Source organism: Choloepus didactylus, chromosome 3 (assembly GCF_015220235.1).
Source record: "Choloepus didactylus isolate mChoDid1 chromosome 3, mChoDid1.pri, whole genome shotgun sequence".
NCBI classification, from domain to species: Eukaryota; Metazoa; Chordata; class Mammalia; order Pilosa; family Megalonychidae; genus Choloepus; species Choloepus didactylus.
This window is the reverse complement of record NC_051309.1, coordinates 83,402,790-83,470,965: the sequence shown is the minus strand read 5'-3', so window position 1 is coordinate 83,470,965 and position 68,176 is coordinate 83,402,790. Positions and strand designations below refer to the sequence as shown.

At 39.3% G+C, this 68,176-nt stretch overlaps 1 protein-coding gene and 1 pseudogene across 1 annotated transcript; one reads left to right on the top strand and one right to left on the bottom strand.

Annotated features, from left to right (window-relative positions):
• Nucleotides 1-56,103: 56,103 nt before the first annotated feature.
• LOC119530324 lies at nucleotides 56,104-56,944 on the bottom strand (annotated as a pseudogene).
• A 4,155-nt stretch (nucleotides 56,945-61,099) lies between these two features.
• LOC119528686 (UPF0729 protein C18orf32 homolog) lies at nucleotides 61,100-61,330 on the top strand. The gene has a single exon (XM_037828981.1). The coding sequence runs from the start codon at nucleotides 61,100-61,102 to the stop codon at nucleotides 61,328-61,330; it is 231 nt and encodes a 76-aa protein (XP_037684909.1).
• Nucleotides 61,331-68,176: the final 6,846 nt, after the last annotated feature.

Genomic DNA, 68,176 nt, shown 5'->3' with positions numbered 1-68,176 from the left:
TTTCTGCTCAAGTCCTCATCAGAAGTATCTTCAGAGTCCATATTTCCAAGAACAGTCTCTTTAAAGCAGTTTAGGCCATTTCTATCAAGCTCCTCACAATTCTTCCAGAATCTTCCCCTTATCCATTTGAAAAGCTGTTCCAACATGTTTGAAATTTGCAGACTCAGCAGCAAAAGTACCCCACTCCTGGTACCAAAATCTGTTCTAGTTTGCTAATGCTGCGGGATGCAAAACACCACAGATGGATCTTTTCTTATAATTATTGTATTTCTGTAGAATTGCAAGGATCTTTATATATTCTGGATATTAATCCTTTTCTATGAATTTAGATCATGGTTATGAACAGGGAGTGGCTATTTGCCCTTTATTTTTGTGGGAAAGGAAGGTTTCCCTAATAGTGTCGGTAGGGCTTGTAAGAACAAAACCAAGAAGAAAGCCTCATATCTAGAACCTTTTTCCTGGGGTAAAATAAACAAACAAAAATCCCAAGTGGTCTTTGTTTTATTTTGTTTTATCACATCTACTCACAACAGATCCTGCCCTTACACACTGATTCAGTCATAGCAATTGTCTAAGACTGGGGTCTTTTCTTATTGGTCAGTGCCACTGGCATACCAGTTGTTAAATATTTTTATTATCACCCCAGTGCCTACCATAGCAACTCAGCAGAAAGCCAAGCTTCAGAGGTCACTGACAATGCCAAATGATGATGGCAGCCAGTAAAGGCAAAGCAAACAGATCATCTAGGCAGATTAAATCAATTTCTTTCCAATGCAGAGGACACTGGCATTTAGTTTTTAAATAAAACTCCCACAGGGCTAGACCCTTCTACTTATACCTAGAACGTGTTGAAGAATACACCTCCCTAATCAATATGCATGGCAATGGGGGAAAAATAACTGAAAACTTTGTAGAAAACACTAATTTTTTTTAAATTTTTACAAACCACCCTTCCACTGTGCTGAGCTGTATATCCCCATTTGTATTTATTTCTACTAATAGAACTGAGAGGAGGCCAGAAGTTAAAAAGAAGTGAGAGAGAAAGGAAACAGGTTTGCCAAATACTCTGCTTTTGCTTCAGCTAGAAAGAAGTCCAAAGTAGAGACCATCTCTGCATCTGCCCTCATTTATATAATGAAACTTTCTGAACAACCTATAATACAGAATGTGTTGAGAAAATTTTTATGCCTTCTTAAAATGGAATATTATACATTGGTTTAAAATGTTACCTTAAAAATATATTTATTGACTTGCAAAAATTTTTTTAATATTATTGTGTGAAAAAAGTATGTTATACAACAGTAATACGGAGAATGTCCCCATGTTTTTGCTTACAAGTGTACTTTAACACATATGTGCATACATATCCATACATTCATACATATCTCATAGGATATACTCCAAAATATTATCTCTGAGATTTCAAGTGACTTTCAATTTATCCTTTTAACTGTACTTATATGTATTTTCTTATTCTTCATGTATTTGCTTGTACAATGCAAAATTATACTGGCAGGATTTTCAAATAACAAAATAAGCCAATTCAAGCTGTCTTATACTATATGTGGTATTTATTATCTGTCATAACTAAAAAATAACACTTGTTTTATAAGAATTTCAAATGTGGTTTAATTTAGTAGCTCAATGATGTCATAAAGGACCTGAATTCTTTCTTTCTCTCTACTCTGCCTTTATGATAGACATTGCTACTTTTCACCAACATTTCCTAGAGACATGGGATATGCCAGCCCATTCATCGTCAGGTGGGGCCATATGACTAGATCTAGACTTGCATTGTTCAATAGAGCAGCTACTATCCACTGGTTATTGAGCTCTTGAAAAACAGCTAATCCAAATTGAGATGTGGTGCAAGTGAACAAAATATACAAGATTTCAAAGACTTGGTCCACAAAAAAAAAAACACAGCATGCAAAATTTCTTAATTTTTTATATTAATTACATGTTGAAATGATATTTCCAGTATATTATGTTAAATAAAACAGTTTTCAACCTCATTTTATTTGTTTCTTTTTACTTTTTAAAATGTAGCTATAGAAAATTAGGTTTACATATGTCCACTTAACCTGTAAGAATGATTTAAAAAAAAAAAAATTGAGAATATCAAGACCTGACAAGGATGTAGAGCAACTGGAATTCTTTCATATTGCTGGTAGGAGTGCAAAATGGTACAGACACTTTGGAAAACAGTTTGGCAGTTTTCTTATAAAGTTAAACATGAACTTATACAACCTAGCCATCCCATTCCTAGGTATTTACCCAAGAAAAATGAAAAATGTGTTTACACCAAAACCTGTACATGAGTGTTTATAGTGGCCTTATCTATCACTGGAAATAAAACTGGAAACAATCAAAACGTCCTTCACCTGGGAAATGGATAAAAAAATTGTGAAATGTCCATACAGTGAAATACTACTCAGCAATAAAAAGAAACTACTGACACATACATACATAGTGATACATTGGTAAATCTAAAATGAATTAAGAGGCGGGGCAAGATGGCAGACTGGTGAGCTGTAGGTTTTAGTTACTCCTCCAGGAAAGTGGGTAAAAAGCCAGGAACTGCGTGGACTGGACACCACAGAGCAATCTGTCTTTGGGCATACTTCATACAACACTCATGAAAATGTCGAACTGCTGAGATCAGCGAAATCTGTAAGTTTTTGCGGCCAGGGGACCCGCGCCCCTCCCTGCCAGGCTTGGTCCCGTGGGAGGAGGGGCTGTCAGCTCCGGGAAGGAGAAGGGACAACTGCAGTGGCTGCTCTTATCGGAAACTCATTCTACTGATCCAGATTCCAACCATAGATAGACTGAGACCAGACACCGGAGAATCTGAGAGCTGCCAGCCCAGCAGAGAGGAGACAGGCATAGAAAAAAAAAAATAAAAATAACACAAAAAACTCCAAAATAAAAGCAGAGGATTTTTGGAGTTCTGGTGAACACAGAAAGGGGAAGGGCAGAGCTCAGGCCTTAAGGTGCATATGCAAATCACGAAGAAAAGCTGATCTCTCTGCCCTGTGGACCTTTCCTTAATGGCCCTGGTTGCTGTGTCTATTAGCATTTCAATAACCCATTAGATCTCTGAGGAGGGCCCTTTTTTTTTTTTTTTTTTTAATCCTTTTTACTTTTTCTAAAACAATTACTCTAAGAAGCCCAATACAGAACGATTCAAAGAATTGCAATTTGGGCACGTCAAGTCAAGAGCAGAACTAAGAGAGCTCTGAGACAAAAGGCAATAATCCAGTGGCTGGGAAAATTCACTAAACACCACAACTTCCCAAGAAAAGGGGGGTGTCCGCTCACAGCCACCATCCTGGTGGACAGGAAACACTCCTGCCCATCGCCAGCCCCATAGCCCAGAGCTGCCCCAGACAACCCAGTGTGACGGAAGTGCTTCAAATAACAGGCACACACCACAATACGGGGCGTGGACATTAGCCTTCCCTGCAACCTCAGCTGATTGTCCCAGAGCTGGGAAGGTGGAGCAGTGTGAATTAACAAAGCCCCATTCAGCCATCATTTGAGCAGACTGGGAGCCTCCCTACACAGCCCAGCAGCTCAGAACTGCCCTGGGGGGACGGCACTCACCTGTGACATAGCACAGTCATCCCTCAACAGAGGACCCGGGGTGCACAGCCTGGAAGAGGGGCCCACTTGCAAGTCTCAGGAGCCATACGCCAATACCAAAGACTTGTGGGTCAGTGGCAGAGACAAACTGTGGCAGGACTGAACTGAAGGATTAGACTATTGCAGCAGCGTTAAAACTCTAGGATCATCAGGGAGATTTGATTGTTAGGGCCACCCCCCCTCCCCGACTGCCCAGAAACACGCCCCACATACAGGGCAGGCAACACCAACTACACACGCAAGCTTGGTGCACCAATTGGGCCCCACAAGACTCACTCCCCCACTCACCAAAAAGGCTAAGCAGGGGAGAACTGGCTTGTGGAGAACAGGTGGCTCGTGGACGCCACCTGCTGGTTAGTTAGAGAAAGTGTACTCCACGAAGCTGTAGATCTGATAAACTAGAGATAAGGACTTCAATAGGTCTACAAACCCTAAAAGAACCCTATCAAGTTCAGCAAATGCCACGAGGCCAAAAACAACAGAAAATTATAAAGCATATGAAAAAAACCAGACGATATGGATAACCCAAGCCCAAGCACCCAAATCAAAAGACCAGAAGAGACACAGCACCTAGAGCAGCTACTCAAAGAACTAAAGATGAACAATGAGACCATAGTACGGGATATGAAGGAAATCAAGAAGACTCTAGAAGAGCATAAAGAAGACATTGCAAGACTAAATAAAAAAATGGATGATCTTATGGAAATTAAAGAAACTGTTGACCAAATTAAAAAGATTCTGGACACTCATAGTACAAGACTAGAGGAAGTTGAACAACGTATCCGTGACCTGGAAGATGACAGAATGGAAAATGAAAGCATAAAAGAAAGAATGGGGAAAAAAATTGAAAAAATCGAAATGGACCTCAGGGATATGATAGATAATATGAAACGTCCAAATATAAGACTCATTGGTGTCCCAGAAGGGGAAGAAAAGGGTAAAGGTCTAGGAAGAGTATTCAAAGAAATTGTTGGGGAAAACTTCCCAAATCTTCTAAACAACATAAATACAAAAATCATAAATGCTCAGCGAACTCCAAATAGAATAAATCCAAATAAACCCACTCCGAGACATATACTGATCACACTGTCAAACACAGAAGAGAAGGAGCAAGTTCTGAAAGCAGCAAGAGAAAAGCAATTCACCACATACAAAGGAAACAGCATAAGACTAAGTAGTGACTACTCAGCAGCCACCATGGAGGCAAGAAGCCAGTGGCATGATATATTTAAAATTCTGAGTGAGAAAAATTTCCAGCCAAGAATACTTTATCCAGCAAAGCTCTCCTTCAAATTTGAGGGAGAGCTTAAATTTTTCACAGACAAACAAATGCTGAGAGAATTTGCTAACAAGAGACCTGCCCTACTGGAGATACTAAAGGGAGCCCTACAGACAGAGAAACAAAGACAGGACAGAGAGACTTGGAGAAAGGTTCAGTACTAAAGAGATTCGGTATGGGTACAATAAAGGATATTAATAGAGAGAGGGAAAAATATGGCAAACATAAACCAAAGGATAAGATGGCCGGTTCAAGAAATGCCTTCACGGTTATAATGTTGAATGTAAATGGATTAAACTCCCCAATTAAAAGATATAGATTCGCAGAATGGATCAAAAAAAATGAACCATCAATATGTTGCATACAAGAGACTCATCTTAGACACAGGGACACAAAGAAACTGAAAGTGAACGGATGGAAAAAAATATTTCATGCAAGCTACAGCCAAAAGAAAGCAGGTGTAGCAATATTAATCTCAGATAAAATAGACTTCAAATGCCGGGATGTTTTGAGAGACAAAGAAGGCCACTACATACTAATAAAAGGGGCAGTTCAGCAAGAAGAAATAACAATCGTAAATGTCTATGCACCCAATCAAGGTGCCACAAAATACATGAGAGAAACACTGGCAAAACTAAAGGAAGCAATTGATGTTTCCACAATAATTGTGGGAGACTTCAACACATCACTCTCTCCTATAGATAGATCAACCAGACAGAAGACCAATAAGGAAATTGAAGACCTAAACAATCTGATAAATGAATTAGATTTAACAGACATATACAGGACATTACATCCCAAATCACCAGGATACACATACTTTTCTAGTGCTCACGGAACTTTCTCCAGAATAGATCATATGCTGGGACATAAAACAAGCCTCAATAAATTTAAAAAGATCGAAATTATTCAAAGCACATTCTCTGACCACAATGGAATACAATTAGAAGTCAATAACCATCAGAGACTTAGAAAATTCACAAATACCTGGAGGTTAAACAACACACTCCTAAACAATCAGTGGGTTAAAGAAGAAATAGCAAGAGAAATTGCTAAATATATAGAGACGAATGAAAATGAGAACACAACATACCAAAACCTATGGGATGCAGCAAAAGCAGTGCTAAGGGGGAAATTTATAGCACTAAACGCATATATTAAAAAGGAAGAAAGAGCCAAAATCAAAGAACTAATGGATCAACTGAAGAAGCTAGAAAATGAACAGCAAACCAATCCTAAACCAAGGACAAGAAAAGAAATAACAAGGATTAAAGCAGAAATAAATGACATAGAGAACAAAAAAACAATAGAGAGGATAAATATCACCAAAAGTTGGTTCTTTGAGAACATCAACAAGATTGACAAGCCCCTAGCTAGACTGACAAAATCAAAAAGAGAGAAGACCCATATAAACAAAATAATGAATGAAAAAGGTGACATAACTGCAGATCCTGAAGAAATTAAAAAAATTATAAGAGGATATTATGAACAACTGTATGGCAATAAACTGGACAATGTAGAAGAAACGGACAATTTCCTGGAAACATATGAGCAACCTAGACTGACCAGAGAAGAAATAGAAGACCTCAACCAACCCATCACAAGCAAAGAGATCCAATCAGTCATCAAAAATCTTCCCACAAATAAATGCCCAGGGCCAGATGGCTTCACAGGGGAATTCTACCAAACTTTCCAGAAAGAACTGACACCAATCTTACTCAAACTCTTTCAAAACATTGAAGAAAATGGAACGCTACCTAACTCATTTTATGAAGCTAACATCAATCTAATACCAAAACCAGGCAAAGACGCTACAAAAAAGGAAAACTACCGGCCAATCTCCCTAATGAATATAGATGCAAAAATCCTCAACAAAATACTTGCAAATCAAATCCAAAGACACATTAAAAAAATCATACACCATGACCAAGTGGGGTTCATTCCAGGCATGCAAGGATGGTTCAACATAAGAAAAACAATCAATGTATTACAACACATTAAAAACTCGAAAGGGAAAAATCAATTGATCATCTCAATAGATGCTGAAAAAGCATTTGACAAAATCCAACATCCCTTTTTGATAAAAACACTTCAAAAGGTAGGAATTGAAGGAAACTTCCTCAACATGATAAAGAGCATATATGAAAACCCCACAGCCAGCATAGTACTCAATGGTGAGAGACTGAAAGCCTTCCCTCTAAGATCAGGAACAAGACAAGGATGCCCGCTGTCACCACTGTTATTCAACATTGTGCTGGAAGTGCTAGCCAGGGCAATCCGGCAAGACAAAGAAATAAAAGGCATCCAAATTGGAAAAGAAGAAGTAAAACTGTCATTGTTTGCAGATGATATGATCTTATATCTAGAAAACCCTGAGAAATCAACGATACAGCTACTAGAGCTAATAAAGAAATTTAGCAAAGTAGCGGGATACAAGATTAATGCACATAAGTCAGTAATGTTTCTATATGCTAGAAATGAACAAACTGAAGAGACACTCAAGAAAAAGATACCATTTTCAATAGCAACTAAAAAAATCAAGTACCTAGGAATAAACTTAACCAAAGATGTAAAAGACCTATACAAAGAAAACTACATAACTCTACTAAAAGAAATAGAAGGGGACCTTAAAAGATGGAAAAATATTCCATGTTCATGGATAGGAAGGCTAAATGTCATTAAGATGTCAATTCTACCCAAACTCATCTACAGATTCAATGCAATCCCAATCAAAATTCCAACAACCTACTTTGCAGACTTGGAAAAGCTAGTTATCAAATTTATTTGGAAAGGGAAGATGCCTCGAATTGCTAAAGACACCCTAAAAAAGAAAAACGAAGTGGGAGGACTTACACTCCCTGACTTTGAAGCTTATTATAAAGCCACAGTTGCCAAAACAGCATGGTACTGGCACAAAGACAGACATATAGATCAATGGAATCGAATTGAGAATTCAGAGATAGACCCTCAGATCTATGGCTGACTGATCTTTGATAAGGCCCCCAAAGTCATTGAACTGAGCCATAATGGTCTTTTCAACAAATGGGGCTGGGAGAGTTGGATATCCATATCCAAAAGAATGAAAGAGGACCCCTACCTCACCCCCTACACAAAAATTAACTCAAAATGGACCAAAGATCTCAATATAAAAGAAAGTACCATAAAACTCCTAGAAGATAATGTAGGAAAACATCTTCAAGACCTTGTATTAGGCGGCCACTTCCTAGACTTTACACCAAAAGCACAAGCAACAAAAGAGAAAATAGATAAATGGGAACTCCTGAAGCTTAGAAGTTTCTGCACCTCAAAGGAATTTCTCAAAAAGGTAAAGAGGCAGCCAACTTAATGGGAAAAAATTTTTGGAAATCATGTATCTGACAAAAGACTGATATCTTGCATATACAAAGAAATCCTACAACTCAATGACAATAGTACAGACAGCCCAATTATAAAATGGGCAAAAGATATGAAAAGACAGTTCTCTGAAGAGGAAATACAAATGGCCAAGAAACACATGAAAAAATGTTCAGCTTCACTAGCTATTAGAGAGATGCAAATTAAGACCACAATGAGATACCATCTAACACCGGTTAGAATGGCTGCCATTAAACAAACAGGAAACTACAAATGCTGGAGGGGATGTGGACAAATTGGAACTCTTATTCATTGTTGGTGGGACTGTATAATGGTTCAGCCACTCTGGAAGTCAGTCTGGCAGTTCCTTAGAAAACTAGATATAGAGCTACCATTCGATCCAGCGATTGCACTTCTCGGTATATACCCGGAAGATCGGAAAGCAGTGACACGAACAGATATCTGCACGCCAATGTTCATAGCAGCATTATTCACAATTGCCAAGAGATGGAAACAACCCAATTGTCCTTCAACAGATGAGTGGATAAATAAAATGTGGTATATACACACGATGGAATACTACGCGGCAGTAAGAAGGAACGATCTGGTGAAACATATGACAACATGGATGAACCTTGAAGACATAATGCTGAGCGAAATAAGCCAGGCACAAAAAGAGAAATATTATATGCTACCACTAATGTGAACTTTGAAAAATGTAAAACAAATGGTTTATAATGTAGAATGTAGGGGAACTAGCAGTAGAGAGCAATTAAGGAAGGGGGAACAATAATCCAAGAACAGATAAGCTATTTAACATTCTGGGGATGCCCAGAAATGACTATGGTCTGTTAATTTCTGATGGATATAGTAGGAACAAGTTCACAGAAATGTTGCTATATTATGTAACTTTCTTGGGGTAAAGTAGGGACATGTTGGAAGTTAAGCAGTTATCTTAGGTTAGTTGTCTTTTTCTTACTCCCTTGTTATGGTCTCTTTGAAATGTTCTTTTATTGTATGTTTGTTTTCTTTTTAACTTTTTTTTCATACAGTTGATTTAAAAAAAGGGAAAGTTAAAAAAAAAAAAAAAAAAGAAAAACAAGGAAAAAAAAAAAGATGTAGTGCCCCCTTGAGGAGCCTGTGGAGAATGCAGGGGTATTCGCCTACCCCACCTCCATGGTTGCTAACATGACCACAGACATAGGGGACTGGTGGTTTGATGGGTTGAGCCCTCTACCATAAGTTTTACTCTTGGGAAGACGGTTGCTGCAAAGCAGAGGCTAGGCCTCCCTATATTTGTGCCTAAGAGTCTCCTCCTGAATGCCTCTTTGTTGCTCAGATGTGGCCCTCTCTCTCTGGCTAAGCCAACTTGAAAGGTGACATCACTGCCCTCCCCCCTACGTGGGATCAGACACCCAGGGGAGTGAATCTCCCTGGCAACGTAGAATATGACTCCCGGGGAGGAATGTAGACCCGGCATCGTGGGACGGAGAACATCTTCTTGACCAAAAGGGGGGATGTGAAAGGAAATGAAATAAGCTTCAGTGGCAGAGAGATTCCAAAACGAGCCGAGAGATCACTCCGGTGGGCACTCTTACGCACACTTTAGACAACCCTTTTTAGGTTCCAAAGAATTGGGGTAGCTGGTGGTGGATACCTGAAACTATCAAACTACAACCCAGAACCCATGAATCTCGAAAACAATTGTATAAAAATGTAGCTTATGAGGGGTGACAATGGGATTGGGAAAGCCATAAGGACCACACTCCACTTTGTCTAGTTTATGGATGGATGAGTAGAAAAATAGGGGAAGGAAACAAACAGACAAAGGTACCCAGTGTTCTTTTTTACTTCAATTGCTCTTTTTCACTCTAATTATTATTCTTGTTATTTTTGTGTGTGTGCTAATGAAGGTGTCAGGGATTGATTTAGGTGATGAATGTACAACTATGTAATGGTACTGTGAACAATCGAAAGTACAATTTGTTTTGTATGACTGCGTGGTATGTGAATATATCTCAATAAAATGATGATTAAAAAAAAAAATAAAATAAAATAAAATGAATTAAGCTAAGTGAAAGAAGCCAGGCTAAAGTGATTCCATTTATGTGACATTCCTGAAAGCAAAACCATAGGGTCAGAAAAGAGATTAGTGGTTTCCAGGGAAGGGTGACAGTAGGAGGGATTGACTAAAGAGGGCACAGGGTAATTTGAGGTGTGTATTGATAGAACTATTCTAAATGGTAGTCATGTGATTGCAAGTGGTTGTCATAACTCACAGAACTGTACAATATGCTTAACTCTCTAAGTGACTACATGGAACAAAGGACCCTGCCAACACTAATTTGGCAAGTAAGGTGAGAAATAAACTTTATTGTGTTAAGCCATGGAGATTTGGGGGTTGTTTGTTACCTCAGCATAACCTAGCCTATTGTGACCAATACTGCCTTCCACTGTGTCAGCTTCATCTTTCACTTGGCTCCCAATTTTAGATGCAAATGGCTGCCAACAATTCTCAGGACTACCTGCTTTTTTTTTCCTCTCAGAAAAGGAAGGAATCTATTTTTTCATGAACCAATAGAGCACGTTTCCTTGGGTTTCATTGATCCGCACAGGATCTCACGCTAATCCCTGAATCAATATGTGAGTCAGGGTTTGAGGGTTTATTGTTCTAGCTAAGACCTGAATTCGTATAACATGCCCCACCCCTACAGTCAGGAGTAGCACCAACTTCTCCCAAGTTAGGATGACTAACTTGTCTAAACCAAGGTAATTTTGAGAATGATAGAAAATTTTATTAAAAACTATGCCAAGATAACAAAAATAAACAAGGACTTTTCATGACAGATTGGAATGTGTTGTCCCACTCCCTAAAGCACATGTGAATATCTGAATGAAAATTTGGTAGTAAGAGAAGATGGATTGAGTATTGGGAGACAATCACAATGACTAGCCTAAAAATATTTTTAATTACATGCCTAGAAAGAAAATAAAGTCTATGAGGTGCTAATTATCAAATATATTCCCTATGAGGGAAAGCCTACCAGAGTGCAAATCTTGCTCTGAAAGCCAGCTTGTTTTCAAGGCATTATTTCCAACGTAACACAACTAGGAATCAACTTTAGTGAATTCAAGCTTCCTGATGTGTCTTTGGTCTCTCGACACTCTCTACCGTGGCTTTGTAAAGACCTCAGAGAAGAAATGACAAAGAACAAAATATTCCACCTTCTCAGAAGTAAACCATAACTTTGAGATTATTTTCACTGCAACCCAAAGATATTGGCCTCCACAAACCTATTAAAAGAGAGTCTGTGTTATCTCATTGAGTCAAGGAAGTGATACTCAGGATACAGTCTAAGTTCCAAGACTAACTGGTTGACTGGCTTCAGATAAATCATTAGTAGATCTTCCAAGTATTCATCTGTAAAAGGGAGATAACAACATTTGGAAACTACATATCAAACTGGGTCGTTTTGAGGCTCAAATTAAGAAAATGGATATGAAAGTCTTTTGAAATATTAAAACGTTAAAAGCAGTATGTAAGTGTAAAGCATTATTATTAAGAACTTTCAGCTAGGTCAGGCATTTTTATGTAAGAGGCAGTTTTAAGGTGATGAATAATCACCCTGATGTAATTGGATGTGTAAATGCCCCCAGAGGTCAAAACTGATGATAATGATGATGATGATGGTGATGATGATATCTTTCTCTAATTGTGAACAAGACATGGGAAGCAAAGATAAATGATTTCATACCTTGGTCCATGTGAGAAGACTAAGTACCTCTGAGTGACTTTTTTAAAAAAAGATTTCCAGTGATAATATAATCAGAGTTACAATTTTTAGTATCAATGTGAGTCTGGTATTTTTGCTCCCACTAACCAATTAGCATTTAATTTTTATTTTTGTCCTCTTTTATCCTATGAACATCTAGTAACAGCTGAGCTGCAATAAGTCTAGCTTTAGTGCCTCTGGAGTGATTCAATCTTAAAATAACTGTGAACTTTGAAAAGACAGGGAAAAACTGACCATGGGTTCTCCTGGGAATCCCCTGGAAGACAGACAGTCCTGAACCTGCTGTCAGTTTTAGGATGTTATAGGTTGAGAATTATTTCCCCTGTGGTTACAAGACAAAAAGAAGGTGAGAAAGCAGTCAAGAGCCATGACCCTGTGTCCCTTCATGTCTTGTTTAGAACCATAAGGTATAAGAAATTGTTTAAAGTGTCTCAAAGAGGGAAGAAATTTTTATCTGTTTTAGTTTGCTAAAGTTGCTAAAATACAATATGCCAGAAATGGGTTGGCTTTTACAATGGGGATTTATTAACTTACAAGCTTACAGTTCTGGGGCCATGAAAATGTCCAAATTGAGACATCGTCAAGATGATACCTGGGCTCTGAAGACAGGCTGCTGGTTATTCTCATTCCCTCTGCCAAATGACAAGGCACATGGTGGGTCTGCTAGTTTCTCCCTTCTCTCCTAGGTTGCACTGCTTTCAGCTTCTGGCTTCTCTGTCTGTGTCTTTCTTTCTCAGTTTATGTGTCTTTTTCTCTGTATTTCATTTTCTTATGAAGGACTCCAGTAAGAGGATTAAGACCCACCTGGGTCACACCTCAGCTGAAATAACCTAATCAAAAGGTCCCACCCACAATAAGTCTACACCCACAGGAACGGATTAGCTTTAAGAACATGATCTTCTGGGGTACATACACTTGCAAACCATTACAATCTCCTTGAATTAGCTCCCTCTTATCAAATTCAGCATCCTCCAACAGCATCTACCACTGTGCTTCTCACAAAAGCATGTCAGCATGAATCTGAATCAGTGATGGGTGAAATGTGACATTGGTATAGAAATTCAACTTTCAATGAAGTATGGCCAAAGTTTTTTCTAAAATTTGAAGACATGTGTACTGTAATAATTTATGTACGGTATTCTAGTCAGAGAGCCACTTGCTAGCAAGAAGAGAATCCATTCAAATAAGGGAAGGATTTACTGTAAAATACAATTAATTTCATAGATATCCAATAATAGGAACAAAGCTTATTATCAACATTATGTGATCTAGCATGACTAGAACATCATGATTTTTCTGTGCTCGCCCCTCCTAAAATAAAATACAAAGAGAAGTTCTCTGTTCTGATTTTTAAACTCTTTTAAAAGAAGAGAGGAAATTTCTTTTCATTTGCAACTATATTTCTAAATCCTCTTATAGCCTGAGTATATTACAAGATTGAAAATAAGCTTTGAATTGAACTAAGAAGTTGTTCATATGGTGCTACATTACATGCACTACCAAAACTAACCTCAGTTGCTTTGAACAGACAATTTCAGTATAGCTGTGGGGATTCCATAAATGGTTAACAACATCAGTTAAAAATAAAATAAGATAAAACTCCAATGAATATACATGAGTTAGTATTATTTATGGCATACAGCACTCTACCCAGAGAAATGCCTGCCTAAATTGGGCAGTTGTAGGGATCCCAACTAGTCTATCTACCTGGTGACATGTATTTGGAAGGAAACCTACATGTGTGCTTTTTAATTAACGCACTTAAAACACTTAATTAACACAAAGAATTTTTAATGCAATTTTATTGAGATATATTCACATACCATACACTCATCCAAAGTGTACACAGTACACAGTATCATCACGTACTTGTGCATTCATCACCACAATTTTTTGAACATTTTCGTTAATCCAAAAAAACTAAAAATAAGAATAAAAATAAAAGTAAAAAAGAAAACCCAAAACATCTCATACTCCTTCCCACCCACCCACCCCCGCCATTATTCATTTACTTTTTGTCCTCCTTTTTTCTACTCATTTATTCATACACTGGATACAGGCAGTGTGAACCACAATGTTTTCACAATCACACTGTCACTCCATATAAGCTATATAGTTGTACAAACATCTTCAAAAATCAAGGGTACTGGATTGTACTTCAACAGTTTCAGGTACTTCCTTCTAGCTATTCTAGAACACTAAAAACTAAAAAAGGATACATGTATAATGCATAAGAATAACTTCCTGAATGACCTCTCTACTCCATTTTGAGATCTCTCAGCCACTGAAACTTTATCTTGTTTAATTTCTCTTCCCCTTCTTGGTCAGGAAGTCTTTCTCAATCCCACAATGTAAGGTTCCAGGCTCATCCCCAGGAGTCGTGTCCCACATTGTCAGGGAGATTTACACCCCTGGGAGTCACATCTCACATAAGGGAGAGGGCAGTGAGTTTACCTGCAGAGTTGACTTACCAACAGAAGAGGTTCTCTGAGGGTGAAAAACAGGTACCATTATAAGTAGGCTTAGCCTCTCCTTTGCAGTAACAAGCTTCATAAGGGCAAGCCCCAAAATTGAGGACTTGGCCTACTACAATGGTAGTCCCCAATGTTTGCAAGAATATCAGGAGTTCCCCAGGTGGGGAAGTTTAATGTTTCCACATTTTTTCCCAGGCTCTCAAGGGGACTTTGCAAATACTTTTTATTCTCTGCACAAATTACTCTGGGATGTATCGGGGTTTCATGCTAACCTGTACAAACCAACCAGATCTCACCCCCTATTAAAGGTTCCATGTAATTATGGTGTTGGAATAAACTGACCGCTCAAGTTAACTTATATAGTGTGCTATGGAAAATATAGATTTTGCACCAAATAAACAGCTCTTCCTTTGGCACACACAGAAGTTAAGGTTTTAAAACACAGTCAATATCATTCTTTTCCCTTTAATCTGGTTTACCTTAGTTCTAATCAAGTCTGTTTCATTCATATCTCTAATTGAAATTTGGTCTCTTTTTCAGCTTCTTTAACACTTGCTGTATGGGGTAATGCTGACAGTCACAGAGGCTGAATTCTGGCTCTGAGTCTCAGGTGTCACACAGATACTCAAAGTTCCAGGGACGGATCAGGTTATACACAAACAGCTCAGCATCTCAGAATTTAGAGACAACTGTAACAATCATGAATAAATGTGACTGCTATAAGAGCTTACAATCTAGGAAACTTTACCATAAGGCTTCCCCTGATAACCTATGCTCTCAGATTCAATTCTCAAAGTTTGCACATTATAGTTAGTCCAGAGGAGGCGGGGCAAGATGGCAGACTGGTGAGCTGTATGTTTTAGTTACTCCTCCAGGAAAGTAGGTAAAAAGCCAGGAACTGCGTGGACTGGACACCACAGAGCAATCTGTCTTTGGGCATACTTCATACAACACTCATGAAAACGTGGAACTGCTGAGATCAGCGAAATCTGTAAGTTTTTGCGGCCAGGGGACCCGCGCCCCTCCCTGCCAGGCTCAGTCCCGGGGGAGGAGGGGCTGTCAGCTCCAGGAAGGAGAAGGGAGAATTGCAGTGGCTGCTCTTATCGGAAACTCATTCTACTGATTCAAACTCCAACCATAGATAGACTGAGACCAGACACCAGAGACTCTGAGAGCAGCCAGCCCAGCAGAGAGGAGACAGGCATAGAAAAAAAACAACACGAAAAACTCCAAAATAAAAGCAGAGGATTTTTGGAGTTCTGGTGAACACAGAAAGGGGAAGGGCGGAGATCAGGCCTTGAGGCGCATATGCAAATCCCGAAGCAAGGCTGATCTCTCTGCCCTGTGCACCTTTCCTTAATGGCCCTGGTTGCTTTGTCTATTAGCATTTCAATAACCCATTAGATCTCTGAGGAGGGCCGTTTTTTTTTTTTTTTTTTTTTAAATCCTTTTTGCTTTTTCTATAGTTAGTCCATATTAGTGAGGCGTTTTAATATTTGTCTTTTTGATTTTTACTTATTTCACTCAACATATTGTTCTCAAGCTCCATTCACCTAGTTGCATACTTCACAACTTCATTTCTTCTTGTTACCACTCAATTCTGTTTATCCCTCGATGTACCCTTAGACCACCTCTATCCATTGCAAATTGTGAATATGGCTGCCATAAACACCACTGTTCAATGTCCACTAATATCCCTGCTCTCAATTCTTCCAAGTATATACCCAAAAATGGGGTTGCAGGACAATATGGCAAACCTATAGTTGGCTTCCTGTGTAACCACCACACTGCCTGCCATCTGGGCTGTGCCATTCTACTTCCCTACCAACAAGAAATAGGTACATCCCCCCTCCACATTTTCTCCAGCACTTTAAGTTTTATTCACACACCATAGATCCACCCTAAGTAAACAATCAATGATTCCCAGTATAATCACATAATTATGTGTTTACCACCACAATCTATATGAGGACATGGTCATCTCTTCCCCAAAGAAAGAAGAAAAGGAGGGAAAAAAAATGAAGAATACAAATACAAAAGATAGAAGAAAAATAAAAATAAAATATGATGAAATGTTCACACACCATCACCATCACCAAGAATCCTATATCAATCCCTTATATCCCCCTCTTATGGACATTTGCCTTTGGGGTATTGCCTTTGTTACAATTAACAGAAGCATCTTACAATGTTACTATTAACTATGAGAATAAAAATAAGCTAGATTCTGGTTTCAATAGACTCTAGTAAGAATAAAAATAAACTAGACTCTAGTTTGAATTGATTGTATCTTCCTCAATACCATCCAATTTTCAACACGTTGCATTGTTGACATTCATTTGTTCTCCCTCATTTCAAAACATTATTATATTTGTACATTTAATCACCATCACTGACCACTCTAAATTCCACTAAGTTATACAATCCCAGTCTTTATCTGCTATCTTTCCTTCTGGTTTCATACATGACCTTAGACTTCCTCTTTCACCCATATTCACACTCATCTTCATCCAGACTACTTAAAATATTGTGTTACCATCACACACTATTACGCTATCCATTTCATTTCTGGATCTATACATTCAATCCTGTTGAAACTTCTGTACTCCTTCAGCATCAAATGCCCTATCTCCAACCTCTTTCTATCTCCTGATAACCTGTGTTCTCAATTCTCAAATTTCACTCATCAATGTTAGTCCATATTAGTGAGACCATACAGTATCCATTCTTTTGTTTCTGGATAATTTCATTCAACATAGTGTCTATTGTCTACCATTTTGTCTTTCAGATTTTGTATGTTATATCTTATTTTATTTTTATTTTTTCCTCTCTCTCTCTCTTTATCCTTACTGATAGTCTTCATTTCTGCACTCTTCTACAAACCTCTCTCCTATCTTTTCCTATCTGCCTGTCGTACTCCCTTTAGTATTTCTTATAGAGCAGGTATTTGTTCACAAACTCTCTCGGTGTCTGTTTGTCTGAAAATATTTTAAACTCTTCCTCATTTTTGAAGGACAGTTTTACTGCATATAGAATTCTTGGTTGGCAGTTTTTCTCTTTCAGTATCTTAAACGAATCATACCACTTCCTTCTTGCCTCCACGGTTTCTACTGAGAGCTTCGCACATAGTCTTATTAGGATTCCTTTGTATATGATGGATCGCTTTTCTCTTGCTGCTTTCAGAATTCTCTCTGTGTCTTTGACAGTTGATAATCTGGAGTCAGTCTACTCGGATCTATTCTGTTTGGTGTATGTTGTGCTTCTTGGATCTGTGATTTTATGTCTTTCAATAACAGATGGGAAATTTTCAGTGATTATTTCCTCCATTATTGTTTCTGCCCCTTTTCTCTTCTCTTCTTCTGGTACAACCATGACACATATATTTATTTGCTTCATGTTATCATTCAGTTCCCTGGGTGTTCATATTTTTCCATTTTTTTCCCTATCTGTTCTTTTGTGTGTAGGATTTCAGATGTCCTGTCTTCCAGTCATGAGTCCTTTCTTCTGCCTCTTCAAATCTGCTGTTGTAGGTCTCTGTTCATCTCTTCTATGTGCCTTTCAATTCCATAAGTTCTGCCAATTGTTTTTTTCAAACTTTTGAGTTCTTCCTTATGTTTGCCCAATGTCTTCTTAATATCTGTCATCTCTTTTGCCATATCTTCCCTCAACTCACTGATTTGATTTTTGAATTGATTTCACATATTTGTTTGATTAATAATTGGTTGTTTCAATCCCTGTATCTCACTTGATATGTAAGTTTGTTCCTTTTACTGCACTATATCTTCATTTTTCCTAGTGTGGTTTGTAATTTTTTATGTCTAGGCATCTGGTTTCCTTGATTACCCCAATCAGATCTTCCCAGACCAGACAGGTCCAGGTCACAGGAGGAGGATGTATTCCATATCAGGTTTCCCTGAGGGTGAGATCCAAAAGATTGCCAGACTTCCCTGTGAGGCCTCTAGACTTTTTGTTTTTCCTATCTGGTCAAGCAGGTGGTACTTACCAGTCCGCAGCTCCCCACTGGCATAAACAGGTGTGGTATATTTAATTCATAGTGGACCCTGTGCCAGCCAGGGACTGAGGGTGTCAGAACCTATGCTTAGACTGTTTTGGTCCCCCTGCCCAGGTCCTGGTGTTTGGGTTCTCTGAGGGAGGGCTGCCACTTGAGCTGGTCCCCACAACCCCTTTCCTTAGGGAAGATAAGCTCTTTAGGGAATTATCTCCTCCTCTTGAGTTTTTCCTTTGACTGTCTTAACTCCACCCTAGCCTGGGTCAGTGCTGACAAATGAAACTGCCTGAAGCTTTCTCTAATGAGCTACTCAGAATGAGAGAGGAAAAAAGGAAAAGAGCAAGAAGTCCCCTTTTCAGAGCCAGTTCCCAGCCCTCCAGATCACCAGGCAAGAACTGGAGTTGGTACCCTGTCCAGGGTGCCACTTTTCTTGGGTCACAGCCCTTTTCCAGTATTCTGAGCTCAGTGGACTCCAAAAGCCTCTGTCTTTATTTATTTATTATTTTGTTCCATCAGACCCAGCTCCTTTCTGTCAGGTGATATCTCTGGGTTCCTTTCCTGCTTGCTCTGGGTTTATCTGTGCTCATAGCATGTATTCAGTAGTCCAAATTTGTTAATTAAAACCACAATTGGAGCTTGATTGAGCTACATTGCCTTGCTCCCAGCAGGGAATGCTTCTTTTTCCCACAGTGAAGTTTTACAACTCAGCCTGCTGTGTCAGTGCAGAGGTGCACTAGCACTGCAGTTTGGAGAACTTTACTTACAGTTCTATACTGTGATCTCAGCCATTCCTCCCATTCCAGTCTAGTGTACAATGTTGTCCAATCATGGATTGCCCCCATCAGTTGTTCCAGACTATTTTCTCATTGTTCCTGGCTATTTACTAGTTACTCTAGGGGACAAACTAAATTCCACACCTCCCTATACTGCCATCTTGCCTCTCTGATTCCCCACAAAGAGCTTTTGAATTAACATGCTTCCAGCATCCCCAATCCTGCATATCCCTTCAGGGAAGACACAACTAAAGTTTACTGTGTTGAGCAAATACATATCAGCTACCTGTAGTAGTTAACCTAGGGCTTTTATAAGTAGGATGGACAACCAAACCAAAATACATTTGAGAAAAGAATCACAGCTTGAAATAGGAATATAAAGATAAACAAACAAAATAACTGATACCAGGTAAAAAGAAATAATACAAGAAATAGAATAAAACTTTTGAAAAAATTGAATTCACATCCTCAGAGTTATTTGAAAGGATGTTTCCATAACACTGGCTGCTAGGAACAAAGAGCACTTAAGAACATAAAGAGGCTTTTGGGAAATAAATATATAATTGCCAAAATAAGAAAAACTCAACAGAAGTTCTGAATAATAAAACATACATAGTTGAGGATTTTAATTAGCAGTCTTGAAGATAAAAGTGAATACATTTTCAAAACTTAGAGCAATAAAATAGATGATAGCTCCCAGAAATCTAATGTCTGTCTAATAGGAATTAAGGAAATAGAGAAAATGTAGGAAATGGTGGAGACAAAGATGGAAGAATGTGGTCTGAACATACATCCTTCACTCTTCCAACTATTAAGATAAACAGCTGACATGGAGAAGGTCTTGAGAGTGTTAGGTTTAGTGTCCTAATGAGATAGTTCATGTTTCATTCAGTTAGGGCAGTTTCTGTACAGTACTATTTACAAAGCTAGAAAGATCAAACACCAAGCATCCAAGGAGGCCTATCAATCTGGTAGAAACCAGAGTGAAGTTAATAGATTTTGTATCTACTCGAATAAGATCAAGCCATTTGAGTTTAATGGATGTCCCTAACACAATTAAATTCTATAGTTCCACTATTAGAGACCATTCTCAGGAGGAATTTTGTGCTGAGCCACCTCCTTTTTTGTAGCCGAAGGAAGAACAAGTAACTCTATTCAAACTAAAGAAAGCTGACAGTGTGCCAAGTTCCCACTTGAAAGATGAAAAACCCAATAAAAAATGGGCAAAAGACTTTAACAGATGTTTCTTCAAAGAAGATATACAAATGTCCAATAAGCATATAAAAAGATGCCCAACATTATCAGTCATTAGGGAAATGTAAATCAAACCACAATGAGATACCACTTCACAACCATAATGGTGGCAAAAAAAAAAAAAAAAAGGAAAATAACAAATGTTGGAGATGACATGGAGAAATTGGAACTCAAAGTCATTGTTAGTGGGAATGTAAAATAGTGTTTCCACTGTGGAAAGCAACATGACAGATCCTCAAAACATTAAATATAGGATTACCATGTGACCCAGCAATTCTACTTCTAGGTCTTCACCCCCAAAAAAGTGAAAACAGGGTCTCAAAGAGATACTTGTACACCAATGTTTATAGCAGCTTTATTTATAATAACCGCAAGGTGGAAGCAACCCAGTGTCCATCTCAGATGAATTATTAAACAAAATATGGTAAACACACACTGTGCTGGTTTTAATCTCTTATGTATCCCAGAAAACACCATGCTCTTTTTCTTCATTCATGTGAGGAAAGACCTATTGTGGTTTTTGGTTAGACTATTTCAATTAGGATGTGGCCCAAACCATACAAAGTGGTCTTGATCTTTTACTGGAGTCCTTTATAAGAGGATAAAAGGCAGAGACATTTGGAGAGAGAGCAGAGAGAGCAATGTCCAGAGATATTTGGAGATGACCATTGAAACTAGAACCATGTGCCTTCCCCTGTGACAGAGAAAACCCAGATGCCAGCAGCCTTTCCTCAGAAAAGGTATCTTCCTCTTGAAGCCTTAATTTGGACATTTTCATGGCCTTAGAACTGTAAATTTCTGACCTAATAAAACCCCATTGAAAAAGCCAATCCATTTCTGGGATACTGCATTCTGGCAGCTTTAGCAAACTGAAACAGACACAATGGAATATTTTTTAGCCATAAGAAAGAATTAACTTATGAGACATGCTGCCATATGGAATAACCTTGAAACATTATGCTCAGTGAAATAAGCAAGACACATGGGGCAAATATTATGTGATGACTAGAAATAGCAAATTGAAAGATAGAAAGTAGATTAGAGTGGAGGATTGTGGGAAGATGGTGGAGTAAAGTAGATTAGAGTGGAGGATTGTGGGAAGATGGTGGTGTAGGAAACACCAGGTATCATTCCCTCCACTAAAAAATTATTGAACTGACAGGAACTGTCTGCATCAATGATTTTGAAACTCCGGAGTTTAGTGGAACACTGTGCACCATCCATGGAGGAGCAGGAGGAAGAGGTTGGTAAATTGCAATAAATACCAGTGAGTTTCACCCTCCCGGCAGCAGCTGCCATCCCTCTTTCCCCAACTTTGAGACGGGCAGCAGCAGAGACTGAAGCTTGAGCTCCTAATAGAGCTTGTTGGTGCTAAAGTGGCACATGATGATCTATCTAGTCCTCCTCCAAACTCTGGGGTGTGATGTCTGTTCACTGCTTTTCATCAGCTACTTCCACACTGGGAGCCAGCTCTGAGGGTGGCCATTGTTCCAAACCCCCTTGGGCAAAAGCATCAGAGGAATCTTAAAGACAGTAACCTTCCTCAAATCTGTGGAACACAGTTAAAGGACTGCATTAACTGGGGGGCTGAATGAAGAAAGCACAGCTTCAAAAGTCATAGAAGAAACTCCCAGTGACTTTGATAGCCCCTTCAAATCTCCTCAACAATGCAGAGTGGAGCCAGCTTGTGGTCCCATTTTGGGCTCCGGCTCTGTTCCAGACAGAGCAGAGTGGCCCCTGAGTGCAATCAGGGGTGCATGTACATGAGTACCAATCTATCAGGTAGGAATCTGAGAGACTGAGCCAGGGGACTTGTCTTAGGCTCACCCTCCCAGAGTTTGTCCTGAGAGCAGACAGCTGTTGCAGTGGGAAACAACTAAGTTGAAGTGGCCTGGGGAAAAGGATTGCCTACACTAAGTCACTCAAAAGAACAGTAAACATCTATTTCAAAAGGAGTAGAGGAGGCATGACATGAATTCTTGGATACTGTAAATTGGGAATTCCTAAGCCTCTAGCAAGCAAAAGCCAAGGAAAAGAAGCAACCTCTGTGGCTCCACAGAGGCTCAGAGAAGACACTGAACTTTGCATTTGCCTCAGGCTGATCTGGATAGAAGGGCTGTGCTCTGAAGGAGACCACAAGCCCAAGTAGAGCCAATCTGCAGACAGTGAAAGGTGATTTTTGCTTTGGTTTGTTTGTTTTGATCAGCTCCTGGCGTTCAAGAAAATCACTGACATATTACTAGCTAATACAAACTTAAAGAGCAGACAGCTCAGGGACTAAATCCAAGAGTTAACACTTGAAAATATTAAAAGTTACTGTGTTCAACAGGAGACTGCAAGGCAAACAAAAGAGACAGGAAATGATGGCTCATTCAAAGGAACAAGATAAATATTCAAAAACCAAAGATGAAAAGAATGAGACTTTGTATTTACAGATAGAGACTTTAAAAAATGATCCTTAATATGCTTAAGGAGATAAAGGGAAACACAGAGGAAGAACTAAAGAATATGTGGAAAACAATTAATGAGCAATATAGAAATCTCTTTAAGATTCTCAATAGGAACCAAACAGAAATACAGAAGTGGAAGAACAAAATAACTGAAATGAAAAATTACATAGATGATTTCAACAGCAGATTGGAGGTGGCAAAAGAAAGAATCCGTAATCTCAAAGACAAGACAATTGAAATAATTCAGGCTGAGGAGCCAGAAAAAAAAAGATATTTATAAAATGAACAGAGGCTAACGGTCCCATGGGGCACCATCAAACACAGAAATATATGCATTATGGAAGTCCGAGAAGGAGAAGAGAGAAAGAGGAAGAAGGAATATTCAGAGAAATAGTGGGAGAAAACTTCCAAAATTTAATGGACATAAATATAAACATTCAAGAAGCCCAGTGAACCCCAAACAGGATTAAATAAATAAATAAATAAATAAATAAAATTAAAAAGTCCAGACACATAGTAATCAAATTGTCCAATTCCAAGGACAAGGAGAGAGTTCTGAAAGCCACAAGGGAAAAACAAGTCATGTACAAGGGAATCCCAATAATATTAAGTGCTGATTTTTCATCAGAAATCATGAGGGCAAGAAAGCAGTCATAGGAAATATTTAAAATACTGAAAGGAAACAGCTGCCAAAAAAGGAAATTCTATATCCAGAAAGATTTTCTTTCAAAAATGAGGGAGAGATAAAACATTCCCAGATAAACGAAAGCTGAAGTAGTTCAATACCACTAGACAGACCTGCATTATGCAATGCTAGAGGGAGTTCTTTAGACTGAAAGGAAAGGACACTAGACAGTGGATCAAATGGCATAAAGAAATAAGGATACTAAAATGCAAATATGTAAAAAGTAATGATAAATCTATGATTTGGAACATATGTATAAAAATATAATGTGTTACAAGTTCAAAAAAGGTGGGCAGTCAAACATGTAAAGAAACAGCGTGCGTGTATGTAAAGATATGTTGGTATCAAATCAAATATGATGATTATATATTCAGGATGTTAAATTTTAACCCATGGTTACCACAAAGAAACTACATGAAAAATATAAGGCATAATTAATTTTTTGAATGGCACACATTTTGACAAAATCTGATAAAAACAATGAATTGCAAAGATGAAAAGAAACTTATGTCCTTCCAGACATTCACACACATACACACACACACACACACACACACACACACATTAACATAAAAGGAAGAAAATCAGAATGAATTTCTCACCTAGAACTCTGGAAGACAGGGTAAAATATTTACAGTCTTTTGAGAGAAAAAGACTAAGATCCAAGAAGTCTTTGCCAGCCTAGATACCATCCTTATAGAAAGGCAAGATAATAAATTTTATACAACAAAATATATACTACCCTTCTGAGGAAACAACTTGAAGCAAACAGTAAATGAATTCATAACAAATATCTCAAGTTAGTGAAAGATTGAGCGTACAAGAAACAATAGTGAGCAAATAGTATAGTAAATATTTTGAAAACTAAAAAAGCTGTTGCTACTAAAACAAAATGATGATAATGTATTTTTTGAATATAAAAGAAATATTGAAAAAGGATTACAAAAAGAGGAAATGTGTAAAGCAAAGAAAAGTAATAGTTCAGAATAAATATTCCAAAAATACCTAGAAATTAGGGTTAAAGAAAGAGAAGTCTTAATAATAAAAATGTATCAGAAATCTTACTGAGATAAAGGGAGAGGAAGGAAGGAAGGAAGGGTAAAAATGAAGAAGACTATTGCTGTTTTAATTTTGAATGTTAAAATAGTAAGCCAGAGCAGAATTTTGAAATTGGTGGCTTTGGGAGGTGGAGATGGGAGGAGATGGGGAGGAGAAGAGAAGTAGAGAGAGCAGATTAGAATCAGATGTTCTTCTTGGTCCAAAAAGTGCAGAATGTATTGCTTTCCAAACACACAGGAAAGAGTTATAAATATTAGCCACATATTAGGTCATAAATAAAATAAAATCTCTAAAGTGCAAGGAAGAGAAAACATATGTAACGTATTCTCGCACAGCAATACAATAAAAGTAGATTGGAAAAGAGGATAGTTGTTTTTTTTTTTTGATGAATACACTTAGAAATTTAAAAGCAATCTTTTAAACAACTCTTGGTTTAAAGAGGATATCAAAATCAAAGTTATGAACTATGGAAAAAATAATGACAAGAAAACTGTTTATCAAAACCTTTGTGTTACAGCCCAGTACGTTAACCAGGGTGTTAGAAAGAAGAATTATAACTTTAAGCATTTATTAAAAACCAAGAAAGTTTAAAACAAAAAAAGCTAAGTTTTAACTCTAGGATCAAAGGGAAAATATAATTTAAATCCAGAGAAATTCAAAAGAATTAATTAATAAACAAAAGCAAAAGGTAATTAAATGCAAAACAAAAAATTGCTACATATTAATTAACCAAAAGGATTTTTTTAAATCTAATAAACTGGCCAAATCTTGGCAATTTAATTAGAGAAAAGAAAGAAGACACAAATATAACTGCCTTCACCAAGACTTTAAGAAGTCCATTGTTGAGGGTAGCGGTGATAAACTTGAAGAGCTGTGGTGGTTTTTCTTTCCAGACCAGGATAAGAAAAGCTGCCATATAACTGGGCTCCCTGAATTCAATGATGGTGATGGGATTCAAGGGGGAGGAAGTGGCAATATTTAATTGCCAGAGAAAGGTGGTATAGTTATTGTAATGAAAGCAGCGTCAAAATAGTCATCAGAATGGTTAGACCTGCAGAGATCCTTGCTGTTGCCTAATTGATTCTGGCACCCTTCAGAATGAAATAGATAATGTGTTCTAAAGAAATAATCTACCCTAAGAAAGCTCCTGGGAGATGATCTCTAAGTCTTTGGAATGTCCTACCTTATAAGAGTATTTTTGTTTATTTGGAGGCCTTGGACCACACCAGATAGTCCAACAATGGTGGAGGATTTGGGCCACACGGTATAAGCTTAGCATCTGAAGGGGCTGGAGACTAGAGGTCAGCCATGTGGACAGTTAACCATGTTGACATGACCAAGTGCTGTGGAGTGAGTGTGTCCTAGGACCACGGGTTTACACACAATAGAGACTTTCAGCAAATGACAGCTTTATTACTTACACAGCACAAAAAGTACAAAAGAACAGGGGAAAGAGGCCCCATCATGGTTGGTCAAGGTCAGTGGATGGTGTCTCTGCATTCCCCTTTTCATGTTGGAGATGAGGGATACTTGTGATGCCTGAGTATTGCACTTTTATACACCTCCAGGGGAGGGGAGCCTACTACTGAGAAAAAAGCATTTATCAAGCAATCTTTGTGCAGAGTTTCTGCCCTGGCAATCTGCTGGGATTGCTTGCTCCAGGTTTCAGTTTCAAGGTATGGTTAGGCCATTCCATTTCTAAGTAGCTTGTTTTTTCACAGTTGATATCTAACATCTCACCCAGGTTGACTGAGGTTTCTTGCAAAATGGGAATGTAACAAATGCCTCATGCAAACAAGCAAAAGGGGGAAAGGTGGGGTGGAGGCCAAGCTGAGAGACGGCTGCTGAGAGTGTCCATGACTTCCCCAGCAGTCTACCCCTCAGCATCTCAACCAAAGCCTCACCGACTCCTCTGCCTTAGCTTCCACATCATAAACCCACCTCCAACCTCAGACACAAAGGTGGAAATGGGGCAGGCCTACCAGCCTGTGCCTCTCATTAATATTGACAGTAAAAGTCTGGGAACACCAGTGTCTGCAGCATGGTAAGAGGGCTTTGATGACTCATATGCATATCATTATTCTAAGCAGGGTGATCAGGCCTGTCTAGAGTAAAGATTTCCTCCATGCCCCACAACCTTCTCCCCCAGGAGGTCCCACATAAAGAGGTCCCACATAGAGTCTGTTGGTACACTTTGCAATTTTTTTGTTTTTTTTTTAATTCAGTTTTGAGATATATTCACATACCATATAATCACAGATGGTGTACAATCAACTGTTCACAGTACCATCATATAGTGCATTCATCATCCCAATCTGTTTTTGAACATTTTCCTTACACCAGAAAGAATCAGAATAAGAATGAAAAATAAAAATAAAAAAGAACACCCAAATCATTCCCCCCATCCGACCCTATTTTTCATTTAGTTTTTGTCCCCATTCTTCTACTCATCCATCCATACACTGGATAAAGGGAGTGCGATTCACAAGGTTTTCACAATCACACTGTCACCCCTTGTAATTTATGGTGTTATACAGTCGTCTTCAAGAGTCAAGGCTACTGGGTTGGAGCTTGGTAGTTTCAGGTATTTACTTCTAGCTATTCCAATACAATAAGACCTAAAAAGTGTTTCTATATAGTGTAAAAGAATGTCCACCAAGTGACCTCCCAACTCCATTTGAAATCTCTCAGCCACTGAAACTTTATTTAGTTTCATTTCGCATCTCCCTTTTGGTCAAGATGTGCTCAATCCCATGATACTGGGTCCAGATTCATCCCCAGGAGTCATATTCCACATGGCCAGGGAGATTTATACCCCTGGGAGTCAGGTCCCACGTAGGGGGGGAGGGCAGTGAGATCACCTGTCAAGGTGGCTTAGTTAGAGAGAGAGAGAGAGGACCACATCTGAGCAACAAAGACACACTCATGGGGAGACTCTGTGGCACAATTATAAGCAGGTTTAGCCTCTTCTTTGCAGTAACAAGCTTCATAGGGGCCAGCCCCAAGAAAGAGGGCTCAGCATGTCAATTTGTTACTCCCCAGTGTTTGTGAGAACATCGGCAACAATCCAGGTGAGAAAGTCCAACACCTCCGCATCCTCCCCCAGCTCCTCAGGGGAGCCCCAAATATATATTTTTATTCTCCACCCAAATTACTTTGGGATGTGTTACTATTTCACTCTAACCTATACAGACCTGCCATATCTCACTTCCTATTCAAAGTTCCATGTAATTGTGGTGTTTGAACAAACTGACTGTAGAAGTTATATGGTTCAGAAAATATAGATCCTACACCAAATAAACATCTCTTCCCTTTGTCTCACATGGAAGTTGACGTTTTAACACACAGGCAGTTTCAATCTTTACCCTTTGGCCCAATTTGCCCTAGTCTTAACCAGATGTGCTTCATTCATATCTCTAATTGAAGTCTGGGCTCTTTTTCAGCTTTTTTTTTTTTTTAAACAGTTGCTGTATGTGCTAATACTAACATTCATATCTGCTGAGCTCCAGCTCTGAGTTTCAGGTGTCACACAGATACCCAATGTTCCAGAGACCAATCAGGTTATACACCAAGGAATCAACATCTCAGAGTGTGGAGACAGCCATTACAATTCAGGAATAGATTTGACTGCAGTAAGAGCTTACAATCTAGGGACCATTACAATAACCATTTCCCTGTTAGACTGTGCTCTAAGATTCAATTCTGAGTTTACACATTCTAGTTAGTCCGTATCAGTGAGGCATTATAGTGTTTGCCTTTGTTTCTGGTGTACTTCACTCAAAATGCTGTCTACAGGATCCATTCACCTCTTTGTGTGTCTCACAACTTCACTCCTTCTCATAGTTGCTCAATATTGCATGCACACACCACAGTTCACCATTCTATTCCTCAGTAAGTGTACCCTTAGGCCACCTCCACCCACTGCAAATCATGAATACTGCCTCCATAAACACCAATGTGCAAATGTCCATTCATGTCTCTGCTCTCAGATCTTTCAAGTACATACTCCATAATGAGGCTGCAGGACCTTAGGGCCCTCACATACTTAGCTTCTTGTGTACACTTTTCATTTTGCAGCCAGTGGGCTTGCCATTGGATTTAGTAACCTCTTGTTTCAATTCCCCTGAGATATTAAGCCACATATAGCGGGAGTCATTAGCAATAGTAAATATGCCTCCTTTTTAGGCTAAGATGGAGTCTAAGGAAATGTGATTATCTAGCTTTGGCTAGAGAGTCTAAAGATTTTTGCTGAGCCTGAAGGGCTTGTGCTATGAACTAAGTGATACCAGCCAAGGTGGCTGACAGATTGCGTATCATGTGTTCATTGAACTTACTCCCAACCAAGGCAATAATGATCTGCTAAAAGAAGTAAATCCAGAATCACAGAATCCTCCTTTCTGCCCTAGACAAATCACATTTTGCTCTGGATAATAAACTGGAGGGAGTAGTCCAATGAGAAGTCTCAGATTGGTTAAAAATTTTCAAGGCAATAGTCAGAAATCCAATGGTGCGTTGCCGTCACTGCCCAACAATCTATGCAGGGAGAGCCCAACTGGTGAAGGTTTTGTTTCCTCCACAAAGGAAGATAAGCCATAGAGGGGCACAGCCTACCCCTAGAGAGTCACTGGGCATCACAGGGGTATCTAGCAGAAAGATAACTGAGCCATTTCCCAGTTTTGTAATATGAGGAGTTGTTGCATCTCACAGCTTGTCCAGGAGTGTTGAGAAGAAAAGTACACAGCCAATGTCTGTGCTGTTACCTTTGTTCCAGAGAATAAATGAAGGACTTCCTGATATTAGTTCAAATGCAAGGCAGGGAAAATCAGCTCTCTGAGCGGCAATCTGGACTTGGTAAAGAGGGGAGAGGGAGTGAGGCATCAGATGGCAGATCCCCAACAGCTGATCAGGTTCTCTGCCACCATGATGGCCTGGGTCAGCTGGAAGAAGGTGTTTTTCTTTTCCAGGTTGCCACCAGGCCAAATCTGTAGAAGACAGAAAGGGGAGCAGTAACTAGTCCCAACGGGGTGATTTTGCAACTACTTCCCAGGGGATACACTTTTCTCAGCTTACTTGCTGTAACTTATCTTTACCCTCTAAGGCCACCCAGTCTGTTGGCTCCTTACCCTGAGCCAAAACCTCACCCATTTGCATCTTTTCCCATAACCAAGAGAACTCATGGCCCAACTAGAGGCAGACTAACCTCCAGTATGCGTGTGTCACGCTCTGTGGGTCCATTTCCCTAGATTGTTATCCCTTGTGTGTAAAGCACTTCTAAGCCCACATCTGTCATCTCACCCTTCCTCCTGGAGGCTCTAACCACCCACCAACTGGGACTCATGTGGAACATACAATGGATGAAAAGCAGGGTGATCCCCTGACAGTGGCTAGAAAGAATCCTAAGTGGTATGTGCTTGGTCCCCCTTCCAGGGCTAATCTTCATCCTGATGGGTGTAAGGGCAGACATGCAACAAAGCCTGGGTTCATCCCTCACCCTCAACCCCTCCCTGTGCTAGGAAATGGGATAAGGCCATATTTTCTTTCCAGGGAACTGCTGAGTTCAGCTTCCAGAGGCCCAAGTAAGGCAGACAGTCCATCCAGTAAGAGAGTTGTCAAGGTGTAGATGCTGAAGCTCCTTTTTTAGGCACTCATTAAATTTTCCCACAATGCCAGCTCTGTCTGTGGATGGTAGGCAGTGTGGAAGGTCCACCTAATTCCATGAGCCTGGGCCCATTGGTGAGTGGATTGTGCAGTAAACTGGGATCCCTGGTCAGAGGATATGTTGTCTGGGGACCTGAAGAGATGGCAGAGCAGCTTTTACAAGGTAACTAATTTGTGTACCATGTCTGCATGATGAACTAGAATAGGCAAGGCCACAGCCTGAATAGGTGTCTACTGCAACCACAGCATGGGACATAGCTTAGGATGGCAGGAGAGAGCTGATGCAGTCCACTTGCTATGAATAGCCCCTCTAGGAACAGACCCTAAATGCCCTTTATGGGCTCTGGCTTGTAGTTGACATCTCTCACATTGTTAGATGGCAGATTGGCCTCTTTTAATGGGAACAGTACTCCATGTTCCTGATCCCACAATTTCATGGTGTCAAAATTTCTGTGTTTAAGGTGGTGGATCCACCACTAAGCAGTCACAGGAAATTCAGCTATTTCATGGATGTCATTGAGGGTGAATTCACTGTCCTTAGTCTCTGAGCAGGGCTCATCTTCTACCTCTCTCCCAGGAGGCCCTCCAACTTCATCAGGGGCAGAAAACAGTTTGTAACATCCTTTATCAGCTGTCATTCCAATGATATTTGTCATGATACAGGCCCTTACCACACATGTCAACATAGATGGTGCCTTTCCACATCACCAATTGTTTCCAAAGGTCCCTTCTGGACACTGGGAGACCTTAATTCTCCAATCCATGAACCTGACCAGATTACTAAGCCATTGGCAACAGCCCATGAGTCAGTAAACAGGTATACAGGAGTGCTTGGAGCCAAGTGTTCCAGAGCTGAAAGAACTGCTCACAGTTTCGCACACTGGACATTTTTGCTGGTGCCAGAGATGGTATATAGTCTTCCCAAGGCAAGGGAAACAGCAACTGAAGCCCAATGGATGCCAGATGGTTCTAACATGGCTGATCCATCAGTAAACCAGTGCTGAGCATCTGCTGGGACATCCTTGAGTTGGGGTCCCCAGGATGCCAATGCATGGCAGGGAGGGCCCCCATCTGAAAGAGGCCTCTGCCATCTGCTAATGCAAGCATGTCACTCCCCGAAGGCACAGGCCAGCATGATCCTGAATGTACCACTTCCATGTGATGATACTCTGTTGTGGGCACTGCCTGAATGAGTGTGCTAATTACCCAAGACCCAGGACATGGAGCGGGGGGGTGGGGGGGGGTGGGGGGGTGGTAGATTTCTGGCCTCAGGAGGACCTGGGAGCTTTCAGTAGTCCCTTCTGTTTTCACCAAGACCCAATAGCATGCCAGAAGTTGCCTCTCAAAGGGGAAGTAGTGCTGGGCTGTGTCTGGGAACTTCTTGGTGTAAAAACTCAAGGATCTGTGAATTCCCGTTGCCCCATCCTTCTGTCAGAGGAACCAGTCAGCATAAGTCTGGCTGGCAAAAACCTGTAGCTTGAACTGAGATTCAGGTTCTAAAGGTCCTGAAGTCAGGGCAACTGAAAAGGATGCTTTTATCTCTTCCAGGGCCTGCTCCTCCTCTGTTCCCCAGTGGAAATTACCTCTTTTTTGTGTCACCCAGTATAGGAGTGCCAGGAGGATACCGAGATGAGGAATATGCTGGCACCAATATGCAAATAGCCCCATCAACTGCTAGGCCTCCATTTTGGAGGTAGGTGACTTAGGGGCAGTAATTTTTCCCATACTGGGTCAAGGATCCAGCACTGGGCTCAGACTCATATGCTGCCTGTGCCGGTTTGAATGTATTGTGTCCCCCAAATGCCATTATCTTTGTAGTCTTGTGGGGCAGACGTTTTGGTGCTGGTTAGATTTGCTTGGAATGTGCCCCACCCAGCTGTGGGTGATGATTTTGATGAGATGTTCCCATGGAGGCATGGCCCCGCCCATTCAGGGTGGGCCTTGATCAGTGGAGCTATATAAATGAGCTGACTCAAAAAGAGGGAACTGAGTGCATCTGGGAGTGATGTTTTGAAGAGGAGCAAGCTTGTTAGAGAGGAACATCCTGGGAGAAAGCCATTTTGAGGCCAGAGCTTTGGAGCGGATGCCAGCTGCCTTCCCAGCTAACAGAGGTTTTCCGGACGCCATTGGCCATCCTCCGGTGAAGGTACCTGATTGCTGAGGTGTTACCTTGGACGCTTTGTGGCCTTAAGACTGTAACTGTGTAGCGAAATAAACCCCCATTTTATAAAAGCCTATCCATCTCTGGTGTTTTTCATTCTGCAGCATTAGCAAACTAGAACACTACCTAAGAAGGTGACCTGCTGGGCTGTGCCTTGTATGTTGTTAGGATTTATGACCCATTCAGGCTATCAAAGCCCAGTTAGCAATACATGCAATCCCTGCATGGTTTGCTCCTTATTCTGGCTCACCAACATGGTGTCATCAACATAATGGAACATTTGTCCATTTGAAAGAGTCTTTCAGGCAAGGGTAGTTTACTCAAATCCTGTCCCACCCATTAGTGGCAAATAGTGGGGGAGTTTAAGCATCTCTGCAGCAGGACAGTGAAGGTATACTACAGGCCTTGCCACATGAAAGTGAATTGATTCTGGTCCTTGTCTGGAGTGGGATGGAGAAAAAGGCATTCATCATGTCAACGACCACATACCAAACTCGGGTGGATGCCAGAATGGCTTTCATGAGAGTCATAATGGCTGGGACCATGGATGCCATAGGGGGTACTTCTGCATTCAAACACCAATAGATTATAGTCAGTCTCCATGCCCCACTCATCTCTTTCACAGGCCACACTAGGTTATTATAGACATTCATTAATGTCCTTTTTCCCTCTAGAGAGGTGATATTGCCACAGTTTAACAATGCAATGAGGAGATGGGAACACAGGGGATACACGCTCTATCACTAGCCCAGCCAGAAGCCAGAATTCACTGGGATGGGGGAGTGTATCCCTGAAACCATCACTGGGATGCACAGCAGTATGGGAATTAATCCCTATAAGGCATTGCCAATGGGAGACACTATCACAGGGGCATCCAAGGGGCCATAGGGACCAACCCATAGGGTAGCAGTAACCTCCCACCCCCATACCTAAAACCTCCCAATGCTATTTGTCACACCCTCCCATCCATGTATCCCAGAATGATGATGGTCTGGGAGCCTGCATCTAAAAGCACAAAAAATGTTTTGTTCACTGCCCCCAAATTGCACACACACTGGGGCATATGGCCTTCAGTTCCCAGGATGTGGATGGGGCTCCTGGTCCCACCCATAGGTCATTTTCAATTTAGCCAAGTCTGGGTAAAGAGGTGGTTCCTCTTTACCCAGTTGGGGCCAAAGGGTAAAGAGGCCCCAGTTGGGGCCAAAGGGAGAGGTAAAAATACTTCAAAATCCTCCTCTTCTACTGCCCATCTCTGGGGATTGTGGGGAGGAGATGGGGTTGGGCAAATTGTCCCTGTTGAGGCTGTTGCCCTCTTTCTAGTTTATATTTTTACCAAAGTTCTTCATTGGAGAGCCCATTTACGGTGTCCTTTGGGACCTCTTGCTCTAGCAGCCACAAGAACATTGCTTGGCAAATGGGAGCCCCAAGAGGAAGGGTGACTGCTGATCCATCTTGCAGGTTACAGGATTTGCTGGATTACAAGACAGGTGCCAACTACCTCCTGGTCTGGCTCCTCAGTTAATTACCATGGCAGCCAACCTCCTAATAAGGAGCTCTTACCCCAAGCCGGAAGGGTATGATAAACCTGCTCAATCATGACTCCCTAGGAAACTCAGGGTGAGAAGGAGAACTAGATTATTGTCCCACTCAGTAGGCCTCTTTCTAATAAAATCATCAATGTCACACCACAATATGGGAATCTGGTGAGGGACTACACCCCTCCAGCAGGGTTGGAATAGCCATGCACCAACACAAGTGTCACTACGTGACCACAGATTTCTTCTTGTTACTCCATGCCTTAGTTGGAATTCAGAGGAGTTCAGCAAGAGTGGTATATACTCACATGTATCCAGTCAAATAGAGGCTATGGTTGCAAAACAGGAGCAGCTACACTGTCAACCACTCCTTCCCTATCCTCTGCCTCCTCTTCTCATAACTCCCAACTAAGAATTTGTTAGAGGATGAGGTTAGACACAGATGGTCAACACTCCTCCACTCAGCCTGGTTGATCAGGGTGGTAGTGGTGCCCTCACTACCACACAAAGTCAGGACAACCATGATGGGAGATCTCCTCCAGGCTTCTGTCCATACCTATCTTTCATATCCAAATCTCCTTCTTTGTGAAAACTCATACTTTCATTTTCACCTCTGGGTCCCCATCTTCAGTTCTAATAGTCTCCTGAATAATAACCAGCCTCACACTAACCTCAAGATCAGTCTGAGTGGCCTGAGTATAGGAATGCCTGGCTCCAGAATGAGGACAGATATGAGAGGCCACAAGCCAGGAGAGTGTACACTGGGTAGTGGAAGCCCCAATCTCATTGACTTCAGAATGAACTAGTAGGAAAACCCCCGGCATCATCAGGGGATTCTCAAAATCTCATTTATCACTATCCTTCCCCCAAAGGAGGGAGACAGCATGTCCTAGGTTCCCCAGCTATGGGTTGGTACTTCTACCTGGGCTGTAGGGTAGAGCTGAGCCTTATGTTAAGTTCAAAGAGCCATGAGTCCTGTGTTGCTCAGGATGCTCTAGATGTTATATAACAAAAGTAAAGCAAGAGTGATGAAAAGAAACACCAAAGAATCAACCCATTCCATACTGCTCCTTGCACCCTACTAGCCATGCCAAAATCTGTGGAGTGAGTTGCTACTCCCTGGGGAGGCCAACTGCTCAGGTCAGTGTCCGTGGATGGTGACTCTGCATGACCCACTTAGTGTCAGAGATGAGGGACTCCTGTGCTGCCTGAGTATCACATTTTTGTACACCTCTGGGGGAGCAGTCCCTACCACTGAGCAAAAATGCATGCATCGAGCAAACTTTGTGTAGAGTTTGCACCCTGGCAAACAGCAGGGGCTAATTGTTCCTGGTTCAGGGTTCAAGGTATGGTTAAGACATTCTATTTCTGGGTAGCTTGTTTTCTCATGGTTGAGATCTAACAACATCTCCCTCTGGCTGCTTGTGGTTTCCTGTGAAATGGAAACATACTGAACACCTGCATGCAAACAAGCAAGAGGTGTAAAGGACTCACAGATGACTGTTAAACATGGCTGTGAGTTTGCTAAGGGCCAATAAAAATCCTGGACACAGAAGCTCAATGAGCTTCCTTATTTGATAGATCATTACACATCATTGCTAGGGAAAGTTAGCTCTATCCATGGCTCCATACTAGAGAACAATTGGAAGCTTTGCACTTCAAGCTTTCCTAGGCTCTGCCCCATGCATGTCTTCTGCTGGCTGATTTTAATCTTTGTACTTTCACTTTAATAAACCACAACTGTGGGAATAATAGCTTAGAATGAGTTCTGAGGGTTTTTCTAGTGAATTTCAAACTTAAGGGTGTAGTTGGGGACCTTGAACTTGCAGTTGGTTTCAGAAGTGAGTGGTCTCGTGGGCTGTTTCCTAACGCCACAGATGGGCAGTTCACTAAGGTCTTAATTGATTTGTGTAAATGGAAATCCTCCGGATTTAGTGAAAGAAGTCTGACTTGAGTCACTGCAACAGAGAATTGTGGCCCCTCAACCTATTCTCAGACTGAAGGCTGGTGTTCTCTTAAAGAAAGACCCTGCTATCCTGCCAAAAATTGATATAGCAAACCCTGCTCCTAGATTTCCCACAGAAACCTTGTGCCATTTACCAGAGAGACTATGCATTAGGGATAGGAAAATAATCATAATTTGATGATTTCTGGACACCCTTATCTACCATACTTAGGATCCATTTCAACTATTTTGGTGTATATGGTATCTCACATATGATTATTTTGGTGTATATGGTATCTCCTCATGGGTCCCTATATCTTACTCTATGGGGCATGATAGGTCTTGAGTCTGGTTACAGGTCTAGAAACAATGAGAGATGGTGGGGGGTAGGTACCAAAGGAACTCCACATTCCTCAGCATAGTAGCTCCCTCAAAGGAGGCCATCATCATAGTTTCTTCAGGCAAGAGGAGACTAACTACCTCAGTCCAAGGTAGATGTTCCACTGACACCATGATTTCATGGCTTCCAATGAGGAAACTTCTATATATTTTTTATCTTTGTTCCTGTGCATGTCATGTGTCTTTTTTTCTGTTTTCTTTTAGTATTTTTGTTGATCATTGCTGTTAAGCTATATGATTACGATGTGCTTTTTGGTGCAGTTTTCTTCATGTTTCTTGTGTTTGTAAGTCATTGACCTGGGATTTGTGGGTGTATAATTTTCATCAGATTAAAGCCATTATTTCTTCAAATATTTTTTATGTCCCCCTGCATCCTCTGGAGACTTTGATTACACATTTATTAGGATGCTTGAGTTTGTTCCACAACTCACTGATGCTCTGTTCATTTTTACTAGTCTTTTTATCTGGGTTTCTTTTTTTTAATTTTGGAGAGTTTCTGTTTGTTAAATCTTTTTGTTCTCTAATCTTTTATTTTGCAGTATCTACTCTGCCCTAATCCCATTCAGAGTATTTTTCATCTCAGACACTGTATTTTGTATTTTTTTTCTCTAGAAGTTTGATTTGGGTATTTTATGTATCTTCCATATTGCTTTCTGACATGCTTAATTGCTCCTTTACCTTCTTGAACATATGGGATATGAAATATTTGTAATAGCTATCCTAATTTTCTTGTCAAAGATTCTATTATCTTTGTCATTTCTGAGTCTATTTCTATTGATGGATTTTTCTACTCATGGGTCATATTTTCATTCTTCTGTGCTTGTCTGGTGTATTAGTTTCCTTTAGCTGTGTAACAAATTACTACAACTTTTTCTTAGAACGACATACATTTATTATCTTACAGTCCTGGGGGTCAGAAGACTGAAATCAGCATCACTGAAACAAAGTCAGGGTGTTGTCTGGGCCATGCTCCCATTCTTAAGGAAGCATTTATTTCCTTGCCTTTTCCAGCTTCCAGAGCTCATTTCCTTGCATTCCTTTTTTCATTGTTCCTTTCTATGTTCCAAACCAGAAGCATAGCATCTTGCTTCAGCTATTGCATTGCCTTCTGTTTCAAAAATGAAATCTTCCTCTGCTTCCCTCTCATAAGAACACTTGTGACTATATTTGGACCTACCTGGATAATCCAGGATAATCTCCTCATCTCAAGATCCTTAACTTAGTCACATTTACAATTTCCCTTTTGCCATATCGGGTAAATTCACAGGTTCCAGGAACTAGGGTGTGGATATATTTGGGGGCCATTATTCAGCCTACCACAGTCCACTGTCTGGCTCCCAAGGATTCATGTCCATCCCATGTGCAAAAGATACTCACCCCAACCCAACATCCCCAAAAGTGTCAATCCATTATGTTATCAACTCAAGTCCAAAATCTAAACTAAGTATCATTAGACCAAAGTCCCAAATTTCATCATCTAAACCAAATACAGATGATACTCTGGGTATGGTCCATCCTGAGGCAAAATAGCTCTTCATCTGTGTACCTATGAAATGATTAAAAAAAAAGAAAAAGTCAACTGCTCCAAAATACAGTGGTGGGACAGGCATAATATAACAATTATAGACAGTCCCATTCCAAAAGGAAGAAAATAGAAGGAAAAAAAGAATTGCGGATCACAAGAAATTTTAAAATCCAATCAGGGAGAACATCTTCTTGACCAAAAGGGGGATGTGAAAGGAAATGAAGTAAGCTTCAGTGGCAGGGAGATTCCAAAAGGAGCCAAGAGGTCACTCTGGTGAGCACTCTCATGCACAATACAGACAACCCTTTTTAGGTTCTAATAAATTGGGGTAGCTGGTGGTGGATACCTGAAACTATCAAACTACAACCCAGAACCCATGAATCTTGAAGACGATTTTATAAAAATGTGGCTTATGAGGGGGGACAGTGGGATTGGGGGGGCCATGGGGATCACACTCCCCTTTGTCTAGTTTGTGGATGGATGAGTAGAAAGGTGGGGGAAGGAAACAAACAAACAAAAGACAAGGGTGCCCAGTGTTCTTTTTTACTTTAGTTGCTCTTTTTCACTTTAATTACTATTCTTGTTATTTTTGTGTGTGTGGTAATGAGGGTGTCGGGGATTGATTTTGGTGATGAATGTACAACTATGTAATGGTACTGTGAACAATCGAATGTACGATTTGTTTTGTATGACTGCGTGGTATGTGAATATATCTCAATAAAATGAATATTAAAAAAAATTTTTAAAAAAAGGGAATCAATTTAAAAGTATTCACTATCCATTAAAAAAAAAATCCAATCAGGAAAATTCCATTAGGTTTAAAGGTCCCAGTATAATCCTTTGTGGCTCTGCCCTCTGGGTGTGCGACTCTGCCTTGTGCTCCTGAGGCTCTGCCCTCAGAGTCACCTTTCCCTCTCATTAAAGGGTAGCACATCTTTGTAGCCAAGTAGATTTTAGTTTATCGGCCTGTTTCCTACCTGTAGAAATTTTAGAGACTGACAGTCTTTCCATTGTTTCTTGTATCTGTCCTTTAAAGTCCAACCTGGAGGTGTTTTCTTGTGGTATAACATTCTCAAAAACTTTGTTTCTCCTATGTATGTCATGGGAATTCACAACATTAGACAAGAACTCCACCACAGATCTTTCCTGGATAGTCTCATCTCTATTCCTGGTTTCTGCTGAGATGGCTGAGGTTATCCATAAGTATTGACCAAATATTGCCCAAACTCATGCTTTGGAACATATATCACTGTTGCTCAGAGGTATCCCATGGTGGACTGAAAAGGCTGGGCCTTTTAGTCTCCCAGTGAGTCAGTGAGAATAATGGCAAGTAAGACCACTCTTGCTTCCACTTCTTTATTCCTGGACCCAAGTATTCTTTTTATTGGAGTCATAGAAGATGGGGCTCCATCCTATAGAGCATCACCTCTATGGATTGAATCGTTTGCCCCATTCAGGCATGTTCTTGGTTTTGGTCTGCATTCTGGTAGATGTGGATCCACTGTAAATAAGGTCTCTTCAAGATGTTACTTCAGTTGAGATGTGGCTCAATCAAATCAGTTTAGGCTTTAATCTGGATTACTCAAGTATTTTATAAGGAGATTAAAATTGGATGGAGAAAGAAGCCATGGGAGAAGAAAAAAGCTGGAACTCAGTGGAACCTGGAAGAGAAAGGAGAAGATGCCACTATGTGCATTGCTATATGACAGAAAAACCAAGAAACCCAAAAGATTGCCAGCCAGTTAGAAGACACTGACTCCAGGAGGAAACAAGCCTTCTAGCCTCATAGACTGTGAGCTGGTAACTTCCTGTTGTTAAGGCAAACCATTGCATGGTATTTGTTTTAGCAGCTAGGAAACTAAAACTCCAAGCAATGCTTAAATAGCACCATCAGGATAACAATCCAAAACTCTATTAGGTTGGCAGTTTCTGAGTGGTGCTATTTCTTATGTAACCAGTAAACATCATGACTATGAGCCTACTCCTTTACCTTCTTTGATGACAAGTGGATCCCCATTGGTATCGCATCTTGATAGATCAAACATATCTTAAGCCCTCAGATAGTTATAGTGGTTGAAACTCTTGGTCAGGAAAGACAAACCTCGACCCAAGAGATTTGTCTTTTTCTGTTAGAACAAATATCTGACTTTTTAGGATAGAAAGAGCTCAATGTAGTCAACTTGTCACCAAGTGGCTGTCTTATCTCCTTGAAGAATAGTAGCATATTGGGGGCTCAGTATTTTTCTCTCTGGTGGGCCACTTGGACATTCAGTGACAGCAATAGCCACCTCAGCCTGGTTAAGTACTGCTCATGCTGTTGGAACCATTCAGAGCTCCCATATCTCCTACCATAACCACTCCATTCATGTGCCCATTGTGCAAGCAATGGGGTGGCCAATGACCAAGGCTAGCTGATGTCAAATGGCTGAGTCATTCTGTATATTTGGTTGTTCAATGCATCTTCCATGATGGATGCTCTCTGAAGGTTGGCAACATGTGATACAAAAATCTTCACACTTTGCTCCCACTTCCATATGTCCATCCATATCTTTTTGTCTCCACTGCCCATGAGTTTACATATATTCTAACCTTGAGCTACTTCTCCCACACAAAATGGATGACCAAGTACACTGTCCAAAACTCTGTCTTAACTTTTTCAATGCCTCTCCTGAGAGAAATTGCACTGCAGCTGCTGCCCATTTTCAGCTTGCACTCACATATCAAGGTGCCCTATACATAAACTACTGTTAACTGGTTCTAAGGCATCTCCAAGATAGCCATAGTGTGAGTTGAGGGAGGGACACCGGTGCAAAAGTAGTGGACAACATTGGGGTCTGGGCTATCTGCTCATACAGCTTGCTTGTATCCTCTGGTCCTGCTCATGCTCCATCCAAGATCGATCAGTTCCTTCTTACAATGATTTGCTACTGAGTCTTTTCTACCTTACAATTTGGTGGATCTGACAGAACCCAGTTTCAAATACATGGTCACTTAGTGTCTCATGGTGAGACACTCTTCTCTGCAAGAACCTAGTAGCACAACAGGGGTTGGTTTTCAAAAGGCATATAATTCTCTGGAACAGAGAGTATAGACTAGTTCCATATCTCTAGGTCTGATTCCACTACAGTGGCCTGCCACAAACATCTTTTCTCCCCACTCAGATGTATATCATAGGTCTGCTGGGTCGTTTGGGCCGAACAGCAGGGCTGATTACATTGCAGCATGGATCTGCTGCAAAACTTGTTCTTTCTCTGGGTCTCACTCAATGACAGCAGGTTTCTGTGTCACCCAAAATATGGGCTTGAGTGGGATCCCCAGATGTGGAATATGCTGCCTCTGGAACCTTAAGAGGCCTACCAGACATTGTGCTTCCTTCTTCCTGGTAGAAGGTACAAGATGCAATAATTTGTCTTTCACTTTAAATGGATATCCTGCATGCCTCTGACTATTGAATTCCTGAAATTTTTCCCAATGTGATAGGCCCTTGAATCTTTGCAAGTTTCTGTTCAACCATCAGGCACAAAGATATCTTGCCAAGGCCTGTAGCATACTAGCCATTTTATTGCTTATTCAACCATCATAGCATAATATCTTTATGTGTGGTATTCTGGGGGATATCCACATGGTCCAGATTTCTTCATACTATATTATAACAGACCATACTGTGATAGAGGGCAGGAGAATTAACAAAGCTCTGGGAAAAAGTGTAAATATATATTGTCACCCATTCCATGTGAATGTTAACTGTTTCTGATCCTTTTTTTCTGATTAGAATAGAAAATAATGGATTTGCCAACTCGGTGGCCTCATTCCATTTACCTGAGGCCATGCTAATCTGCTAGCAAATTTACCACTGTCAGCACAGCATGTGCAATTGGAGCTACTGCTAAATTGAGTTTGCAGAAGTCTGCTGTGATCCTCTAGGAATCATCTGGTTTCTTTAGGAGCCAGGCTTATAAATTAAATGGAGATGACTCCTATGTTAGTTTCCTATTGCTGCTGTAACAAAATACCACAAACTTGGTGGCTTAAAAGAACAAAAATGTATCATCTTGTTTAAAAGAACACAAATGTATTATCTTATATTGTGGGAGTCAGAGGACAGAAATGGGTCTCACTAGGCTAAAATCAGGTGTATATTCTTTCAGGATGCTCTAGGGGACAATCCATTTCCTTGCCTTTTCCAATTTCTAGGGGCTGCCTACATTCTCCTGGCTTGTGGCCTCCTTCCATCTTTAAAACCAGCAATGATTGGGTGATTTTCTCATATTGCCTCACTCTTGGCCTCCCTCTTGCACAATGTGGTACATTGAGCCCACCTGGATAATCCTAACCTTAAGGTCATCTGATTAGCAACCTTAATTCCATCTGCAGCCTTAATACTCCTTGCCATGTAACACAACCTATTCAGAGGTTCCAGAGATTGGGATCTAGACATCTTTGGGAGACCATTATCCTGTCTACTGTAGAGTGAGTAGCTATACGCTGCATCATAGGAACATAGGCTCAGGCACAACAAAGACTTTCAGCAAATGACCACTTTATTACTTATACAGCACAAAGGGTCCAAAAGAGCAGGAGAAGAGACCCCATCTTGGCCAGTCTCCCAGGGAGGTGAACATCTTGGGTCAGAGTTGGTGGATGGTAGTTCTGCATGCTCCACTTCAATTCAGAAAGGAGGGACAAATCTGTACTGCCTGAGAGTGGGTATTTACACAACTGCAAGGGGAGAAGGCCCTGCCAGAGAGTGTTCCCACCCTGATAAACCAATGGGAACTGCTTATTCCATTTCCAAGTTTAAGAAATGGTCATTTTGGTCCATTAGATCTAATGTCTCCTCCAGGCTGTGGAATGGAAACACGTTGAGACTTCTGCACACAATAGAATAGGAAAACAGTAGGCCAGGGATGTGAGATGGCCACTAGGTATGTCCTTGACTTCCCCAGCAGTAACCACAATGCCCTTTCCTGAGTGTACAGTTGCTTGAGTAAATGGTCAGATCCCTTTGGAGAAAGGCTGGGAGAATTAATACTGTGACAATAGTTCATGGTGTTGCAAGGGCCTTCTTCCTGTGGACTTGGTATCCTCTTCAGTCAATATGTTCCAGGTCTGAAAACTATTCAGATTTGGTTCTGGATCCTGGGACAGTATTATGGTTTTTCATTATGGCAATTGCTCTCAGTGTTTTGTTCATTCATCCTCAATTTGTTGCTATAGTGGAAGCTGAGTGGTATCCATGTTGGCTGCCCATCAATTTGGCTCCTAGGGTCATCTGTTCATTTAACTATCTACCAACCCTCCATGGATCAGGTCCCCTTGGCTATCATTCCAGCCCTATGGCTCATTACAATAATTACATCCACCTTGCTCCCAGCAGTTTAAGCATTGCCACCAGACCTCTCCAATTTTGGGTCCCTATCAGCCCAGCATTGTAATAGTCTCTTCTCTATCAGTCCTGGCTGACAGAGGAGAGGCACCACTGCACATTTTTGATGATGTTGGTGTCTTCTCACCAGAACATTCTCTATGGTCTTGCTGTGTGTTGTGTCCCCTGGGTGCTATATGATCCTCTGGTGAGGCTTCTAGCCTCACATAATATATCCACTTCAGCATATCCCCTTCCTTAAGTTTTAATTCCTTCCTCCACTGTCTCATGCAATTCTGGCATTTCAACTTATAGTTTATGGGCCACCACTTTTTCTGTGCTTCTAGAAGCAATCCTAGTAGAAACTCCATACTGTCACTTGGGGGCTTTGCCAGGGCATTAAACCCTATACTTTAGACACCCGCTCTCAAAGCAATAACTTCCTCACTATTTAATCTTATGTTCCTGCCTCTTTGCTCAGGCATAGACCCCAATCCTGTCCCACATGTACCAGCTCCTACCAGTACATGCTGAATAGATTTTACAGCTCTTTTGGGGTATAGTCCCTCTTCCAGTATATACCCAATTATGGTTGACTTAACTCAAGATATAGACCAGTAGCCAGGAGGGGATATGGAAACAGATCCTAAGGGAACCATATGTTGTCTTGCCTGGAAGATGCCTCTGAATTGTCTTCAAACAAAAAAGTCTTAGCTCTAGTGTGGTGGGGTGGGCTACTTCTGCGAGATCAGAGAATTCATAGGATACTAGGGATTCAAAATTTGTGGTGGAAGGGCATGCGTCAGATGTTCCCATCCCAAGGCTTGTCCTTGGCCTAACAGGCCTGCCTTGGTTGAACGTTAACCATTCTCTGCAGCTCAGCCATTTAGGAGTCCTGGGCCTGGTCCATGGTTTTGTCTCCCAAACCACTACAGATCTGATCCTCTTTATAAGCTTTAAGCCTCTGGATTTTATACTTGACCCCCAATTGCCTGTTAATTACCTGCAACTTTTCCTTATTTTTTTATATGCCAGTGGTTCTCAAACTTTAGCATCAGAATCACATTGGGAACTTGTTAAAACTCAGATTGCTGGGCTCCTTCTACAGAGTTTCTGATTCTGTAGGTATGTGGTAGGGCCCAAGAATTTGTATTTTTCACAAATTCCCAGTCATTAAATGTGAGTCAACTTGAGAAGGTATGTCTCTGTGTGAGGCTGCTCTCTGTAGCTAAGGTAAACTCTAAAATAATTTATAGCTGGAGGATGCTTGCTGACAACTGGGCAACAAGCTGTTTGTAGAAGGGAGATCTGGTGGCACAAACTCACTTCACCACAAGGAGATTAAAGGAACTATGGAGGGACCATAAGCCTTTAGTTTGCATACTTATGTATTTGAGCTTTTCATGTGAATGTGCATTGATTTGTAACTTGAATTATTTAAAAGTCATTTTAAAAATAATAATAAAAGACATTTTCTTTGAACCAAGGAACAATGGAATCTTTAGCTTTAGTTCCAAGCAAGGATAATGAAAAAGGACACATTTCAGAATATTCTGGTAATGTGTAAATTTATCTTAAAAATAGCCCCAAATGATAAAGAATCAGATGGGTTTATACTGTTCATCTTCGTTGTGGGATGTAAAAAGACAGCTCTACAGAGAAGATGCACAAATGGCCAGAAAGCACATGAAATGATGCTCAACATCATTAGCCTTTAGAGAAATGCATATCAAAACCACAATGAGGAAGCAGGGCAAAATGGTGGCATAGGGAGGTGTGGAATTTAGCTAGTACCCTAGAGCAACTAGTAAACAGCCAGGAATAACTAGAAAATAGTCTGGAACAACTGATGGGGGGACATCTGTGACCAAACACACATCATACTCCAGTTTGGAACAGGTGGAATGTCTGAGATCACAGAATAGAACTGTAAGTAAAGCCCACCAAACTGCAGAGCTGATGCCCCTGCCCCAATGGCACAGCAGACTGAGTTGCAAAACTTCACTGTGTGAAAAAGAAGCAGTCCCTGCTGGGAGCAAGGCAATGTAGCTCAACCAGTTCCAATTGTGGTTTTAATTAACAAATTTGGACTACTGGATACATGCTATGAGCACAAATAAACCCAGAAAAAGCAGGAAAGGAATCCAGAGCTTTCATCTGGCAGAGAGGAGCTGGAGCTAATGGAAAAAAAAATACATAAATAAATAAAAACAGAGGGTTTTAGAATCCACTGAACTCAAAATACTGGAAAAAGGCTGTGTCCCAAGAAAAGAGGCACTCAGAACTGAGTACCAACTTCAGTTCTAACCTGGTAATCTGGAAGGCTGGGGACTGGCTCTGCAAAGGGGACTTCTTGCTTCCCCCACCCCCCTTTTTCCCCCTCATTCTAAGTAGCTCATTAGAGAAAGCCTCAGGCAGATTCAATTGTCAGCACTGACCCAGGCTAGGGTGGAGTTAAGATAGTCAGGGAGTCAAAGAGAAAACTTAAGGGTAGAAGATAATTCCCTAAAGGGCTTATCTTCCCTAAGAAAATGGATGGAGTGGGGCTCAGCTCAAGTAGCAGCCCTCCCTCAGAGAACTCAGACCCCAAGGTCTGGGGTGAAAAAAACAGAAACAGCTTAAGCTTGACTTCTGACACCCTCAGTCCCTGGCCTCGACAGGGTACACTGAGAATTAAATGCACTGCACCTCTTTATGCCACTGGGGGCTGCAGACTGACAAGCACCACCTGCTGGGCAGGATAGGAAAGGCAAGAGTCTAGAGGCCTCACAGGAAAGTCTGACAATATGCTATGTGTCACCTTCAGGGAAACCTGATACTGAATACAGCCTCCTCCTGAGACCTGGGACCTTGTGGTCTAGGAAAATCTGATTAGGGTAATCAATGAGATAATATGCCTATACAAAAAAAAGTTTTGAATCACACTAGGGAAAAATGAAGATATGGCTCAGTCAAAGGAACAAACTTACCTCTCAAATGAGATACAGGAATTGAAACAACTAATTAAAGATCTTCAAACAAATATGCTAAATCAATTCAAAAACACATCAATGAGTTGAGGGAAGATAAGGCAAAAGAGATGAAGGATATAAGGAAGACTCTGGGCAAACGTAAGGAAGAACTCAAAAGTTTGAAAAAGCAATTAGCAGAACTTACGGGAATGAAAGGCACAATAGAAGAGACGAATAACACAATGGAAACCTACAACAGCAGATTTGATGAGGCAGAAGAAAGGATTCAGGAACTAGAGTACAGGACATTTAAAATCTTACACATGAATAGATAAGGAAAAGAGTGGAAAAATATGAGCAGGGTCTCAGGGAATTGAATGACAATATGAAGTGCATGAATATAAGTGTCATGGGTGTCCCAGAAGGATAAGAGAAAGGAAAAGGGGCAGAAACAATAATGGAGGAAATAATCACTGAAGAAGTCTCATCTGTTATGAAAAACATAAAATTACAGATCCAAGAAGTGCAACATACCCCAAACAGAACAGATCCAAGTAGACTGACTCAAAGACACTTAATAATCAGATTATCAAATGTGAAAGACAAAGGGAGAATTCTGAAAGCAGCAAGAGAAAAGCAATCCATCACATACAAAGGAAGCTTGATCAGACTATGTGTGGATTTCTCAGTAGAAACCATGGAGGTAAGAAGGCAATGTTATGATGTATTTAAAATACTGAAATAGAAAAATTGCCAGCCAAGAATTCCATGTCTGGCAAAGCTGTCCTTCAAAAATGAGGGAGAGTTTAAAATATTTTCAGAGAGACACTGACAGAGTTTGTGAATAAGATACCTACTCTACAAGAAATATGAAAGTGAGCACTATGAGCAGATAGGAAAAGACAGGAGAGAGGTTTGGAGAAGAGTATAGAAATCCAGACTATCAGTAAGGGTATTGTACGGTCTCACTAATATGAACTAACATTGATGAGTGAAATTTGAGAATGCAGGTTATCAGGAGATAGAAAGAGGTTAGAGATTGGGCATTTGATGCTGAAGGAGTATAGAAGGTTCAACAGGATTGAACATATAGATCCAGAAATGGAATGGATAGCATAATAGCGTGTGATGGTAATACAGTATTGTAAGTACCCTGAACAAAGATTAGTCTGAGTACAGTTGAAAGAGGAAGGCTAAGGCTATGTATGACACCAGAAGGAAAGACAGAAGATAAAGACTGAGATTTTATAACTTAGTGAAACCTGGAGTAGTCAACGATGGTGATTAAATGTACAAATATAAGAATGTTTTTAAATGAGGGAGAACAAACGAATGTCAACATTTCAAGGTGTTGAAAATTGGATGGCATTGGGGAAAAATACAATTGATGCAAACTAGAGGCTATAGTTAACAGTAACATTGAAAGATGCTTCTATTAATTGTAATAAAGGCAATGTACCAAAGCCAAATGTCTGTAAGAGGGGGATATAAGGGATTGATATAGGATTCTTGGTGATGGTGATGTTGCCTGACCTTTCCATTGTATTTTATTTTTATTTTGCTTCTATCTTTTGTATTTTTATTCTTAATTTTTTTTCCTTTTCCTCTTTCTTGGGGGAACAAATGGAAATGTCTTCATATAGATTGTGGTGGTAAATGCATAATTATGTGATTATACTGGGAATCATTGATTGTTTTCTTAGGGTGGATTGTATGGTGTGTGAATAAAACTATTTTAAAAATTAAACAGATGGATACAAGTGCTGAAGAAAATGTGGACAGAGAGATGTACCTATTCTCTCTTGGCAGGGGAGTAGAATGGCACAGCCCAGCTGGAGGGCAGTGTGCTGGTTCTACAGGAAGATAAATATGAGGTTGCCATAATGTCCTGCAGCCCCATTATTGGGAATATACTTGGAAGAACTGAGAGCAGGGACATGAGTGGACATTGCACACTGGTGTTTATGGCAGCAGAACTCACAATTTGCAATGGGTGGAGGTAGTCTAAGGGTACATCGACTAATAAACACAATGGTAAACTGTGGTGTATACATTCAATGGAATAATGAGTGGTGGCAAGAAGAAATGAAGTTGTGAGGTATGCAAGTAGGTGAATGGACCTTGAGGATAATATGTTGAGTGAAATAAGCCAGAATCAAAAAGACAAGCATTATAACACCTCACTAATATGGACTAACTATAATGTACAAACTCTGAGAATTGAATCTGAGGGCATAATTAACGGGAAGCCTTATGGTAAAGATTCCTAGATTGTAATCTCTTACAGCAGTCACATTTATTCATGAGTTGTAATGGTTATCTCTAAATTCTGAGGTGCTGAGCTATTTGTGTATAACCTGGTTGGGGCCTGGAACTTCAGGTATCTGTATGACACCTAAGACTCAGAGCCAGAATTCAGCAGCTGTGACTGTCAGCATTACCTCATACAGCAAATGTTAAAGAAGCTGAAAAAGGGATCAGACTCCAATTTCATTCATATCTCTTCATTAGAATGAAATGAAGTTGATTAGAACTAAGGCACAGCAGACTGAAGGGAAAAGGATAATATTGACTGTGCTTTGAAACCTCAACTTCTGTGGATGACCATGGAAGGGACATTTATTTGGTGCAAAATCTATATTTTCCATAGCACATTATATAAGTTAACTTGTATGGTCAGTTTATTCAAACATCAAAATTACACAGATCCTTGAATAGGGGGTGAGAGTTGTTGGTTTGTATAGGTTAGCATGAAATTCCAATACATCCGAGAGTAATTTGGGCATAGAATAAAAGTTATTTGCAAAGCCCCTTGAGGGCCTGGGGAAAATGTGGAAACATTAAACTTCCCCACCTGGAGAATTCCTGATATGCTCACAAGCATTGGGGACTACTATTGTAGTAGGCCAAGTCCTCAATCTTGGGGCTTGCCCTTCTGAAGCTTGTTACTGCAAAGGAGCAGCTAAGCCTACTTATAATTTTGCCTGTCACCCCAAGAGAACATCTTTTGTTGCTCAGATGTGGCCTGTCTCTCTCTAAGCCCACTCAGCAGGTAAACTCACTGCCCTCCCCACTATGTGGGACATGATCCCCAGGGGTGTACATCTCCCTGGCAATGTGGGACATGACTCCCAGGCTTGAGCCTGTACCTGGCATCGTGGTATGGATGAAGACTTCCTGACCAAAAGGGGGAAGAGAAATTAAACAAAATAAAGTTTCAGTGGCTGAGAGATCTCAAATGGAGTTGAGAGGTCATTCTGGAGGTTATTCTTATGCATTATATAGGTTTCCCTTTTTAGTTTTTAGTGTATTACAATACCTAGAAGGAAATACCTGAAACTATTGAACCACAATCTAGTATCCTTGATTCTTGAAGATGATTGTATAACTATATAGCTTATAGAGTCTGACTGTGTGATTGTGAAAACCTTGTGGCTCACAGTCCCTTTGTCCAGTTCATGGACCGATGAGTAGAAAAAAGGGGGACAAAAAGTAAATTAATAATAGGGGGGAAAAGAAGTATGAGATGTTTCGAATGTTCTTTTTACTTTTATTTTCATTTTTATTCTTATTTTTAGTTTTATTTTTTGAGTAATGTAAATGTTCAAAAAATTGATTGTGGTGATGAATGCACAACTATATGATGATACCAATTGATTATACACTTTGGATGATTGTATGGTGTGTGAATATATCTCAATAAAATTACATTAAAAAAACTACAATGTGATACCATATCACGTCTGTTAGAATGGTTGCTATTAACAAAATGGAAAATAACAAGTGTTCGAGAGGATGTGGATAATCAAGAACAGTCATTCATTGCTGGTGGCAATGTAAAATGGTTCAGCTGCTGTGGAAGACACTTTGGCAGTTACTCAGAAAGGTAAATATAGAACTACCATATGACCTGGCAATCTCACTCTTAGGTAAATACCCAAAAAGATTGAAAGCAGGGACATGAACAGACTTTTTCTACTGATGTTCATAGCAGCATTATCCACAATTGCCAAAAGATGGAAGCAACCAAACTGTTTATCAACTGATGAACGGATAAACAAAAAGTGATATATACATACAATGGAATATTATTCAGTTGCAGAAATGAATGAAGTCCTGATACATGCTACAACATGGATCAACCTTGAAGACATCATGTTGAGTGAAATAAGCCAAATAGAAAAGGACAAATATTACATGATCTCAGTGTTTTGAAACAAGTAGAATAAGCGAAGTCACAGGGTCAGAATCTAGAATACAGGTTATCAGGGGACGCAGTAGGGAAAAGAAAATGCAAAGTTAAGGCTTAAAATGTACATGGCTCCTATTTGCAATGATGGAAATGTTTTGGTAACAGATATTGGTGTTGGTAGCATAACATTTTGAATGCAATTAAAAGCGCTGCAATATATATCTGAATAAGATTCAAAGGGAGAAATATTAGATTGTATATATGGTAATAGAACAATTTTTTAAAAATCCATGGAACTACACTGCACAGTGAACTCCAGATTAAACCATGTAATTAATAGTACAATTATGAAAACATGCTATCATCATTTGTTCCAAATGTTCCACACCAGTGCAAGGTGTAGATGGTGGGACAGTATGTGGGAATCCTGTATTTTATGTATGATTGTTCTGTAAATGCACAACTTCTGTAATAAAAAAAGTACTTGGCAAAGGAAACAATAAGCATAAAGAAAAAATTAAAGATGTTAATGTAGACATAAAGCTTAATAAAGAATTGTTTAAATGGCATGGAAATAAAAGAAGCATAGTATAACAACTTCAAAAGCAGAATTTAATTCTACTAACAACACTTAAAATTTATTCCTATCATTATGAGATAAACTGCTGTTTAGAAAAGCTATGCCTTCACTCCCTGTGTGGGGCTCAGTCACTATATCCACACTTCCACCACCACAGAAACCAGCGGGTGCCTCAAGCTGGCTAATTGGAGAAGTTCACTAGCCTGGCCATAAAAATTGGAATCTTCTCTGGGATCGAAATGACAATAACTTCCTCTTGGATAAGACACAGCTTCACGCTAGCATATAACATATAAGAAGGCAGGGACTTTATCTGGTTTGTCACTGTATCACCTATAACTGTGCACATAATAGATGCTCTGTAAATATGTACTGAATTAACAATGATCTAAGTAATTCTCTCTGCAAGATGCTACAGAGTGTGAGAAGTAAGCATTAAGTTGAGCCATATGAAACTGCTGCTATTCAACAATTTTTTATGTAAAAAATGTACAATTTTGTATGGTTTAACCTAATCATTCTTAAAGTGCTTTCTGGAAGATGACAGTAAGAAGCAAAGAAGTAATCAGGTTTTGTAAAAGCTAAGGTAAACAAAACATGCCTTTATTAATAGTGGTTTTCTGAACAGAATAGAAATAAGCCCTACATAAGAGCCCACAGCTGTTTTTTACCCTATCATAGCTAACCAACTCATATCCTTTTTATAGCTATCCTTTTATTCAGATTTTCTGAATTTTAGAGTCTGTCAGACCTGGAAATGACTCCCCAATCTGGGCAAGAATATACTTGAATTGGTTTAATTCATCAGCAATGGGTCAAAGGTTTTAACCTGCTTTACATTCCCATTCAGCTCCAAGGCAGTACCTGTTCTTAGATTTTACCAGTGCTGCCTTCTACCTGAAGGTGGGAAATCCCAATCAAAGGGACCTGACCCCCAGGGTTGACACTGCTCTTCTGATTGCTGGGAATGGATGACAGTGGGCATGCCTACCATCTACCTACAGCATGACCCTCTAGCAAATCTCAAGCCTAGGTTTGAAGGGCAAGTTAAAATTTTCTTACACTCTCCACCCATCGAGATCTATGCCCAAAGTCAAGGCCCTTTACTTTTGTCCTATGGAAAACTCCTATTATGACGTATGCTCAGTTTGGAAACAAAGGCTCAGCAGACTATGAGAAACAAACACAATTTAAAAAGCAGAGAATTTGTTTATGTCACTTATTCGGAGGAAAGGAACGTAGCAACTTGGCCAACAAAACTAATATAAGAACACCTATAAGCTTTTAACAGTAGTACTCAATGTTCTCTTTTTTTTTCCTTTATTATTAGAACTTTATTATTAACAGAGGTCCATAGTTTACATTAGGGTTCATGCTTTGTGCTGTACAGTTCTATTTTCTTTTTAAATTTTTATCATAGTAACACATATACAATATAAAATTTCCCGTTTTAACCTCTTTCAAATATACAGTTCTATAGTATTAGTGTTGTGCCATCTCTATCATCCATTACCAAAACATTTCCATCACTCCAAACAGAAACTCTGTACTCACTGAGCAATAACCCTCCTCCCTATCTCTGCCCCATTCCCCCCTCCCCCCAACCTGTAACCTGTAATTTACTTCCTGTCTCTATGAAGTTGCATATACTAGTTATTTCATGTAAGTGAGATAGTACAATATGTTTTTTGTGTCTGGCTTATTCCACTCAACATGATGTCTTCAAGAATCATCTATGCTGTCACATGTATCAGAACTTCTTTCCTTTTTACAGTTGAATAATATTCCATTATATGTATACATCACATTTTGTTTGTCCATTCATCTCTTGATGGACAATTGGATTTTTCCACCTTTTGCCTAATATGAGTAATGCTGCTGTGAATAGTGGTGTACAGATATCTGTTTGAGGCCCTGTTTTAAATTCTTTTGGGTATATACCTAGAACTGGGATTGCCAGGTCATATGGCAATTCTATATTTAACTTTATGAGGAGCTGCTAAACTGTTTTCCACAGTGGCTGTACCATTTTACATGCTTATCAACAATGCATGAGGGTTCCTATTTCTCTGCATCCTCACCAATGTTTGTTATTTTCCATTTTTTGAATAATAACTCTTTTAGTAGGTGTGACGTGATAACTCATTGTGGTTTTGATTTGCATTTCCCTAATGACTGATGTTGTTGAGCTTCTTTTCATGTGCTTATTGGCAATTTGTATATCTTCTTTGGAGAAATGTCTATTCAAGTCATTTTTAAATCAGGATTTTGTCTTTTTTTATTGAGTTGCAGGACTACTTTATATATTCTGTATATTAAACCCTTATTAGATATATAAGGTTACCAGATATTTTCTCCCATTCTTTATGCTGCCTTTTCACTTTCTTGATAATGTCCTTTGATGTGTAAAAGGTTTAAATTTTGGTGGAGAAGCTCAATTTATGTATTTTTTAAAATTGTTGCTCATACTTTTGATGTAAAGCCTAAAATTCTATTGCCTAATACAAGCCCCTGAAAATATATCCCTATTTTTCTTCCAAGAGTTTTATGGTTTCAGCTTTTATGTTTAGGTTACTGACCCATTTTGAGTTAATTTTTGTCCTTGGCATGAAGTAGGGGTTCACATTCTTTCTTTTGCAGTGGACATCCGACTTTCTCAGTGCCATTTGTTGAAAAGTCTATCCCCCCCACCCCCACTGAGTTGACTTGGCACCCTTGAAAAAAATCAATTGGCCATAGATATGAGGGTTTGTTTCTGAATTGTCAATTCTATTCTATTGGTCTATGGTCTGTCCTTGTGCTAATACCACAATGTTTTGATCACTGTAACTTTGTAATACCTTTTGAAATCGGGACGTGTGAGTCCCAACTCGGTTCTTCGTTTTCAAGATGATTTCAGCTATTTGGGCCCCCTTGCCCTTCTGTATGAATTTGATTATTGGTGTTTCAATTTCTGTGAAGGAGGCTGTTGGAATTTGGATTAGATTGCACTGAATGTGTAAATTGCTTTGGGTAGTATTGACATCTTAACAATATGTAGTCTTTCAATCTATGAACATGGAATGTCTTTTCCTTTATTAGGTCTTCTTTAATTTCTTTCAGCAATATTTTGTAGTTTTCCATGTACAAGTTCTTTACATCCTTTGGTAAATTTATTCATAGATATTTGATACTTTTAGTTGTTATTATAAATTTGGAATTGTTTTCTTGATTTCTTTTCAGATTGTTCGTTGCTGGTGTATAGAAACATCACTCATTTTTCTATGTTGATCTTGTACCCCTCCACTTTGCTAAGTTTGTTCTTTAGCTATGGTAGCTTTCTTGTGGAATTTTTGGGATTTTCCATATATAGAATAATGTCATCTGCAAATAGGGAAAGTTTTACTTCTTCCTTTCCAATTTGGATGCCCTTTCTTTCTTTTTCTTGCCTGTTTGCTCTGGTTAGAACTTCCACTACAGTGTTGAATAGAAGTGGTGAGACCATTTGAAATTTGACCTTCCTTCTTATCATGGACCACTTCATGACAATTTCTGTACGGACATCAGGTTGCTAGCTTCACCTGTAAGGGTCATTTCTGTTTTTTTTTTGTTTGATCTGAGTTGTCACAAAGCAGTACCCACTCCTGTTCTTTGGGTAGTGTTTCTTAGTGTTTCTTTCCATTTTTTTTGTTTGTTTGTTTGTTTGTTTTTTACAGTTCAATTATTTTTTTTAATTCAGTTTTATTGAGATACATTCACATACCATACAGTCATCCATGGTGTACAATCAACTGTTCACAGTACCATCATATAGTTGTGCATTCATCACCCCAATCTATTTTTTTCATTCTTTTTTTATCTTCATTTTATTGAGATATATTCACATACCACACAGTCATACAAAACAAATCGTACATTCGATTGTTCACAGTTATTTCATATAAGTGAGAAAAATTATTATGTGGAAATTGTCAAGGACTTCAGGTCCTGTGTTGAGATTTTCTCAAGAATCATGCATAACACTCCTATACACTTCAAAAATTAAGTTAGGTATTTTTTAGGAGAGTCATTATTGACATTTCCTTTTGGCATTTTAAAAATATTGCCATTTTGTGTTTATACACACATGAAGCATATGTTCATACATATAAATATACAAAATGTCTTAAGAATAGAGACTATTTCTCTTTATTAGCTAATTCTAATTTCATAGAAATGTTCAAATAGCTAATTGGTCTAATTCTAACTATTAGTAATCAGTAAAATAAATTCCAATTTCCAGAGTTCAGGTCAAAAAACTAATCTGGACATATTACTGTTTCCCAGTACTCTCATATATCAGGTTAAAAAAGTAATCGATACGTAGCAGCTCCACATTTTAAGAATTTGTTTTCTTTATCATCATTAGAAACATACCTAACAGTAATACATTTCTTTATGTAGATTACTTCAAGACATATCTCAAACACATTTTAATAAATAATTAAGATGCTTGGGATTCCAGCACAGTAATAAAACCACATTTTAATCAGTGCTCTACTAATGGCCTTTTCTTCTACATTTACAAGGAAAATCCAGACAAACTAAGATTTCCTGATGTTCCTTTAAAAAGAAATAGGGAGAGATAAATTTCAAAATATGACCAAATTTGCTTTACATTTCTAGAAGTAAAAGAATACCTTTTTGAACATGACAGCCACCAAGTTTTACACAAAATTTTGTCCATCTAGAACTTAAGATCACATAACTAACTTCCAAAAATCAGAAGTTTTTAAAATATCTGAGAGAAAGAAAATATCTAGGTTATAGAAGATTCTAATATCAAATGAAATAAAATTTACATACTTTATTTCCACATAAAGTATTCTACCCATATAATATGTATTAGGCTAACAAAGCATAACTTCCAAGCACATCAAGTGATTTTTACCTTCTCACATTCCAATTGAAATGTTGATGGCCTAAAAACTAGACAATTTGCCATAGATGACAATAAGCAAGGGTAGCACATATCATCAGTAAGTTTCTTTCCAAGCATCAGATATCACAAGTTTGTGTTTTTCTTGTTTGTGATCCTAAAACTGGCCACATTTTCATTTCCTTCACTCTCTTCTAATGTATTTGAAAAGCAGTTGTTAATCCACCTACCACATGAGCACTGTTCACCAAACCAATTGAAGAAGCCCAACTTGGCACTGCATTTGCGGCAAAGAAGCTGTGCATCCATCACACCTAACAAAGCAGATTCCATTCACTGTACAGGTTCAGTGATATAAGACTAATATTGAGCCTGACTCCTAGTAGGCATGAAAGATGATGTCATTCCCTTGTGGGTAAAGACTTCAGACCACTTCCTTCATTATGATCCCAGATGCTAGAACTTCAAAATAAGGATCCCCTGCACATTTCTTATCTTTCAGTCCATGTGAAGTGGTGGTTAGGTCAACAGCAAAAAGTTCCTGAGGTAAATTCTGCAATTTTGTTACTTCTCTGTAACCTTTTGTAAACCGATATTGCTTATAAATTGCACTAGGGGTATCCACTTTGTATCTCATTGGCTGGTATAATTTCAGTTGCCACTAAAACCCCTCATTCATCTTAGTCTCTGGTTTGACAATCCTGAGGTTTTCACTGCACTTCTCCTAACTCCTGAATGACAGTGCTCCAACACCTCGAGGCCACACACCAGTCAGGTGACTGAGCAGGTCGGTCTGGCATCATAGAGCATCGTAGACCCTCGACCCCAGTCACCACCATGAAGCTGGGCTCATCCAAGTACACCATTCAGCAAGGCCATGATGCCCACCTCCCTCAGAAGGTCCAGTTGGGCGACAGCTGCGGCCCCATTGAGGTAGAGCCCTGGTGGTGTTTTCGGCATCTGCCTGGCAGAACTGGCCTTGCCAGCACTCTGGCTCTGCTGCTGGCCTCCATGGCTCTGGCCCTGAGGCCAAGTTTTCTTAAATACACTCTAGAGAAAACAATTTAACAAGCATGGATATTTTTCATGGAGTATTTGTCCAGGGCTTGCAGACAAATTTGCATAAAGGCTTATTTGGTTTTATATGCCTTGTTTTCACCAATGAGGAAATAAATACAGAGAAGTCCAGTGAGTCATATAAAATCTAAGCTGTTTTGTCAGCAGCAATACAAGGAATGGAAATCAAGAAAATTGCCTTCATCAGGTTCTCTTTCCCACCCCATACTGAGAAAACCTACAAATGTGGAAGTGCTTTGGATCCAGTGAAACAAGAGGAAGTGTAAGGTTTTCCTCCAAAGCAAAGATTTGCAGACCTCACGGTAAAGCTTCATTATCAATAGCAGAATAAATAGAAGCCCATTTAAATGAGTTAGACTTGTAGTTTTGGTGTGCTTCTCTGTAGAGAGGAGTTGCTCAGGAAAAGCTCTGCTTTCCTGATACAGGCTGCTGTTTCACTCAAGATGGTGTGCCATTTTCTCTGGAAAGGTCAAACAACTGGATAAGGAAAATAAATGTTGCATTTATTTTTTTTGCAATATCCTTATAACACATTGATTTATTTTCAAAAGTAGGATTGAGGCCATGTGGTGTATATATATGGTGAAGATGATATTTCATTTAAAAAAAACTGTATTTACAGAAAGGGAAACTCTGTTTGCAAACTATATTTATAAAAAGGATGTACATCTAGAATTTTTAAAAGCCTCCTACAAATTTATTTAAAAAGATAGACAACTCAACAGAACAATAAGTGAAAGACTTAAACAAGTCTTCACAAAATAAGATAGCCAAATAGCAAATAAACGTATGAAAAGGAGTTGAACATTTTTACTCATTGGGGAAATGCAAATTGAAACCACATTGTGATACCACTGCACAGCCACAGAATAGCTAAAATGAAAAATAGTGACAATACCAAATGTTGGTGAGGATGTGAAACAAATGGAATATCACACACTGCTGATAGGAGTCTAAATTAGTATAAACACTTTGGAAAACTGCTTGGCAGTATCCATTAGAAGTCACCAGTGGAGCTACTGGAGCTGAGACTGAAGTCTTCTTTTTGGAAAGATTTTTAATTAAAGATTCAGCTTCTTTAACATATAAGACTATTCATATTTTCTGTTTCTTCTTGTGCTGGTGCTAGTGATTTGTATCTTCAAGGGATTATCCATACCATCAAGTTTTACCACACAAATTTTCATATGTTATATCAAAGTCTTTTCTATTTCTAATGTGATTTCTTCTTTGATCCATGGGTTATTTAAAAAATATTTGTTTAATTTACCAACATTTGGTGATATCCTAGTTATCTTTTTCTGATATTAATTTCAGTCTAATTCCATTGTGTTCAGAGAACATTCTGTTTATGATGTCATTTCTTTGATATTTTTTGAAACTTGTTTTATGGCACAACACATTGCCTGTTTTGGTGAATGTTCCATATGCACTTGAAAAGAATGTATATTCTGCAGTCATTGGGAGTTCCATTCTATAAATGTCAGTCAGGATCAAATTGGTTAAGAGTTTTACTCAAATCTTCTATATCCTTACTGATTTTTTTTTCAAATTTTTCCTTGACTTATCAGTTATTTAGAGTGAGGTGTTAAAATTTCTAAATATGTTGCAAGACCATTCAATGCGGAAGGAATAATCTCTTCAAGAAATGGTACTCAGACAACTGAATAGCCACATGTGAAGGAATAAAGTTGAGCTCTTCCCTCACATTATAAACAAAAATAAATTCAAAATGGATAAAAGACCTAAAGGTAATTATATTTACATGAATATAAAACTCTTAGAGGAAAACATAGAGGTAAATCCACATGACCTTGGATTTAACAATGGGTTCTTAGATATGACACAAAAAGCACAGCAATAAATGAAAAAAAACAGACAATTTGGACTCAATCAAAATTTAAAACTTTTGTACATAAAAGGATACTATCAAGAAAGTGAAAAATCCATCCATAGAATGAGAGAAAATATTTGCAAATTATATATCTGACAAGAGTCTAGAATTCAGAATATATAAAGAATTGTTACAACTCCACAACAAAAAGAAACAACCAAACAAGAATAAAAATTAAAATAAAAGTTAAAAAAAACATCCAAAATGTCCTGTACCCCCAACAACCCTATTATTCATTTACTTTTTGTCCCCATAGATGAAGACTTTTTTAAAATGGTCTGAAATATTCCCAAAGAGCTAAAGGAAAACCTGGACAGAGAACTAAAGAAAATCAAAAAAATGAGAGATGAACACTCAGGGAATATCAGAAGAGAAATAGAAATTATGAAAAGGAACCAAACGGTCCTGAAGACCACAGTAACAGAAAATAAAAATTTCCAGGGGTATTCAACAGCAGATTGGAGCCTTCGGAAGAAAGTATCAATGAACTTGAGGATAAGACAATTGATATCATCCAGTCTGAGGAGAAGAAAGAGGAAAGAATGAAGAAAAGTGAACAAAGCCTCAGGAACTTGAGAGACAAAATCAAGCATACCAATATACTCATTGTGGGAGTTCCAGAAGGAGAAAAAAGAGAGAAATGGGTAGAAAATATTTAAAGAAATAAAAGAAAACTTCCCAAATTTAATGAAAAATATGAATACAAACATCCAAGATGCTCAATGAACTCCAAACAGGATATACTCAAATAAACCCACACTGTGCCATGTTTTAATCAAATTGTTGAATGCCAAATAAAAAGAAAGAATTCTGAAAGTCACAAGAGAAGCAACATGTCACATACAAGGGAACCTCAGTGAGATTAAGTGCAGATTTCTCATCAGAAATGATGGATGAAAAAAGGTAGAGGGGAGACAAATTTAAAGTGCTAAAAGCAAAAAATTGCCAGATAAGAATTCTATATCTGGCAAAACTGTCTTTCAAAAATGAGAGAGGAATTAAGACATTCCCAGATAAACATCATTAGTAGACTGGCCCTCCAAGAAATGTTAAAGAGTGTTCTGCAGTTTGAAAGGAAATAAATACCAGACCATTGACTGGAGCCACATGAAGAAATAAAGATCTCCATTAAAGAGAACAACATGGCTGTATATAAATACCAATACTATCGTATTTTTGATTTGTAACTCTACTTTTTACTTCCCACAGGATCTAAAAGGCAAATGCACAAAATGTAATGATAAATTCCTGGTTTTGGACTTATAACGTATAAATAAGCAATTTATGATCTACATAAAGATGGGGGAACAGAAGAGTAAAGGAACAGAATTTATGTATGCTACTGAAGTTTTTAAGTTGGTGTCAAAACAACAAGATTATTATAGATTTAGGATGTTAAATTTAAGGCCATGGTAAACACAAAGAAAATATGAGAGAATATGCAAATTCATAGAGACAGAATATAGAATACAAGTTGGGGGGGGAGCAGAGGCAATGGGAGGTTAATGTAAAAGGAGTGTAGTGTTTCTGCTTGGATTAAACGGAAAGTTCTAGTAATGGATTGGTGGTGAGAATACTGCAAGGTTGTGAATGTGATTAATCTCACTAAATAGTTGCTTGGGAGGGGTTGGGATGGGAAGATTTATGTTGTATATATGTTTCCACAATTTAACAAAATGGAGGAGAAAAGGCTCAAAAGGAAATTATTGGGACAAAAGAAAAAGTTGGATTATAGAATGTAACCTTTATATCAATGTTAAATTCCTTGAACTTGATAACCATACTTAAGGTGATTACATAAATGAATATCTTTGTTCTTAGGAATTGTGCATGAATTCAAGGAGTATGATGTGTGCAACCTGCTCCCAAATGTTCAGAAAATAGACTGATAGATTGATAAATATGTAAATAGACGATAGAATGAGCTGGCTAAGGCGGCAAAATGTTAAATTAGTGGATCTGGAGATCAGGGCTTGGGATGGTGACGGGCTTTGACCTCAGGCTCTGGCCGACACCTTCCAGGTGCTTCGCAAGCTCCTGCCCTGCCTGGGAAACCAGAATCCTTCCCGTGCTCCGTTCTGCTTTCTGCGCTCCTCTGTGCTTTGCAGCCCACCTGCACTCTCACGGAGCTCAAGCCTGGGACAATGGTGTCCATTCCTTGTATCATCGTTCCAATTCTGCTCTGGATCTACAAAAACTTCCTAGAGCCATACATATACCTTCTGATTTCCCCTTTTGTTAGTCATATACGGCCTATAAAAGCTGTACAAGAATCCAATGATAAAAATAAAGACAAAGTAGACTATGAGGGTGCAGACATAAATGGATTACTGACAAAAGAACCAACAGAAACCTCTGATAAAAAGAAAGACTGACATTTTCTGAAAGGATTTCATTGTATTAAAAATGGACTTGATAATTGTAATTGCCTTCCTTGTAATTTTCTCTCACCTTTTTCTCTCAGACCAGAATTCAGGATAGTTTAGATATTTACCTGATGCTAATCAGGAAATAACATGGTATTTATTTTTCAGATGTATTCAGTTATATTTAACGACCTCATTGCTGCCTTTTTCATTGAAGTAGCTTTCATTTCTATTATTGCAGTTTTAATAATATGAATAAATGGAAGGTTTGTGCCAGTAGACATCTTTATTACTAAATCAGTACTTAGAAATCCTTGGGCTTCTAACATTCATTCACATGAATATGACTGCTGTTTGCTCTTCTTTGGACTCTTCTAATTTGAATGCAGTATATTTTTAGTGTGAAACAGTGCCGTGAAATGGAGAGAGTTTTGGGAAATGGTAATGAAGAAAAAACTACCTTCCAACACAATGGAGCAGTTTATCTATGAGAGTAGTAATTACTGTTTCTAACTCTAAGGAAGATAGAAGAGACAGGGAATATAGAAGAAACTTCTTTGAAGAATAAAACATCTTTTCATAAATGTCCAATGTATATTATAAAATTCTACTCTGTTGCATTCCTTCCATTCTCATGAATGTATTAAATAATCAAAAAATAATTGGTGGGCCTGGGTATCTGTGGTAGGGCTTATGTTATTTTTGTAACTGTCCTATAAGTTTGAAATTATTTCAAAATTTAAAAAATCAATTGACCTTAGATGTGTGGATTAATTTCTACACTCTTAATTTGATTCCATTGGTCTATAGGTCTGCCCTTGTGCCAGCACCATATCATTTTTTTTTTTTTTTTTTAGTTTATGTAAAAATTTATTTGGCCAAAATGTAGAAAAAGTGACACTATCACATATGATACAGTTGCAGGAAAAGTGTGAGTTTTATTCAGTTGCTTGATTTGTTAGTGTATCTCCTGCATAGTGTGACACATAATAAATAGGAATGAGGGGCAGGGGATTTGGATAAACTAGAAGCAGGGTGACGTTAGCCAGAATTATAAACTTGAGTTGGCCCCCACACTTCTGGGGAACATGGAATGTTTCAGCTCTGAGATGCTAACTGAGAAAGCAGAACTATAACAAAGCCAAACTGTGCAGCCCTGTCTACACAATGCTCCACATCCAGTTTGATCAGGAGTTTCTTGGTCTTTTATTCACTTGGTCCCAAAGAAGGAACTAAAGTCCTAAATCAGAAAATCTTCAATTTGCCATTCTCTGAACTATGGAGATGAAGTTGGGTCAGTTACTTTTTCATTTCTACTTTGCTGCCAGAGAGACCCCTTCTGCCTGGTATTTGTAAATTAAAAAAAAACTAAAAAAAAAAAGCCTTTTGCCAAATTTATTGATGGCTGGCATTCTCATTGATATGCCAACCCTGAATTGTACCGAACTTCAACATATTCATTCCTGCTGAGTGGATGGCCTCATCAAAGCAGACAGCCAAGGGTCATTATGTAACAAGCCATCCGCTCCCCAAATACTGGCTTTAAAATGAAAGAAACAGGAGGCGGGGCAAGATGGCAGACTGGTGAGCTGTATATTTTAGTTACTCCTCCAGGAAAGTAGGTAGAAAGCCAGGAACTGCGTGGAATGGACACCACAGAGCAATCTGTCTTTGGGCATACTTCATACAACACTCATGAAAATGTCGAACTGCTGAGATCAGCAAAATCTGTAAGTTTTTGCGGCCAGGGGACCCGCGCCCCTCCCTGCCAGGCTCAGTCCCGTGGGAGGAGGGGCTGTCAGCTCCGGGAAGGAGAAGGGAGAACTGCAGTGGCAGCCCTTATCGGAAACTCATTCTACTGATCCAAACTCCAACCATAGATAGACTGAGACCAGACACCAGAGAATCTGAGAGCAGCCAGCCCAGCAGAGAGGAGACAGGCATAGAAAAAAAAAAAACAACACGAAAAACACCAAAATAAAGGCAGAGGATTTTTGGAGTTCTGGTGAACACAGAAAGGGGAAGGGCGGAGCTCAGGCCTTGAGGCGCATATGCAAATCCCGAAGAAAAGCTGATCTCTCTCTGCCCTGTGGACCTTTCCTTAATGGCCCTGGTTGCTTTGTCTATTAGCATTTCAATAACCCATTAGATCTCTGAGGAGGGCCCTTTTTTTTTTTTTTTTAATCCTTTTTTCTTTTTCTAAAACAATTACTCTAAGAAGCCCAATACAGAAAGCTTCAAAGACTTTCAATTTGGGCAGGTCAAGTCAAGAGCAGAACTAAGAGAGCTCTGAGACAAAAGGCAATAATCCAGTGGCTGAGAAAATTCACTAAACACCACAACTTCCCAAGAAAACGGGGGTGTCCACTCACAGCCACCATCCTGGTGGACAGGAAACACTCCTGCCCATCGCCAGCCCCATAGCCCAGAGCTGCCCCAGACAACCCAGTGTGACAGAAGTGCTTTAAATAACAGGCACACACCACAAAACTGGGCGTGGACATTAGCCTTCCCTGCAACCTCAGCTGATTGTCCCAGAGTTGGGAAGGTGGAGCAGTATGAATTAACAAAGCCCCATTCAGCCATCATTTCAGCAGACTGGGAGCCTCCCTACACAGCCCAGCAGCCCAGAACTGCCCTGGGGGGACGGCACTCACCTGTGACATAGCACAGTCATCCCTCAACAGAGGACCCGGGATGCACAGCCTGGAAGAGGGGCCCACTTGCAAGTCTCAGGAGCCATACGCCAATACCAAGGACTTGTGGGTCACTGGCAGAGACAAACTGTGGCAGGACTGAACTGAAGGATTAGACTATTGCACCAGCTTTAAAACTCTAGGATCATCAGGGAGATTTGATTGTTAGAGCCACCCCCCCTCCCCGACTGCCCAGAAACACGCCCCACATACAGGGCAGGCAACACCAACTGCACACGCAAGCTTGGTACACCAATTGGGCCCCACAAGACTCACTCCCCCACTCACCAAAAAGGCTAAGCAGGGGAGAACTGGCTTGTGGAGGACAGGTGGCCCGTGGACGCCACCTGCTGGTTAGTTAGAGAAAGTGTACTCCACGAAGCTGTAGATCTGATAAATTAGAAATAAGGACTTCAATAGGTCTACAAACCCTAAAAGAACCCTATCAAGTTCAGCAAATGCCACGAGGCCAAAAACAGCAGAAAATTATAAAGCATATGAAAAAACCAGACGATATGGATAACCCAAGCCCAAGCACCCAAATCAAAAGACCAGAAGAGACACAGCACCTAGAGCAGCTACTCAAAGAACTAAAGATGAACAATGAGACCATAGTACGGGATACAAAGGAAATCAAGAAGACCCTAGAAGAGCATAAAGAAGACATTGCAAGACTAAATAAAAAAATAGATGATCTTATGGAAATTAAAGAAACTGTTGACCAAATTAAAAAGATTCTGGACATTCATAGTACAAGACTAGAGGAAGCTGAACAACGAATCAGTGACCTGGAAAATGACAGAATGGAAAATGAAAGCATAAAAGAAAGAATGGGGAAAAAAATTGAAAAAAATCGAAATGGACCTCAGGGATATGATAGATAATATGAAACGTCCAAATATAAGACTCATTGGTGTCCCAGAAGGGGAAGAAAAGGGTAAAGGTCTAGGAAGAGTATTCAAAGAAATTGTTGGGGAAAACTTCCCAAATCTTCTAAACAACATAAATACACAAATCATAAATGCTCAGCGAACTCCAAATACAATAAATCCAAATAAACCCACTCCGAGACATATACTGATCACACTGTCAAACACAGAAGAGAAGGAGCAAGTTCTGAAAGCAGCAAGAGAAAAGCAATTTACCACATACAAAGGAAACAGCATAAGACTAAGTAGTGACTACTCAGCAGCCACCATGGAGGTGAGAAGGCAGTGGCACGATATATTTAAAATTCTGAGTGAGAAAAATTTCCAGCCAAGAATACTTTATCCAGCAAAGCTCTCCTTCAAATTTGAGGGAGAGCTTAAATTTTTCACAGACAAACAAATGCTGAGAGAATTTGCCAACAAGAGACCTGCCCTACTGGAGATACTAAAGGGAGCCCTACAGACAGAGAAACAAAGACAGGACAGAGAGACTTGGAGAAAGGTTCAGTACTAAAGAGATTCAGTATGGGTACAATAAAGGATATTAATAGAGAGAGGGAAAAATATGGCAAACATAAACCAAAGGATAAGATGGCCAATTCAAGAAATGCCTTCACGGTTATAACATTGAATGTAAATGGATTAAACTCCCCAATTAAAAGATATAGATTCGCAGAATGGATCAAAAAAAATGAACCATCAATATGTTGCATACAAGAGACTCATCTTAGACACAGGGACACAAAGAAACTGAAAGTGAAAGGATGGAAAAAAATATTTCATGCAAGCTACAGCCAAAAGAAAGCAGGTGTAGCAATATTAATCTCAGATACAATAGACTTCAAATGCAGGGATGTTTTGAGAGACAAAGAAGGCCACTACATACTAATAAAAGGGGCAATTCAGCAAGAAGAAATAACAATCGTAAATGTCTATGCACCCAATCAAGGTGCCACAAAATACATGAGAGAAACACTGGAAAAACTAAAGGAAGCAATTGATGTTTCCACAATAATTGTGGGAGACTTCAACACATCACTCTCTCCTATAGATAGATCAACCAGACAGAAGACCAATAAGGAAATTGAAAACCTAAACAATCTGATAAATGAATTAGATTTAACAGACATATACAGGACATTACATCCCAAATCACCAGGATACACATACTTTTCTAGTGCTCATGGAACTTTCTCCAGAATAGATCATATGCTGGGACATAAAACAAGCCTCAATAAATTTAAAAAGATTGAAATTATTCAAAGCACATTCTCTGACCACAGTGGAATACAATTAGAAGTCAATAACCATCAGAGACTTAGAAAATTCACAAATACCTGGAGGTTAAACAACACACTACTAAACAATCAGTGGGTTAAAGAAGAAATAGCAAGAGAAATTGCTAAATATATAGAGACGAATGAAAATGAGAACACAACATACCAAAACCTATGGGATGCAGCAAAAGCAGTGCTAAGGGGGAAATTTATAGCACTAAACGCATATATTAAAAAGGAAGAAAGAGCCAAAATCAAAGAACTAATGGATCAACTGAAGAAGCTAGAAAATGAACAGCAAACCAATCCTAAACCAAGGACAAGAAAAGAAATAACAAGGATTAAAGCAGAAATAAATGACATAGAGAACAAAAAAACAATAGAGAGGATAAATATCACCAAAAGTTGGTTCTTTGAGAAGATCAACAAGATTGACAAGCCCCTAGCTAGACTGACAAAATCAAAAAGAGAGAAGACCCATATAAACAAAATAATGAATGAAAAAGGTGACATAACTGCAGATCCTGAAGAAATTAAAAAAATTATAAGAGGATACTATGAACAACTGTATGGCAACAAACTGGATAATGTAGAAGAAATGGACAATTTCCTGGAAACATATGAACAACCTAGACTGACCAGAGAAGAAATAGAAGACCTCAACCAACCCATCACAGGCAAAGAGATCCAATCAGTCATCAAAAATCTTCCCACAAATAAATGCCCAGGGCCAGATGGCTTCACAGGGGAATTCTACCAAACTTTCCAGAAAGAACTGACACCAATCTTACTCAAACTCTTTCAAAACATTGAAGAAAATGGAACACTACCTAACTCATTTTATGAAGCTAACATCAATCTAATACCAAAACCAGGCAAAGATGCTACAAAAAAGGAAAACTACTGGCCAATCTCCCTAATGAATATAGATGCAAAAATCCTCAACAAAATACTTGCAAATCGAATCCAAAGACACATTAAAAAAATCATACACCATGACCAAGTGGGGTTCATTCCAGGCATGCAAGGATGGTTCAACATAAGAAAAACTATCAATGTATTACAACACATTAAAAACTCGAAAGGGAAAAATCAATTGATCATCTCAATAGATGCTGAAAAAGCATTTGACAAAATCCAATATCCCTTTTTGATAAAAACACTTCAAAAGGTAGGAATTGAAGGAAACTTCCTCAACATGATAAAGAGCATACACGAAAAACCCACAGCCAGCATAGTACTCAATGGTGAGAGACTGAAAGCCTTCCCTCTAAGATCAGGAACAAGACAAGGATGCCCGTTGTCACCACTGTTATTCAACATTGTGCTGGAAGTGCTAGCCAGGGCAATCCGGCAAGACAAAGAAATAAAAGGCATCCAAATTGGAAAAGAAGAAGTAAAACTGTCATTGTTTGCAGATGATATGATCTTATATCTAGGAAAACCCTGAGAAATCGACGATACAGCTACTAGAGCTAATAAACAAATTTAGCAAAGTAGCGGGATACAAGGTTAATGCACATAAGTCAGTAATGTTTCTATATGCTAGAAATAAACAAACTGAAGAGACACTCAAGAAAAAGATACCATTTTCAATAGCAACTAAAAAAATCAAGTACCTAGGAATAAACTTAACCAAAGATGTAAAAGACCTATACAAAGAAAACTACATAACTCTACTAAAAGAAATAGAAGGGGACCTTAAAAGATGGAAAAATATTCCATGTTCATGGATAGGAAGGCTAAATGTCATTAAGATGTCAATTCTACCCAAACTCATCTACAGATTCAATGCAATCCCAATCAAAATTCCAACAACCTACTTTGCAGACTTGGAAAAGCTAGTTATCAAATTTATTTGGAAAGGGAAGATGCCTCGAATTGCTAAAGACACTCTAAAAAAGAAAAACGAAGTGGGAGGACTTACACTCCCTGACTTTGAAGCTTATTATA

Bases quoted from the DNA above. Each gene is read 5' to 3' on its own strand.
- LOC119528686 (XM_037828981.1), top strand. From the start codon at position 61,100: ATGGTGTCCATTCCTTGTATCATCGTTCCAATTCTGCTCTGGATCTAC.